The sequence below is a fragment of the Cynocephalus volans genome, chromosome 10 (assembly GCF_027409185.1).
Source record: "Cynocephalus volans isolate mCynVol1 chromosome 10, mCynVol1.pri, whole genome shotgun sequence".
NCBI classification, from domain to species: Eukaryota; Metazoa; Chordata; class Mammalia; order Dermoptera; family Cynocephalidae; genus Cynocephalus; species Cynocephalus volans.
The window spans coordinates 33,615,244-33,687,332 of NC_084469.1; positions in this window are offsets into that span (position 1 = coordinate 33,615,244).

Sequence of the window (72,089 nt, forward strand, 5' to 3'; positions counted from 1 at the left end):
GGTGTGTTTTGTCCTCTCGGGTTCTGGGCAGGTGCATTCAGATCAAGTAATCTGTCAGGAATAGTGTGGTCTGGCTCTGGACCTCTGGGCTGGAACTAATACCTCATTTACTATCAGCTCTTTCCAGGCCCTCTTTCTATAACATTCTTCTTATAGAATGTTAGAGCAGAATAGCCCTGTTAGCCAATCAGCTGTAGCCTCTTATCCCATTTTACTGATGGGGAAGACTAAGTTCGCGTGAGGGAAACAGAATGTCACACAGTGGAAGAAGACATTGCAGCCCAGATCTTTTGGTTTTCAAGTTCAGAGGGATCATATTTCATTTGCAAGAGAAACACTGAAGATTCCTGAGTGTCATTGGTTCCTGTGGTCCAGAGAGAGCTTTGTCCCCTGGAATTTGAATATCCATCTTCTTCCCAACATTTGTGACTTCCCCATGCTGATCCTGTGTCTGTGCCCTGAGCTCACTGCCCCCAGCCTTGAGCTTTCTCAGCTCCCCCGCAACTTGCCACCCCCAATTCTGAAACTCGGCACCTTCCCAAGTCATGAATTTATCTCCAAAAGGCAAGATTAAAAGAAAATCTGTTAACATTCAAGCAACTTTGCTAAACAAGCAACTCTTTCAGGGTGACTATTTATTGCTATTTATGATGACAGATTATCTTTCTTATTTCCCCCAGCACATGTCTCCAGAGGAAATTAGATGCAGTATTTTCCTTAAGCAGGGCCAGGAGAAAATGTTTCTATAAATACTTAACAACTTGTCAGGGGAGATTACAAATATTGGCACGTCCTTCACAATGTCATGTTGGTTATTGAAGCAGTTGTAAGAAATCAGCCTGGTTTATTTTCTTCCTGCTCTTAGGTAGTGCTGAATTTTCTGAGGATGGATGAAGTGCTTCTAAAGGCAGAAGCTCTGAGACCAAACTCAAGCCTGGGACCCGCAATCTCCACAGTCTATCTTCCCACCAGTTTATCAAGAGCTTCATTTTGGGGATCAGAGAGCTCTGGGTCCACTGCCTCCACTATGTCCCAGCTAAGGGACCTTGGGAAAATCCCTCAGCTTCTCAGCATCTCAGTTTTCTCTTCTGAATAATGATGATACTATGACTGATCTCAAGGTGTTGCAAAGATTAAAGGAGGCGTTGTGCGAAAATCCCCTGACAGATGGTGGGTGAGCCGTGAATACAGATCCTGCTTCCTCCTCCTCCCAGCCCATGAAGAAGACCACCTTCACCAATGGATGTGGATTGCACTAAGCCCATTGCCTTCCAACTTCTGGTGTTGCTTAGGAGAAATTTGGCATTAATGAGAATAATAAACGCAGTTAATAAGCGCTAACATTTCTTAATCTCTTACTCTGGGGCAGAAATTGTTTTAAGAGTTTCGCATGGATTGAGTCATTTAATCCTTAGAGCAACCATATGAGGGAGGTACTTATAGCTTCCCTCTTTTACAGAGGAGGAAACTGAGGCAAAATGGCGTGCTCCAGACCCCACAGGTAAAAGTGATGGAGCTGAGAATGGCCTCAGGTGATGGCACTCGCTCAAGCACCCAGCTTTGTGGTCTCCAAAGGAGAGCTGGTTCTCATGCCTTTCCAGTAATCTCTCTCCCTGGTGCCTTTAAGGATTTCCTCTTAATCCTTTGTATTCCGGAGTTTTACCATCATGCATCTAGGTGTGAATTTTTTATCTATCCTGCTCAGCACTTGGTAGAATTTTTAGATTCAGAGACTCATGTCTTATTTCAGTTCTTACTTCAGTGAAGTTCTCAGCTATTATCTCTTCAAGCACGGGCTCTCTGTCATCTCCATTTATTCTTCTGGAGCTCCTGTCAGACTCAAATGGAAGCTTTTGGTCTCACTTTTCATATCTCTCTCTCTCTTTTTTTTTTTTTTTTTTTTGTATTTTTAATCTCATATCTCCTTTTAGCTATGCTCCGTTTGATCTTTGCATTCCCAATTTCACTCTTTGGCTGTGTCCAGCATCCTGGTCAGTTTCTCTATTGAGGTTTAAAATTTCGTTAACCCTCTTTTTTCATTTCTGAGATGTGTAATTGGTTCCTTTTCATAGCCACTTCTTTTTTTATTCCATTATTTTATTCCTTGTGTCATGGTTGTGATTCCCTTCTTGACCTCTTTAAGTCTATTACAATGCTTGGTCTTTATCCTTCTCAGAATGTTTTATTTGACATCTCTTCTCTCAAATAAAGATGATTTCATGTGTGGAGCTTATTGTTAGCTTTGCATGGTGGCTGTTTTTCTCAACTGCTCTGTGCCTCCTCATTGTGGGTTCAGTGCTGGGTCCTGAGCTGGGTTAGCGTCCGGTGGGAAGTCCCTCAGCAGTCTCTGCCCCATCTCTAGGTCCCACCTCCCTTGGCTCTCAGGTCCAGAAGGTCTTGGCATTATCTCCAGTGAACAGGAAGAGGCTTCTAGTCCTGGGCTTCCACTGGTAGGCATGCGTCTGGCCTGCAGTCTGGGGAGGGCTGTGTGGTTTGAGCCTCTACTTTCTGCTGTAATGCTGCCTTGCATTTCTGTTTCTTTCAGAAGCCTAACTGTAAAATACTACAGAGCTATCCGTTCCTTATTTTTGTGCATGCATCTTTAGTTTTCCTCAACACTAGAAGAGTCTGGAGCAGAAAGTAGCAGCATCTTAGTCCATCGTCTTGAACTAGAAATCTTCCCTCATTATTATTCTTTGTTAAAATAAAATAATAGGTACATGCAAAAGAACATATATAATACTGACCATAAAGCATAATAATACATAATCACAAAACATACACCTGTGAACCAGCCTCCTACGGAAGTGCTAAAATACGACCAACCCTGTTGAAGCCACTGCATGTCCCTCTCTGATCCTCTTATCTTCCCCAACCCCCAGGGAACCACTCTTGCATACTGTTTGTCTCCCCCTTGCTCCCCTTCCATTATTTTTACCAAATTTATTATGCAGGGTAGTGTTATAACATTGGCTCTCTAGAATGGTGCTAGGAATTTACAAAAATAATTATGAAGCTACAAAAATAATGAATACACATTAGCACATAAATGGACCAACAAGTCAATGGAACAGAATAGAGAATTTAGGAACAGATTCAAGTCTGTAAGCAAATCTTCTCTACAATAAAGGAGGTATTCTAAATCAAGGGCAAAAGGATGGCCTGTTTGAAAAATGGTGTTGGGCAATTTGTTATCTATTTGGAACAAAATAAATTCTAGATCCTTATCCCACGCCTTACATAAAATGAATCCTCGATATCCAGTGAGACGACAGTGGTTGAGGCAGGGCTGGATGTGTTTCTCTGCAAACATGTGCTATTTCCCCCACGTCAGATCTATGCTGCACCAGAGTTACTGTGGGGAGAATGGGATAAGAGCACAGAGAAGGCCTTTGCCAGTGGACAGACAGCTGTATGTGTTCACAGAGTCTCACCTGCTGCAAGATCCTGCCTGTGTCATGAAAGCACTGACTGCTAGCAGCCAGTGCCTCAGGAAGGCCCTGGGCTGCTGAGCACCCCATCTCTAAAGAAGTCTGTCCCGCTGGAGGTCCTAATTAAGCCCAGGATAAGACGGCATCCACAGTGATGCCTTTGATAGGGGAGACAGCTGGTGCAAAGCAGACCCAGCCATTTATCAAATGTACACACTTGCATTGCTCAGCGGGTTTGGGGGCCACATTAATAAATCACTTTTTTATTTGAAAGCAGCTCCCACCGCACAGTAGAGCTGCTTGAGTCATCTGTCTCTCCAGGACCTGCTTCCACAGGGCCTTCCAATGAGCCCGATTATTTTTAGCTGTAATTAAAGTCATAACACACAGTGTCATGGACCCCATTTTTGCTAACTGATGTGCAAGCAGATTTTTAAAAAAAAATTTTATTAAACCGATTGTAAAAAATTTTAATTTGGGTATATTTTGAGTGTTCAAGGAGAAAGCCACCCTAACATTCATGCCAGATGACAGCTAGTCAATGAGGAGAAGGAATCCCCCCCTGACTCTGTCGATCTCTCTGCTCTTGCTGCACTAAATTACAGAATTAATAGGCTCTTAGAAAGGACTGACACACAGTAACTGTGAGAAAGACAATTAAATGTGGAAACCTACTTTTCTCCCTGCATTTAATTTTAACGGGAGGCTTTGAGACTCAATAAATCTCTTTCCTGTTTCTTCTCCGCTTTCCCCTATGTTCTTCAGAGAAACATCTAGAACATGTAAAAAGCTTCTTCCTCTTGATCCTCTCTAACTCCTTGCTAGGGTTATGTTTCCTTCCAGGAAGTTTCTTTTGAGATTAAGGAAATTACAAATACGGACATATTTCAGTAGTTTCCTAGATGGTCCTTCTGTCCTGATTTTTTTCCATCTAGGCCAGATTCATCAATTCATTTATTCACTCACTTGCTCACTGGTAAACACTCCAGCCATCTCGCCTTCTCCAGGCACTAAAGAGATTGGTTGGTCTGATCTTGCTTTTGTTAAGTTTAGTCTAAGAGAGATATAAGCAGGTGGTTATATACCTGGGGTGAGATAGAAGGAGCTGGAAGCACCCAAGGAAGAATTAGTTCACAAACAGGTGTCCCCCCCTGTCTCCCTGCACCCACACCATCCAGCACCTGGGTGTCTGTCTGCAGGTGCTCACTACTCACCTGGTACAAAATAGGCACTTGCTGAATGGGTCCTGAATTGACTCAAGTTGTTAACATTTCAGTCAAATCCTCTCAAGGTTATGCATCTGACTCAAATTAGGCTGCTCTCTGTTGCACGTGCTCTCATGATTAATTGCAAAGAAAAATCCATTCTGAAGGGAAGGGGAGGATTTTTTTTTTAACATCCTGCTTTTCTCCCAGCCTCAGCTGTTCAGCACTCAAGCATTTGTCATATTTTAGTCCTTTAACCACTAGTCATTTCTGACTAATACCCAGTAGGCAGACATGGGGTACGATTTTCAAGATGATAAATGCTTCCCTTCTTATCTTTTGATATCTGGAAGTAGAAAATTTCAAGGAAAAAGGGTTTTACACCAAGACGACCATAAATTTCATTGTGTTCACAACAGAAGGCTGACCAGAGGAGTTTATTAAATCCGTAAAGGATTTGATGTATATCAAACTGTTACATAAAGTCAATACTTTGGAGAGAAGCAGACAATAAATACTCGGCAAGAGGCAATATTTCTATCAGGGAGAAGGCAATTGCATAAAGATTAGGGGAGCAATTTCAATATTGTGTGTCTCTCTGTAGTAAGGAGACAGGTCTTGTTTTCCAGAATGATCACTGGGGAATGAGCGGGGGCGGGGCAGGCAGTCTTCTTGACTCAGCTAATTACACCATCAAGCCCAGATTAGGTGTTATGGACTGGATGTTTTTGTCCACTCCCCAAATTCATATGTTAAAGCTCTAAACCCCAGTGTGGCTGTATATAGAGATGGGGCCTCTAAAGAAGTAATTAAAGTTAACTTAGGTCAGAAGGGTGAGTTCCTGATCCAACAGGATTAGTGCCCTTATAAGAAGGACACTAGAGAGCTTTCTCTCACTCCCCCCCCCAGGCCTGTGTCCCCCTGAACACAGAAAGGAGAGGCTGTGTGAGAACACAGTGAGAAGGTGGCTGCCTGCAACCCAGCAAGAGAGGCCTCACCAGAAACCAACCATGCTGGCACCTTGGTCTCAGACCCCCAGCCTCCAGAACTGTGAGAAAATAAATAAATGTCTACTGTTTAAGCCACACAGTCTGTGGTATTTTTTAAGGAAACCCGAGCAGACTAATACAATGGACTACCACCTCTTGCGAGGGCTGTTCCTCCTTGGCAATTGCAAGATGTCCACTTTCCTCAGCATCTAAAGGCCACAGTGCCCACTAGCAACTCGAAATGGAAACTCATGACTCTGCCTGAATTGTGCTGCTGTCTAAATAATCACAGTGACTGCACTTCCTCTGTCCTATACACTTTTCAGACATCAGCTCCTTTACGTAGTTTCTTGAGGGACTTTTCCCTTCAATCTTCTAAGTAAACAGTAACGATACCCCCATTGTCCATCTGGAAACCCTGAAGCTCAGAGATATTGACTAACTTATTTTTAACCACACAGCTGATCACCAGGATGGCCAAGATGGAATCCAATTTGATGGTTTCTGGAATGGTCTGAACATTCTTCTATTCTGTATCCTAAAGTCATCCTTCCCCTTCCAGTGAGACATCTAAGGCTTGGAGTTACGTCTACAAAGACCAATAATCTGGAAGGGGAAGGGAAAGTTTAATTACCTAGATATGTTGTCTATCCAGTACTAAGCATCTGAATATTTAGACATATCCAAATATTTCACTGTCCTTTTCTGCATGTGACCCAGATTTTCCTTGGTGGGACTGAATGCTATTTGGGGGAATAGACCATTCCTTTATCTTCCCTTTTTCTTGTTTCCACCCCTTCCTTTCTGTAAGCCCACTCCCCTTCTCTCCATAAGGTATGTGGGAGACTAACTGGGAGAGAGATGTCTGAATGAACCACGGGGGTGGCATGACTGCTGGGGAGCTGCTGCTGAGGGAGTGCGTGCTTGGCCTCTGTGACTGGTTATTTACTCTTACCTTTGTGCGTCGTGTTTGGTCTTTCCAACAAAGTCTATAGGTGACTCGAGGGTGGGGGATGCTCAGTGCAGGGATCGCTCCTGGCCAAGGCAGCCCTCCCTTTGCAATGCGCCTTGCGAGGCCACACCCTTGCAAGCATGGCTGCTGGATACCCGATGGGAATGCATGGTCCTTTCAGTCTTAGGAGTTCTTTGCTGCTTCCAGATCCCACTTGGTGAGCAGCCATTGTTGCTGCAGTTGGGAGGCCAGGCTGAGAGTCCCATGTACCCACAGCTGCTCCTCTCTGGAATCTTGCTACCCCCCCACCCCACCCAGGTCAGTGTCAGGCAACTGAGCCCACCACTCTAGGGCCATAGACATCTGTTCTCCTTTTCTCAACTCCAGAAGAGCTTTCTTTCTAATCTGCATGAGAAACACTGCCAGTCCCATTTCTCCAAAACACTACCTTTACCAGCAAATCCCATCTTCATCCTTTTTTTACCCCCTAGATGAGCCCTCGAAGTCCTCCACTAAGCCTAGGAAAACCCAAACCAGAAAGTCACACAGGTATTTTTGATTTTTGCCCTGACATATGCCTCCCTGAAGGTCGTAAGTCCAGAGCTGGCTTCCTACTTGAATAGGAAGGAGATTAGAAAATGTAAAAGAAGGAGAAAAACCAAAGTCTTGCAATCTTCTACAGCCACGTGCATGCACATACATGCATAGTGAGTGTGAGTGTGAGGAGGGTGGCTAGCGTGTGCATGGGTCTGTATGTGCATGTGCATGCGAGTGTTTGCATGTTTTGTATGTGAATCTGAAGGTACATGTGTCTACTGACAAAGGTCCCAGCCTGGCTCTGACCTGTGGTCACTTCTTAGTTGTCCTTGAATTCTTTCCTCCTCTTAACCCCCTGTACCAGCTCAGCCTCAGGAGCTCCAGGACCAGCCCCCCCAGTCTACTGGAGGGACCAGTGAATGGGAGTCCCTAGAAGGGGTGGGGGACAGTGAACTCCTGCTTAGGCCTGCTTCTGCTCTGCTCTTCATGACAGTGGCCTGCTTTGACCCTGACATTCTGGGCTACCTCCTCATGCCCCTCCCCCAGTGTAATTTCTGTTTCTGGGAACAATAATTCAAAATGAAAGTGTGTGGCTGGGATTCGAGGGTGGCCGTAAGACAGCCTCAAGCCAGACTGAGCATCAGGGACTCTGACTCAGAGGTATCAGAGGTTGAAGCCATCTGCCTGGTGCCTGCCATGGGCTCCCTGGAGGTCAGAATGGAGGCTGCAATAGGATCTTCAGCCACAGGAGCCCTTAGAACACACATTCCCAGGATCCACCAGGCTATCAGGACTCAGGAATCTGATAGATAGTTTCCCAGGTGACCTGGTGTGTCCCTTGGTTAAGAACCACCATGTGGAGTCACTCGGCAGCCTGACACATTGTCTGCAGCCCTGAGCTTGCCTCAGTCTTGGACACTGCCTTGGCCCATGGGTGGCACCTCGACCAACTACCTGATGGTGCTGAGGGAACTGACCCAGCCAGCTCTTCTCCTGCCTCCTACTCCACAGGTCAGAGCAGAAAGCGTCACTCCTGCCTAATCTCCCTGTTACCTTGTGGCAACTACTTTCAAAGGTTTCTATAGATTTACAACTTTGAGTCCTGTATAATTTCCACTATCGGACAGTTTTTGACCTAAAAAGACCTGGCAATTTCATTTGGATGGACCTAATACAGGCATATTCTTACATATTTGAATTATAGTGATTTGAGCCACAGATGCTAGTACCAATTGCAGGAGCAATTGTTAGTTTCTCTGGTTAGTGTTCTGCTTAGGGAACCTGTTTGCTTTCAAATTTATTCCTTGTCCTTTCTCTGTTCTTTTCTTATCACAGGGTGGAGTTGGGGGAGGAAAGATTGGATGCCCCCTGCAAACAATGTTTCCTAGGCTTCCTTGCCAACGGGCTTCTATTTAGATTTGGCCATTGGCCACCTCTCATCAGTGATGGGTGTGAGGCTGGGGATGGGAGGAGGGGAGAAGCCAGTGTATCCCCCAGCCTCCCATCCCCTCCCATCTCTGAAACATCTGCCTGCATCTCCTCTGTGGCCTCCGCTCCCTGGGCAGCCCGCATGGTGGTTCCAACTCCCCATTTTCAAGGCTCCTTCAAGGGTCCAGCTCCTGCTGGGGATCCTGGCTCACGGGATAGGGAAACAACACCTCCCTTCCATGTCCCTCCAAGCCGGGGGTAGTAGAGGCTCCACATAGTTGCCAATGTCTGGGCTGCATCACCTTCCCTTGTCTGCTCCTTCAGCTTTCCTAACACCTTTGTAACTGGTTCTCATATTAAATTCCTTTCAGTAAGGATTCTGTTTTCTTTGCTGGTGCTTCACTGATACACACTGTGATTGCTCAGAATCTGCACAGAGTCCCTGTCAACTTTATTTGTCATAAGAATGGCACCCAGTGGTTTAAGCCTCAAGACTAGCTCCCTCACTCTCACTCACCCAAGAAATCATCAAGTTCTGGTCATTCTTCCTCTGAGATATTTTTTGACCCTGGCTCTTTCTGCACCCCAAGGTCCCTACCTTCGTTCAGTCCACAGCTCATCTCTCCAGTCTGGCCTCACAGCTTCCAATCCTGGCTCCTCTCAAGCCAGTTTCCACCCAATAGCCAGAGGGAGTGTCCTAGAATGGAGTCAGTTCATGCCACTCTCCTGCCTCAAATGTACCCATGGCTTCCCATGTCCTTCTGATGACATCCAAAGCCCTCTCCATGCTGCAGTCCTGCCTGCCCCTCAGATCTATCTTGTGCTTCTCTTCCTTGGTCACTCTGCCCGGTGAGAACCAGACATGAAAATAAAGTTCCCTGTTTGCACTGGCTGTCTCTTGTTTTGGGGTCTTTTAATAGGACACTTCTTTTCCCCTCTCATTCTACCTCATCATCTGTCTAATTCCCGCTAATCCTTTGGGTCTCATCGTAGATGCCATTTCCTCCAGGAAGCCTTCCAGGATCTGCTGAGACCGAGTTGGTCCCATGATCTCATTGCTTCTGTCCTGGTTACTCTTCCCTCTAGAGTCCCTCCATGAAAGCAGGGGCTGTGTTGGTATTTGCAATTAAGTCTGCTGTACTTCACTGAGTGCCTGGCACATGGTAGGGGCTCAAAGAGCTTGTGCCCTTGAATGTGGAGTCCAACCCCTCATGAATCTGAAGATGCAGGAGACAACATCTCCCTTCATTGTGTTTGGCTCCAGTGAATCCCTGGCTTGGGTGTGGAGAGAAGCCTCATTCTACCTGATTAAAAAATGCTACCTGCTTCCTGTGTGCGAGCCCTGGGAAGGACAGAGGTGAATTACCCTCGGCCCTGTCTCAGGAAGCACTGGTTTAGTCTTGAAAGGAAGCCCTCCCTTTGGAAGTATAATTGGGTGGTGCATGGATTTGGAATGCACTGAGATGACCTTAGAAGTGACCTGCCTGTGAGTTCAGAGGTTGGAACATGGTGCTAATGAGGGCAGAGTCACAGGATCAATCTGACCTGGAAGAGGGGAATTTCAGCAAGCAAAGCAAAACAAATTAGCACTTTTTTCCAGACTGAGCCTAGCTGCCACCACAGCCTGTGTGCCCCAGATCCAGATCCTTGTTCCTCCTGCACCACTACTAGCTGTCAGGGCTAGACGTTTGCTTGTCTGCTACCACCAAGTGAGCGGGGGGGGGGGGGGGGGGGGGAGGGGGGGGGACCAGAAACACACAGAAAGGTTCTAGGATTCCCCCAGAGTTACTGAACCTGTCCTGGAACCCGGATGTGGGCATCAGTGGGGATAAGTGGTGTGTCCATTTCATGGACTGGTAAGCTGCAGTTAAGTAACTTAGCAAGCAGGCATTGGGCCCCTATAATGTTTCAGGCTCTATGTTATGTGCCACCTTCAGGTAGAGTGATTCTGACAGCCAAGGAGCTCAGTGTCTGGTTAGAGAGAGGGACAGAGAAATGATGGTTGTAGTCATGGGATGGCGGAAGACCTCTCAGGAGCCCTCTCAAAGGACAGAGAGGTCAGGTGGACCTACTGCCCTACTCACCATGCTTGGAAGCAGGTGAGAGGTGTTTCTGCCCCTGGATGAAGAGGAGGGATCAGCTCAGGCAGCAAAGGAACTTTCAGTGGGAGCCTGAGTGTGTGCAGGATGTAGGTCACAAAGCAGTGTCACTGCGAGGATGGTCCTCGAGCATCCGACTACACAAGACACTGGTCTGCTTCACCCTTCAAGACCATCTCAGGGACGGCACCTTGTTGGCGAAGACCAGGGGTCCTGTCTCCTTGGTCTGCACATTGGGGTAGACGTCAGTCAGAGGGGCAGGCAGGATATCGAGGTTACAGGTTTTGCATTTGCAGAGCCTGCAAGTAAGATAAAGGCAAGTCATTTTTACAAATCTGAAGGAGAGAGGACAGCACTGCCCACATTTATTAGTACACCCAACAGTGTTTCCAAAGGCAGATTCCCTATGCCAGGAAACTGGAAGATGTCCCTGAATTACTCCAAATTGCCAGGGTTTCGAGAAGGCATGTATACACTAATTTTGTTTTGTTTTTTGGAGGCAAGTGACAGAAAACCCAGCTGGCTGGAGACAATATCTTGGCACACAGAAGTGAGCCTTCAGGTGATTCTGATCCTGTGGCCCTGGATGATGTGACTAAGACTCAGGTTTCTTCTCTGTCACCTCCACTTGCTCCATGTTGTTCCTTTCTCAGCAGGAATCTTCTCTCGTGGCTTTATGATGTCTGCCAGTTTCAGGGTGGAGAGGCTGTATACTGCGTGGTTCATGTTCCCTAGGGAAGAGGGTATTTTTGCCCCCAACCAGCAAACAGAATCCCCGGGCTTCAGTTGGTTGGACCAGTTTTTAGATGATGAAATCTCCCAGGGGATGGAAACATCTGATGAGTTTAGGCTGGCCATGTGGCCCTGGTGAGGGATGGAGTGGGAGCTGGGAGATGGAGTCAGCCTCCTCTGAAGTACCAGGATGTCTGGGGGGAGAGTGGATGCCTGCCTGAAAGTCCAGGGGCATTAACCAAGAGAGAGAAGAAATGGCATTGGGCAGCCCAGACAGCAGAAGCACAGCACAGCAACTTCCCTCTCTGCCAAAATGTCGGTGTCAGTGGCGGTGTGCCACAGCCAGACTCAGGGACAGGAAAGAAACCAGATACTAGGATGTCAGAGATTCAATCTAACATCCTCATTTAACAGATGGAAAATTAAAGGGTTGGAGATGGGAAGAAGGGGCATAGATTGCACAACAGGTCTGTGCAGAGCTGGGGTTCACATTTGCTCCACTGAGGCTCATTGCAGCTCTTTCCTCGTGATCATGCAGGGTACGGGAGGGGGAAGGAGGAGGAGGCAGAGGCTGCTCCCTCAGCTTTCTTGCTTTTCTCTCCTGTGGAGGGCTGGAGGCACCCTGTCTGCGAGGCAGAGCCAGCATGGTGCTTTGTGCTTGCTGTGAAATTTGCCTGGTGGAGTCAAGAGTGTAAAGAGCAGAGGGCAACAGTAAAAGCAAAATAAACAAAAATAATCAAACATTTTGATTAGAAAATAGGCTCAATGAATGAACATTTCACCAAAGAAGATGTACAGATGGCCAATAAGCACATGAAAAGATGTTCAACATCATTAGCCATTAGGGAAATGCAAATTAAACCCACAATGAGACATTACCACCTACTTCTCAGAAGGGCTAAAATTAAGAAATAGTGACAACACTAAATGCTGGTGAAGATGTGGAGGAACTGGATTGCTCATATGTGACTGGTGGGACTATATAATGGTATGGCCACTATGAAAAACATCTTGGAAGTTTCTTGAAAACAAAATGTGCAACTACCGTACAACCCAGCAAATTATACTCCTGGGTGTTTATCCCAGAGAAATGAACACTTATGTGCACATAAATACCTGTACATAGGGCTGGCTGGTTAGGTCAGTTGGTTAGAATGCCACCTTGTAACACACCAAGGTCAAGGGTTTGGACCCCCGTACTGGCCAACCAACAAAAATAAAACAAAAAGTCTATCTCTAACTATCAACACATGGAACTTTCAAAAGAAGAAAACAGAATTGAGGTTACTAGAGGTGGGAAAAGGGGAGGGGGATGGGGGGTTAGAGAAAATTTGTAAAGGCCCACAAAAAATGATCATATTGTGTAATGTTGAATATACTAATTATCCTGATCTGAGCATCACATATTGCACACAGGTATTGATATTCAATGCTGTACCCCACAGATATGCACAGTCAATTATGTTTCAATAATAAAAAAAGCCTATGCACAAATTTTCATGGCAGCTTTATTTGTAATAGTTGAAAGCTGGAATCAGCCCAGAGTCCTTCAACAGGTGAATGATTAAACAAACTGGTACCTCCATACCATGAAATACTACTCAGCAATAAAAAAGAAACAAACTATCGATACATACAACGACCTAGATGAATCTCCAGAGAGTTATACTGAAGGAAAAAAGCCAATCCCAAAAGGTTGCCTACTGTGTGATTTCATTTACATAACATTTTTGAAATGACATAATTTTAAGAATGGAGAACAGATTTGTGGTTGGGGGTGTAGAAGGAGGTAAGCGTGGCTTGGAGCAGCCCCTACTCAGTATCTCAGCCGTGGTGTTGTTGTGCACATGAACCTACACAGGTGATAAAATCATATAGAGCTTAATACACACGCACAAAAATGTGTCTAAGTAAAGCTGGGGGAATCTGAATAAGATCAGTGGACCGTATCAATGTCAGTATCCTAACTGTGATATTATGGTATAGTTTTGCAAAACTATACATGTTATCACTGGGGAGAAACTGGGCAAAGTGTATAGGGATCTCTCAGTATTATTTCTTGCAACTGCATGTGAATTATCACAAAACATTTTTTTTAAAGAATAGGGCCATTAAGCAGCAAGTCCATTTTCACCCTTGGGTGTGTCATCACCCTCAACATTGCTAGTGCATTTCTTTCGAGGACTTTGAGTCGGGAAATCAGCTCTCGGTCATGGCTCTCATAAGGGCCAGAGTAGCCTCCGATAATCTTCTCAGTGCTTCCCACAGCCGGAAGCTGGGGGTCCACTAAGGCTGAGCCACTGCAGCCATTAGACACCTGTGGCCAATGACAAACTCATCCTGAATGGCCCCGAGGCTGCCTGAGAGTCTGAAATAAACAGCAAAACGCATTTGAAGAAACTGGTCTTTCATAAAAGAGACTTAGGATAGGAAGTTGTTTTATTTTCCCAGAGTCCTTGGGAAAAAGATCCTGACATAATCACTCCCAAGTCCAGGATAAATGAATACAGAAAGTGCTTCAAGAATGCAGTGAGTCTGATGGATTTTATTGATCGGCTCTTCCCTGTGTTTCCTTGGGAATTGCTGTGGCTCCCTCGCCTTGGCCCAGCGACACGGACACAATTGTTTGCATTGTGGGAGGGCATTGCCTTGGAATGAAACACGAGGTGGGGTGCATTCCACTCTTGCTTTAGGGCAGTGTGGTGCCCAGGTCCACATGGATATTTCATTATTTCCAAACAAATATCACCTTCAGTCAAATATTGATCTCTTATGAAACTAGAATGATCACTAGTGTGTTTTGTCATCGGAGTGAAAGAACAGTGAGCAGCCTGGGAGTCGTTAATTCCTTTCCAAAAACGCACACATGTATGTGTGTGATGCCAAGAGCAAAGTGAGAGAGTCAGACGGGCATAGCCGTCATCTTTTTACTCCAACTCTGGTTTCTGTTCTTGTTCTCTAGATGGGGTCACAGCCCTTGCTGAGTTGGTCCTCCTTTCTGGAGTGAAACAGAAATGCCACCCTGGAAGGCACTGGGAGTCCATGCACCTGTGTTTGGTGCCTACACAACTCTAAACAGACCTGAGCACACTGGCCCTCTCTGAATCCCCACGTCCTCGTAGGTGATGGGGGACGCCAACCTAAATGGCCTCTAGGGTCCTCCTGGCTCCTGTGTTCTATGACATTTACTACAGCTTGTGGGATTTGCCCCACTTACGGTTTCCTTTGATGAAACGCACTGGGGACGAGGGGTGGCCCCAGCTATAGGAAACTGCAAGAAAGACGTCAGGTCCATGGATGCTTCTGACTCCTTCTCCTTTGATTGCCCATTTAATTCTATTTCTGCTTCCTCTTACCTTTCTTCCACCTTCTTTCAACCTCCTTCTGGATATGAGAGAACCACAGCTCTGGCTTTGGCTTGAATACCCCTAGTGATGGGGCACTCCCCAACCTGTAGACAGCCCAGTCTATTACTGGGAAGTTTTATTCTTAGAAAATCCTTCCTTATGCTGAACAGGGAGACGCTTCTCTATTTGCCCTCATTCTGCTCTGTGTTATCACACAGAGTTAGGCTAATTTTTCTCACAAATGACAGCGCTCCAGTGCTGGGGGATGGTGACCAAGACCCCTTTAGCCTGCCCATCTCCAGAATAAGAAATCCCTGATCCTGAGTCATTGATGGGATGTAGTTCTGAGGGTCTTTATCATTGTGGTTTGGTTCTTATAAATAAGTTATATAGCTACAAATGTCCTTTCTTGTGTATATAAAAATTTATCATAAAGGTAACATAATACAACTATAGAAAATTTAGTGAAAAGGTGTGTATTAGTCCATTTATGTTGCTTATAACAAAATACCTGGAACTGGGTAATTTATAAAGAACAGAGATTTACTTGGCTTACGATTCTGGGACAGCTGCATCTGGTGTGGGCCTCAGGCTGCTTCTACGCATGGCGGAAAGTGGCAGGCAGCCGGTGGGTACAAGCAGATCGCATGGTGAGAGGAAGCAAGAGAGAGAGAGACAGACTCTCCTCTTCTTTTAAAGCCCTCGGAACCACTCCCCTGACAACCATTTTTAATCCACACACTACGACATGGTCCTACGATCCAATCACCTCTTCAAGTCTCCACCTTTTGGTTACCATAATAGGATTTCCCACCCTCTTAATAGTTACAGTCAGGGCTAAGTTTCTAATACATAAAACTTGGGGGATACAATTCAAGCTTCAGTGAGTTTTGGGGGGACATAATTCAACCACTACAAAGGGAAAAAAGTCATCAAAGCTTCCACTTTTAACCCAACTACTATTTATACTTTGGTACATTCTTTTCTGCCTTTTTCTCTGTATGTTGTTTACAGTAGCCAACTGTAAATTGAATACTTTTTACCCCTTTCTCCACTTAACATCATGTCAAACTTGTTTTTCAAATTTCTTCATAGTCTTATACCATCATTTTTAAAGGATGTGTATTCTTCCATCTATTGATATGTTATAATTTATTTAACCAGACTTACACTGTTGGGCATTTAGACTGCTTTTATTTCTATGCTATTATAACCAATGCTGTGATGCACACTTCTGGGTGTGGCTTCTCTGAGAAAGACTTCAGTGAGATGCATCATTGCATCAGAAGGTTTGAATGTGTATGGTTTGCTATATATAGACTGTTGCTTTGCAGGATGGTTCCAGGCACTGACTGGAGAAGTGCCCGTCTCAGTGCCTGGGCTGAGCTCTGGTGAATGCTCCCAGGGTGGGCTGAGCAGTGCTAGACAGTGGAGAATGGCCAGCTCCCTGGTGCTGGACCCTGTGTGTCTGCTGATGGAGACAGTGTAAGATAACAGGAAGAGTTTGGGCTTCAGAACCTGGGAGGTCTGGGTTGAGCCTTGGTCCTCCCTTTTGATTACTATGTGACTTTAGGGAATTTACTGAGACTCAATTTTCTCATCTGTAAAATGGGGACAAAAAACTTAACGCAATACCTGCTTTTATCACCAATGATCACCAGTGGCTTTGTGCTAGTTTCCTATGGCTATTGTAACAAATTACCGGAAATTTAGCGACCTAAAACAAAAGAAATTTATTCTGTCATGATTCTGAAGGCCAGAAGTCTGAAATCAGTATCACAGAGTCAAAATCAAGGTGTCTGCACCCTGCACTCCCTCTGGAGTGCAGAGAATCCATTCCTTTCCTGGTGTCTGCACCCTGCACTCCCTCTGGAGTGCAGCGAATCCATTCCTTTCCTCGTCTAGCTTCTGGTGGCTGCCAGTGTTTCTTGGTTTGTGGCTGCATTACCCCGATCTCTGCCTCTGTGATCACATGGTTTTCTCCTCTGAGTTTGTCAAATCTCCCTCTGCATCCATCTTATAAGGACACTTGTCATTGGATAATACAGAATTCATCTTCAAATCTTTAATTATATTTGCAAAAAAAACCTTTTTCTCAAATAAGGTGACATTTACAGGTTACGGGGATTAGGACCTTATATCTCTGGGGACCATTTTTAGCTTGCTGCATCCTCTGTGTTGCTAAGTCTCTGGACATCTTCATGCCTCATGCCTCAGAGCTTGGTCCTTGGCCCTCTTTTCTTCCATACTTGCTCCCTTAGGGATCTCATCTGCTGGCGAGGGCCTTGCTCTTTCTGGTTGTGGTCTAGCATGGTCCCCACCCAATATTATGATTTTAAATATTATATGTATGCTAATGACTTCAGCCCAGGCTTCCCTGAACTTCATGTGTCCTCTTCTCATCTCCACTGACAGTCTAATAAGCACCTCAAATTTAGATCCAAGCCTGAACTCCTGATATACTCCCCAGGCTCTGCTCCCCCTGCCACCTTCCCCCGCCTCAGAGGATGGAAGTCCATCCCTGCAGTGACTCTGGGCAAAGGCTGGACACCCACCTTCTCTCCTCTCTTTCTCGCCTCATACCTCAGCCCATCAGCAAGTCCTCTAGGCTCTATCTTCAAAGTGGGTCTAGATTCTGACCAGTTCCCACCACCCCACTTTCCCCATCCCTCGTCTTTACCACCATGATCTCTTCCCTAGATTATTGAACGATCTGCTCACTCTGCATCTGTCCATGTCATCCTTCAGTTTGTTCTCAACACAGTCATTGGAGTGAGCCTTGAGTTACAATCTAAATCAGATCCCAAGATCCCCTTACTCCTCTGAAATGAACCCTCACTGCTTTCTCACCTCACTCAGAGTAGAAGCCAAGGTCCCTACTGTAAATTGAAGGGACCTTCCCAATCTGGCCCTTGGCCTGGCTGACACATCTCCCCCTGTGTCCTGCCTTCTGCACTCTGCTCCAGCCCCCTGGCCTCCTTGCTGCTGCTTGATCATGCTGGACACATGCCTGCCTCAGGGCCTTTGCACGTTCCGTTCCCTCTGCCTGGAGCTCCTTCCTCGCCCCTCACTCTTCTTCCAGCTTTGCTCAGATGTCCTCTTTGCAGTGAGGACTTTACTCTCTACCACATCTTATAGTGTTACACCCACCCCTATCTTCCCTAACTCCCTTCTTTGATTAATTTTTCTCCATTACACTTATCACCACTGTACATTTTCATTATTTATTTCATTTTTGTCTGTCTGTGGTGACTAGAATATGAGCTCCAGGAGGAAAGGGCTTTTGCATACTTTGTTGGCAGCTCAACCCCTCTTATACCTATTATGTATTTTTTCAATATTCAACTGTAAATCTGAATATTTTTTAACCCTTTCTCCATTTAACATCATGTGAGAATTTTCATGTCTCCTCGCCTTTATAATCACCATTAATAAAGGATGTGGGATCTTAAATATTTGTTGAATGAATGAGTGAATGAATGAAGAGGGATTTGGGGGGGAATTAAACCACAGGTGTCTGTAAAGATTTTAGCTCAATGTCTAGCATGGAGCAAGCATTCAATGCATGTTAGTTGTCACCATCACCACTAGCATTAGGTCACATCAATTTTTTGCACAGACATATATCCAGCTGAAAATCATTTACCACCCATCCCACTCTCAACACCCCCCGACCCCCAGGCTCCTTCTCAGCCTCATCTTGCTGGTTTCCTGTTCTTGTACAGTTGAGTATCAAGCCCCGAATCTGCATTTCCTATTGTACGTTTCTCTTTGCTGGGAGCAGCCTTTCATCTCGTCTCCTACAGCCCCTTTGAATCTGGATTCTGTATCACTTCTTTGTGTTTCAGAACACACTATGCTCAGCAAAGATCTTTCTTAGCTGCTTTCTCATCTGATCTCTATTAACATTCTTCACTTTGCAAAAAGAGAAGCTGAAGCTGAGGGACATTCACTCATTTCCTCATTCATTCTTTCACTTAACAAGTAGCTATTGAGTCCCTATTATGAGCCAGGCATTGGGCTAGGTGCTGAGGACACCGAGAAAGAGTCCAGCAGCACCACGTAGACATCAACCTCAGGTGAGTGGGTGTTTCTCCAGCCTGGTCTCTCTTACTCCAGCCATTGGCCTGCCCATCCTGGGAAGTCCTTTGGCGAGACAAGGGACTCTTTTCTCAGAGGTGTGGCTTAGCTTGGTGCTAAGAGATTCCCCTGGCTCCCTCATTTTCTGACCAATGCCAGGAAAAAGATGCTTGTCCTATAATCCCTTGGGCAAGGCACATGAGGGGGCAATATCCCACCAAACTGTTAGGCTCCAAAGTGGCAGGGACCGCTCTGTCTTGTCCACACTGCACGATCATTGCATAGCTGAGCATATGGTCCAGAGCGGGCACACAGTAAATATGTCTTGATTTAACAGTGGAAGGCCTGTCATAGAAGAGGAAGCTCCCACATGATGTGGGCATTATGATGAGAGGCCCATGGCCTGGACAGAGCCACCTCACCATTCCCAGCCCCTTAGTTTCTGGGTGCTGCATTCTCTACAATGTATGACTTCTCCCCACCTGCCCAGCTCCTGTGCTCTTGAGCATTCTCAAGGTGACTTTGAAGTGAGCTTACACGCTAAGGCCAGGGCTTCTGAGCTCTCCGGGAAAAAGACCTCTTGACGGAGGTGGTTTGAATGGTATAGGATGGTTGTTCCAATTGCAATACCCAGGTCAAGAATATCTTAGAACTGGACTCTAGACCCAGCATGGATTCCAACTCACTCTGTGGGTCTGCTCTCCCATCTATAGAATAAATGGATTATTTAGGTTTTCCTAAAGCTCTGACCCCTATGGCTATATGTGTTACCTAGCCAAATGGAGTCCATTTGCCCACATGCCACAGCAAGCCAATCACCAAAGCATGTGTCTTTGCAGCCGAAAAAAAAGCTTTATTCACAAGGCAGCCATGTGAGAAGATGGAAGATTTCGTATCTTAGATCTGCCTTGCCCACGGTGGGAGAGATGGTACATATATGGGAAAGTCGTCAGGGGTAGGGTGAGAATCTGCACAGGTACAATCTGTTTTCATGTCTCTGCAGGTTCAAAAAATAGTGGGAACTGGAGGCAGGGTTTTGGACATTCACACAGGCTCAGTAGACAAGTCTGTGGGCTCAACCAGCCTAGCCCAGTTTGTGTTGGGCTCAGCTAACTCAGAAGATCCTGAAAAGCACCCGTAAGCATTCAGTGACTTACAACTCGTGACTTCTGCAACAGAGATTTTAACTTAAAAGATAGATGGGAAGAAACAGATGAGAAGTTCCTTATGGAATTTTACTGAAAGAATGAACAATTTAAACAGGGAATACATTTTAACTGAAAGCCTCAGTTACTTTCCCCCTTATTTATTATTTTTTAAAATTATTCCTCAGTCATGAGGCTTTCTGGTTAATGACAACTCTAGCTACTTCCTGCTGACCAAGGGCATAGATTAGGGTTTGAGGAATGAAATTGTTTAGCTCCCAACTGGAAATGTTCCCTGGTACCTGGCTTGGCAGGTATATTTTGTATAACTAGTATGTTAGTTCCCTCCTTAACTGTTTTGGTACTATCTGATGGCACATTTAATTATCAGGTATTGTGAGATAGATCTAACACTTTGGGGAATCTAAGGAAATAACATTGAAAACCAGTCTCATTCCTGGGAATAGGTAGTTCAATTAAACAGTTGTGTCACATTCTGCAAGATGGCATTGCAGATGAGTTCTCAAGCTAGGCCTCTGTATATGTTGCAGGAAAACGTATCCTTAATTTAAGGCATTTCTATAGAAACAGAAGGAATACAAAGATCAATGTCTGGAGCGGTTTATGAGCTGGTCTCTGAGTCTGGAGTCTTTGAAGCCTCTTCAGTTGGAGTGGACTGGCTGTGTCAATCTGACAGACTTTTCTGGACTGCAGTTTGTGTGTACAAAACTTCTCTAAATATAAGCTTCTGTGGTGATTTTTCTTCAAGGTCAATTTGACTTGTTTTAGACTTCAGGAACTTAGGGAAGAAAAACAGCTTTCATTTTTGGTGATTTTAAGTTAAAGTAGTGAGAGAAAAACTGAAAACATTAGTCTGGAGAGTCACACCAGATATCAGAGTGTATTAAAACTCAGGGTTCAGTCCAAATGACAAAAACTCAAAACAATGGATCTAGTATCAGGTGTACTACAGTTTTCTTTTGAAACATATTTTTTTCTCTCTCTAGTCTTCCTTTTATCAAAGATATTTATCATAAGACCAATTTATTTCCAAAATAAGTTTAGTTTCTGGCCTGATTATTTGCACTAAGTGCAGTCAGACTAGTGATTTCTTATATAGGGCCTTTTAAAATTGGCTTTGTTGGGAATTTTATGAGATCTCACATGATACCTTTAAAGCTTGAGGTTTAGGAAGCCAGTCCAAAGATTTGACTCATTTTCAGATTACCTGAGCTGTATGAATTTCTGTCTTCTGGAGTTGTCTGAGCCTGTCAGAAAGTGACATTATTTACCCACCAGGAACCTTGTAAAGGAAAGTGTAAACATTGTACCAGGCCAGTCTTTCTCCAAGTTTATTGCCTTCATAAAGTCAATCTCAATTTGTCAAAGCTGTCTGGTCATATCCGAAAATATGACATTCCCATCAAAGCCTTGGTAAGATAACCAGTGTCTCTAACTTTTGTCTTGTTACGAAAGAAAACAAATTCTTACAGTACTTATTCAAATAACTATATTGGCATAAAATAAAAATACTCATGAATAGTTTTAAAATCCTGGAGGAATCAAGTAGAAAGATAAATGCTTTAATTTTGCCCACAAAAGTATACTTTACCAAATAGCCCAAAAAGAAAAAAAAATTTTTTTAAAGTCTGGGAAGCAAAACATAGAAAGAATTAGCAATGTTTCAAAAAAAAAAAATTGCTAAAAAAAATCATTTTAGTTTTTTTTTTTTATCAGTTCAGTCCCATGCAATTAATTCTTTTTCTCCTTGAAGCCAGGTTAGCAATTTTATGAGTTCAGTTTTTTCATTGGAGTTTTGAAGTTTTTACCCAGTCCCACTGAATAATGCTAAAGTCATCAGCAGAGTTCTGTATCTTAGAGTACCTGTCAGAGTCTTTTACCCTTTTCACAAAACTCCTTGAAGAAATAACACTTTAGGATTTGCAAAGAGCTTTCAGAAAGAGTATTTCTGTGGCATGCTACAATTTAAAATAACCACAATGATAACCAATAGCATTTACATCAGGACACCTCAGATCTCTAGGAACCTTATACAATTTTGGAACACATATTGATGACATATCCTTATAACTCAAAAAAGTCAAACATCACTTTTTGTTCTGATACTGTTTCTTATATAGTCTAACCTATCAGATAAGCCCAATTGGTTTCAATATCTCTCTATTATAGATCTTTTGAGAAATTCCAGGCCCTTGAACATCTCGAACTTAGTTTGAGTCAAAGGACTCAATTATTAGAATTTGATTTTGGGAAGTTTGTCAAATAACTAAGCTTAAAGACATTTAATTAAATAGGTTTTAACATTATCAAATAAACCAAAGTGACAAGATATTTCAAAGGCACAATGCACAAGAGATTGCCTTGATAAAATGTGGAATTTCTTTCCTACGCCAGTTACCTAAAAGGTAGAGAAAGCTTCTCACAATTTTTATTAAGAGCAGATCAGTGCTTACAGAATACCCTGTTATTCCAATACAGGGGAGCAAACACTAGCCTAGCATCAGTGTACTCTTGATATAAATGCTCAGTTTTCAGAAAAGCTTGTAAATAATTTCCTTCTAATTTTAGCCAACTTGATCACAAATAAAATTTCTTTAACAAACATTTTACCTTAGGACAAAGAATTACTTATCTCTTTTCCTATCATTTTGACTACGCAAATTTCTCTCACATGCAAAGGAAAAACTACTCTCAATTTTCTTTACCAAAAATACATTTTCATACCTCTAACCTTTGCATTTCTCCTATTTACTGATTCCTTCCTGCCTTGTTTCTATTTTCTTTCTAAATAATTATTTAAAAACAATCTTTAGGTAACCTCTGAATTAGAAAAAATTGCTCCATGTTAACAAAATATGTCCTCACATCTTTTTACAATTTTTAACCAAAACCACATCTTACTTTCTTCCTCCATTTTTCATACACAATTGTTTTCCTATTTCTAGTAGTTTTCCTTACATATATTAATTAGAATTTTTTAAACTCTCAGTAACCTTAAATTAGTGAAAACCTAGGAAGTAATCCATTTTGAACTTTGTCACATACCAACATTTTATAAATTTACATTTCATAATTTTTAGAAACATGTTCTTCCACATACAAAAATATTTTATGTTTACTAGCAGACCCAAATATACAGCTTTTTTATACCATATAAAAAAGATGTCAGTGTATATAAACTTTAAAGTTATACTTAATAATTAATGTTTTAGCTTATTTAAAAATGAACCAGACATTTAATAAGTTTCTATTACTTAATTTCACCTTAAAGTTTCAAGGTACCAAAAAGTCTTTTTAAAACTGTGAAGAGTTTATTTACAAACATTTATGCCTGATTTACTTATATTGAACAACCATGCTTGAAGTGTTCATAAAAATAAAGCTAGCCATTTATGTTAGTATTTTATTCTTTTGCAAAAACAAAACCAAGCTAAACCTGCATCAACCAATCTTAACCAATGCCTTTGAGATACTGGACACAGGTACATTCCCCAATATCCCTTCTAGTCATCCTGGGTCCACATGGCACCCAGGGTGGCCATGAAGGGCAAGGCCTGCTTGGATTTACATATCAGGTACAGAGCCTAAGACAGAGAGCAGAACTGTGAAGATGATGCCTGGAGAAAATGGCTCCTCCCCAGCATGGCCAGAAGGCAGAGCTGGGACATGATGATGAGACCATATTGGGCTTGGCTTTGTCCTACAGCTGGTGGCCCATGCACTGTAGATATAGGTTCCCTGGCCTCACCATGGCTACCTATCTAGATCCCACAACTCAGAGTCTTAGAATTAGAGACATAAGCTCACAATAAAATATGTGAAAGGCTTTGGGGGAAGCATAGCAGCCAGTCCTCACAGCTTCTAATTCACAAATTAAGCTAGTATCAAAAATATCACAAAAGCAAGTTTTATGACCTTAAAACATCTAGTAGAACTAGCATAACCCTGTTTGACCAATTTGTCTAGGCAAAAATGTCTAAGTTAAATTCTGAAAACATTTTTATTTTATATTTTATATTTTTTATTTTATATTTTTATTTTATTTTTATAACTAGTTTTATTTGCCAGTGACTAATAAAGTTACATAAACTTAAAAGCATTTAGGCTTATTGACTTAATTTATGAGTATGTACTATTTATAAGCCATTTTGTTACCATGTAAACAATATACAAACACAGTATAGACATAAACATTCATGTAGACACAACACACAGCTTACACGTGTACACATGCATACATAAAAACAGAGAAATAAATAAAGATCTTATACCTTTCATTTAAAATATTTTTGAGACAGATGCAATATAAAACTCATTAATTTAAAAAGCCAGTTGGGGCCCTGCGGTGCTGCCACACAATCCAGCAGGTAGGCCTCACTGCCGCCACCCATCTCCATCCCCAGCCTGGCCCAGTGCACACGGAGCAGGGTGACATTCAGCAGGGGATGCGGAAGCTCTGCAGAGACCACATGCCCTGTGGTACTGCCACGCAACCCAGCAGCCTGGCTGAGTGCATGCTGACCAGAGAGGTGGCTCCCCTGAGAGGCCCAAGACCCAAGGCAACCACACACGCAAGGCACTAGTGGCCAATTGAGCAGATACTGAGGTAGTCATACCAAATTGGCAATCCCAGGAACATCCTAGCCAGACAATAGTGTCAAATCTGTGGACTGTGAAACCCCCTGCCACAATAACTAAACATCAAAGGAAAGATACCAGAAATATGAAAAATCAAGAAAGTATACCACCAAAGGGTAATAACTCTCAAACTCTAGATCCTATAGAACAAGAAGCCCTTAAAATGTCTGACAAGGAATTTCGAGTGATAATTCTAAGGAAACTGAATGAGATACAAGAAAACTCAGCTAGACAACATGATGAAACAAGGAAAAGAGTATATAGGACCTGAAAGAAGAAATGTACAAGGAAATTAATGCCCTGAAAAAGAATGCAGCAGAGTTTGTGGAACTGAAGAATTCATTCAATGAAATAAAAAACACAACAGAGAATTTAACCAGCAGGCTTGCAGAATTAGAAGAGAGAACTTCTGACTTTGAAGATGGGCTGTTTGAAATAACAGAGGCAGACAAAAAAAAAAAAAAAAAGAAAGAAAGAAAGAAAAAGAAAAAGAAAAAATTAAAGGCATTGAAGAAAATCTGAGAGAGATATCAGACAACGTTAAGTGCTCAAATATCTGAGTCATGGGTATTCCAGAAGGGGAGGAAAAAGGAGATTGCATTGAAAACATATTCAACAAAATAGTGGCAGAAAACTTCCCAGTTATTGGAAAAGACACAGATCTTCAGATTCAGGAAGCTCAACGATCCGCAAACATATTCAACCCAAAAAGGTCTTCTCCAAGACATGTTATAGTCAAATTGGCAAAACTCAAAGACAAAGAGAGAATCTTAAAAGCTGCAAGAGAGAAGCATCAAATCACCTATAAGGGAACCCCAATCAGACTAACATCAGACTTTTCATCACAAACCCTAAAAGTGAGAAAGAAATGGGATGATATATTCAAATTACTAAAAGACAGAGATTGCCAGCCAAGAATACTCTACCCAGCAAGGCTATCCTTCCAAAATGAAGGGAAAATAGTATATTTCTCAGACAAACAAAAACTGCAGGAGTTCACTATCACATGACCACCCTTATAAGAAATTCTCAAGGGAGTACTGGGTTTGGTACCTGAAAAACAACTACCACTGCCATAAAAACCCAAGAAAAATCAAAACCCACTAGTATAATAAAAATGGCATCCATGAAGAGAAAACAAACAAACAAAAATGCTATCGACAACCCAAGTAACCAACTAATACAGAAAACAAACAGTAAATCAGAAAGAAAGGAATGAAAGGCACCTAAGACGTCCAAACAAAAATCAATAAAATGTTAGGATTAAATCAACACTTTTCAATAACAACTCTTAATGTAAAAGGCTTAAATTCCCCAATCAAAAGACACAGACTGGCTGACTGGATTAAAAAGGAGGACCCAACTATATGCTGCCTTCAAGAGACCAACCTCACCCATGAAGACTCACGTAGACTAAGAGTGAAAGGATGAAAAAAGACTTACCATGCAAACAGAAATGAAAAACGAGCTGGAATAGCTATTCTTATATCTGATAAAATAGACTTTAAACTAAAAACCATAAAAAGAGATAATGAGGGCCACTACATAATGATAAAAGGATTGATCCATCAAGAAGACATAACAATCATAAATATATACGCACCCAATGTTGGAGCAGCCAGATTTATAAAACAAACTCTATTAGACCTAAAGAAGGAAATAGACACTAATACCATAATAGCAGGGGACCTGAACACCCCACTGTCAATATTGGACAGATCATCTAGGCAAAGAATCAGCAGAGAAACACAAGATCTAAACAACATACTAGACCAATTGGATTTGGCAGATATCTACAGAACATTTCATCCAACAACCTCAGAATATTCGTTCTTCTCTTCAGCACACAGATCATTCTCCAGGATAGATCACATGTTAGGTAACAAATCAAGTCTCAACAAATTCAAAACAATTGGAATTATCCCATGTATTTTCTCAGACCACAATGGATTAAATTTAGAAATCAATAACACGAAATTCTACTATACAAACACATGGAAATTAAACAGCATTCTACTTAAAGACATATGGGTCCAAGAAGAAATCAAAAAGGAAGTCAAAAAATTTACTGAAACTAATGAAAATAATGATACATCATACCAAAACCTGTGGGATACTACAAAAGCATACTAAGGGGGAAATTTATTGCATCAAATGCTTACTTCAGAAGAATGGAAAGATGGCAAGTGAACAACCTAATACTTCACCATAAAGAACTAGAAAAAGAAAAGAACTAGAAAATCCAAACCTAAAGTTAGCAGACAGAAAGAAATCATTAAGATCAGAGCAGAACTTAATGAAATTGAAAACCAAAAACCAATACAAAAGATCAATGAATCAAAAAGTTGGGTTTTGAAAAGATAAATAAAATTGACAAACCATTAGCACGGCTAACTAAAAAAAGAAGAGAGAAGATCCAAATAACAAAAATTAGAGATGAAAAAGGTGATATTACAACTGATACCTCTGAAATACAAGGAATCATTCGAGACTACTATAAACAACTATATGCCAACAAATTTGAAAATCTGGAGGAAATGGATAAATTTCTGGACACACACAAGCTACCGAAACTGAGCCAAGAAGATGTAGAAAATCTGAACAGACAAATAACAATAAGAGATTGAAGCTGTTATCAGAAGGCTCCCAACAAAGAAAAGCCCAGGACCAGATGGATTCACAGCAGAATTCTACCAAACATTCAAAGATGAATTGACACCAATTCTTTATAAACTATTCCAAAAGATTGAAACAGAGGCAAATCTCCCAAACTCATTCTATGAAGCAAACAACATCCTGATACTAAAACCAGGTAAAGATACAACTAAAAAAGAAAACTACAGGCCAATATCCTTGATGAATATAGATGCAAAAGTCCTCAATAAAATACTAGCTAAAAGAATACAGCAATGCATACATAAAATTATTCACCACGATCAAGTGGGATTCATCCCAGGGATGCAAGGTTGGTTCAACATATGCAAATCAATAAATGTGATACACCATATAAATAAAATCAAACACAAGGAACATATGGTCATCTCTATACATGCTGAAAAAGCATTTGATAAAATTCAGCATTCATTCATGACAAAGACCCTTTATAAGTTAGGTATAGATGGAAATTATCTCAACATAATTAAAACCATATACGATAAACCCACTGCCAATATCATCCTGAATGCGGAAAAGCTGAAAGCTATTCCTTTAAGACCAGGAACTAGACAAGGATGCCCACTCTCACCACTCCTATTCAACACAGTGTTGGAAGTACTAGCCAGAGCAATCAGAGAAGAGAAGGAAATAAACGGCATCCAGATTGGAAAAGAAGAAGTCAAAGTGTCCCTGTTTGCAGATGACATGATCCTATATATCAAACAGCCTAAAGCCTCTACAAAAAAACCTCTTGGAGTTGATAAATGATTTCAGCAAAGTAGAAGGATACAAAATCAACACACAAAAATCAGTAGCATTTCTGTTCTCCAGTAGTGAACATGCAGAAAGAGAAATCAAGAAAGCTTGCCCATTTACAATAGCCACCAAAAAATAAAAATACTTAGGAATTGAGTTAACCAAGAATGTGAAAAATCTCTATAATGAGAACTATAAACCACTGCTGAGAGAAATTAGAGAGGATACAAGAAGATGGAAAGATATCCCATGCTCTTGGATTGGAAGAATGAACATTGTGAAAATGTCCATACTACCCAAAGTGATATACAAATTCAATGCAATCCCCATCAAAATTCCAATGACATTTTCCTCAGAAATAAAAAAAAAACTGTGCAGACATTTATATGGAATAACAAAAGACCACGCATAGCCAAAGCAATGCTGAGCAAAAAAAAAAATAAAGCTGGAGGCATAACACTACCTGACTTTAAACTATACTTCAAAGCTATAATAACCAAAACAGCATGGTACTGGCCTCAAAACAGACACACTGATCAATGGAATAGAATAGAGAATCCAGAAATCAACCCACACACCTACAGCCATCTGATCTTTGACAAAGGCACCAAGCCTTATACACTGGGGAACAGACTGCCTCTTCAGCAAATGGTGCTGGGATAACTGGATATCAATATGCAGGAGAATGAAATTAGACCCATACCTCACACCATAAAATCAACTCAAAATGGATTAAAGAATTAAATATACACCCTGAAACAATAAAACTTAAAGAAAACATAGGAGAAACACTTCAGGAAGTAGGACTGGACACAGACGTCATGAATACAACCCCAAAAGCATGGGCAATGAAAGAAAAAATAAACAAATGGGATTATATCAAACCAAAAACCTGCACAACAAAAGAAACAATTAAAAGAGTTAAAAGAGAACCAACAGAGTGGGAGAAAATATTTGCAAAATATACATCTGACAAAGGATTAATATCCAGAATATACATGGAACTGAAACAACTTTACAAGAAAAAAAAGTAACCCAATTTAAAAATGGGCAAAAGAGCTAAATAGGCATTTCTCAAAGGAAGATATACCAATGGCCAACCGACATATGAAAAAATGCTCAACATCACGCAGCATTTGGTAAAAGCAAATCAAAACCACACTGAGATAGCATCTCACCCAGTTAGGATGGCTAATATCAAAAAGACTGTGAACGATAAATGCTGGCAAGGTTGTGGAGAAAAGGAACTCTCATACATTGCTGGTGGGACTGCAAAGTGGTACAGCCTCTATGGAAAATGGTATGGAGGTTCCTTAAACAATTGCAGATAGATCTACCATACGACCCAGCTATCGCACTGCTGGGAATATACCCAGAGGAATGGAAATCATCAAGTCAAAGGTATACCTGTTCCCCAATGTTCATTGCAGCACTCTTTACAATAGCCAAGAGTTGGAACCAGCCCAAATGTCCATCATCAGATGAGTGGATACGGAAAGTGTGCTATGTCTACACAATGGAATACTACTCTGCTATAAAAAAGAATGAAATACTGCCATTTGCAATGACATGGATGGACCTAGAGAGAATTATATTAAGTGAAACAAGTCAGGCACAGAAAGAGAAATATCACATGTTCCCACTTATTTGTGGGAGCTAAAAAGGAATAAACACACAAAAAAACCGGGGCGGGGGGAGGAGGAAGAAGACACAACAATTACAATTCCTTGAAGTTGATACAACAAGTGAGCAGATATGAGGTTGTTGGGAGGGAGAGGGGAGAAGGAGGTGGGAGGGAGGTTTCGGTAATGGGCCACAATAATCACCACAGTGTATATCGACAAAATAAAATAAAATTTGGAAGAAAAAAAAATAGGAAAAGCTGGGAAAATTCAAAATAAATAAATAAATAAATAAAAAGCCAGTTGGATTTAAATAGTCTCTTTAAAAGTTACAAGTTAAAGCTTATCTCTGCTCTATGTGGCCAAAACCCTCATCCAAAGTAAGTAGCAACTTTACATCTCAAAGCACAGAGAAAGTATGCAAGCTTTTTCAAGGAGTTTTGGTGTGTCAGAGACCCAAAGGAAGACTGAAAAAATGAATATCAAGACAAAATAAAATCATAGAAGTTCACCACCAGACTTTACAAGGAGACCATTAACAAATAGGGCCAATAGAGAAAAAGGGGTTTAGTTGACTGTAAATTTCCCATGAGGAGAGGCAAAACCCAACAGAGAGAAATAGAGGGCCCTAAAAAATATAATCAGACAAAACCAAAAGGGTGAAAAGAAGCCCTTTCAGAATCTAGCATCAGTCCCAAAGAAAGCCTTGATAACTAGCAACAGTTGGTACCCTAGCCACAAATGGGCCTATTAATTTAGTTCAGGAGAGAAGTTAAACAACAAAATTTTCTAACATATTATGAACCAAAAATTTAAAATCAAAAATATATCTGAACAACTAAGAATCTGAACAAATACTTCAAAAAATCAGGAGTCATACATATAATTTAAAACATTTAAAATTAATTTTTATAAATGTCTTTTCCTGAGTTAAAAAAATTTTTTTTGTTATGGTTCTAAACTACGTTTAAACTCCAATCTCTGTTCAAATGTTATTAGCTAGTTTCCTGGATATTAACATTCTTTCTGTTCTTTAATCTTGCCAAGAAAGATTTTAAGGCTAGTTGTTATATTTGTCTTTTTGTAAGTACCTATAACACAGCTGTTAAACAAGAGCGCTCTAAAAAAATTTTCTTTTGAACATAGCTAATTCAAAGGATCCACCATCTGGCCAGGGACAACTCAGAATTCTCAGTGGTATGCCCATTTCAATACTGCAAAAGTACCAAAAGCACACCAGGATTACTACACCTCAGACTAGTCATACCAATCTTTCTCTTCTTATTAATCAAAATTTTAGAAAGAGAGACAATTTTTTTAATCATCTGCCCTGCATTACTCCAGTAGATGCCCTCTGTGGTGGTTCTGCCCCTGTGGCAGGTTCCCACCTGGGCCCCCAGGTCTTCCCACACATCCTCTGAAATCTCGGTGGAGGCTGGTATGGTTCCAAGCTCTTGAACAATTTGGTCTTCCTAAGCCTCTGGGCCTGTGGGGGGTGGGGGAGAGAGGTGCCTGTGGAGACTTCTGAAATACTTTTGGGGTGTTTCTCCCATTGTTTTGGCTATTAGCACCTGGCTGCCTTATGGCCATGTTAATATCTCTAGCAACCAGTCTCTGCATGATACCCTTGGATCTTTTCCTGAAAATGCTCTCTTATTCTATATCACAGGACCAGGCTGCTGCAAATTTTTCAAATCTTTATTCTCTGCTTTCCTTTTAATTATAAATTTAGTCTTTCAGTATCTTATGCAATTAAAAGCAACCATGCAATATTTTCAATATTTTGCTTAGAAGTTACTTCCACCAGATATCCCAGTTTATAACTCCTAAGTTCCACTTTCCATAAAGCCCTAGGACATGGACACAATGCAGCCAAGTTCTTTGTAGCCACACAGTAAGGGTAACCTTTTTTGTTTCTCTCCTTAGCAGAGGGAGAATTAGGACCAGGCAGTGTTATAGAAAAAAGCACCATTACTCTTTCTTCATAGGCCCATAGCTAAAAGTTGCCCAACTTTGGAGTATGCATCCCAAGGGCCTACATAGGGGCAGGGGGTAGGGGGTGAATTTGTATTTCCCATTATCACCCTGGGGTCTTTTAATGTACAACGGATTTATTCAAAAAATGTTAAATTCTATCAACCAAACAGCTATTCAGATGACAGAACTCATCACCTGATTCCAGACCCTGAGTTTTATTTTTTCAGTGGATATAACCTGGCAAGGCTTAAACTTGCACTCACAAGCACCAGACACCTTTTATCCACTCAAGGTAGGGAGGATTGACCTCCAGCTGGTAATCAGGTGAGTGGTCACTCAATCCGGCCTACGTCAAACATATAGCTACCCTGAGTTAGGCCTGCCTGGCTGCTGCTGACAGCTCCTTCAGGTCTCAGTGCAACAGTAGCATACATAACACAGACCTCACAGACAGGACAAATACAATACATACATTCACTCACTCAAATTATATACTGTACAGTAATAACCACTTCTGAGTGAAAGTTGAACCAAGACTCCCCCTTTTGTGGGATCACTAAGATAGGTCTTTCGGAGGTCAACCAAGAGACATCTCCCAAACCCAAACCTTTTTGTCTACTGCAAAGGTAAAGTGCACTGGAGGTTGGCGGCATTCTGCTAGGAGGAAATTCTGGGGCAAGTCCTTGGAACAATTAGTCCGTGCAGCTACTGGATGCGTCTGCAGGTCTCCAACCCAGTGAGAGGTCAGTGAGCCATAGGCAGGACATTGAGAAAGGACCACCGTTCCATCTAGGTGTCCAATTTTATTACTGAACTGAATGGAGTTTGTTGGCCTACACGCCCTGGAAAGCCAATCACCAAAGCAGGTGTCTTAGCAGTGGAGAAAAAAAGGTTTATTTACAAAATGACCATGTGAGAGGAAGGGAGATTTTGTATCTCAGATCTGCCTTGCCCATGGCGGGAGATATGGAAGAGGTTAGGGTGGGGTGAGAATCTACACAGGTGCAATCTATCTTCATGCCTCTGAAGGTTCAGAAAATAGTGGCATCTGGAGGCAGGGTTTTTGGACATTCACACAGGCTTAGTAGAAATGTCTGTGGGCTCCCAGTTTGTGTTGGGCCCAGCTAACTCAGAAGATCCTGAAAAGCACCCTTAGGCACCCAACTCTTGACTTCTGCACCAGAGGTATTATCTCAAAAGACAGATAGGGAGAAACAGAATAAGAGGTTAGTTATGGAATTTTACTGAAAGAATAAGCAATTTAAACAGAAAATAAATTTCAACTAAAAGCCACAGGTACATATGGATCAGTCAGTGTCCTGGGGCAATTGATGTCCGTAGTCCCAGGACTGGCTGGAGCCTAAGGGTTTTCCCCATGGCAACCTACAGCCATATCAGACCAGTTCCACTATGTGCCATGGACCTCCAGGCTCCCAGGATGTTGTTGTTTCTGCCACTAGAAAGCCAGGATGGCAAATGAGCCTGGGGCCTGGGCAAGGTTTATCCTTCCACCACCATTGCATAGCACTTGCTCAAGGATGCTCTTGTTGAAATGGTTTTTTGCTTCTTTATTTCAATTCCTTGTACTTTAAAAAACTTTATTTTGAAATAATGATAGATTCAAAGGAAGTTGCAAAGAAATGTGCAGGTAAGTCCCATGTACCCTTCATTTCCTCCCCAATGTCAGCATCTTGCATAACGTTAGTATAATATCAACCATGAAGAAGTGTGTGATAATTTTCTCATCTTTTAGGGCAAAAGCAGGCAAATGAAGACCCATGGGCCAGATTCAACTTGCTACCTGGTCTTTTTTTTTTTTTTTTTTTTTAACCAATTATTTTTGTAAATAGATTTCTATTGGAACACAGTCATACTCATTCATTTACATATTGTCTGTGACTGCTTTCATGCTACCATAGCAGAAGTGAGTAGTTGTGACAGAGACCTGGCCTCTAAAGCCTAACATATTTACTATCTGGTCCTTTATAGAAAAAATTTAGGAGCCCCTGTTTTAGAGCAAGACACCAAGACATCTAAGAAGCAAGGATTAAATACCATTTGTAAAATTATAAAGATTTTGAGGAGACTAGAATGAACTACGTGTACTTTCTACCTCATGAGAAGGATAAATACACTCAAATAAAGCAAATAAGATAGTCCATGTAGGAAATGATTAGCACTGAAAAAAACATTTAAAGCAACATAAATGAAGATACAATAAGATCTATTATATCTACTATTAAAAAAATTAGACAAACAGCTATTAAAATAAAAACATTTGACATTTTATTTCAAATTGAAAAACAAATTGAATTGTAAACTGTATAAAAGAGATGGGTTAAAAATAAAGTAAAACAAAGATTAAGAGTTAAAGGGAGGGACTTGGTTAATTATTTTATCTTCCTCTGGGGACCTACTTGAAAACATAGTAAAAGACAAAAAAGTATATTCTATGATGTTACAGGGAGTGGGTGAATGCCCAGTAGTGGAGAGGAGACTTCCAACAAATTTCTTGGAGATAGGAGAGAGATAATTGGCAATGCAGTGTAAAGAAAAATGCATTGTAGAGTTAGAGTGGAGGGGGATACAGATGAAGAACCCAGAGAGACTTGAGATTTTCTAGAACCTTCCAGACCCTTCCAGACCTTCTAGACCCCAGAGAGATTTGAGATTCTGAAACCCTAGGTAAACTGAGTGAGATAACAGGCTGAAAATGGGGAATCATTTAGTATCTGCCTGGTCAGTCCCCTTTTTCTTTTCCCTCCATGGAATGTCTGACAGCCAAGTTGTTGTTTTTTTAAATATATTCAAATATGTTTTGGCCATCTCCCTTCTTAATCACCCTGAAGCGATACCCATAAGTGAACAACACCTGTCCGTGTGTTCAGAGCTTCCTACAACTTTAAATTTCCTCATTATTGAAAAAATAAATCAACAAAGCATTACCAAGCATACCCAAACATAGAGGCTTAAAACAACAATCACTTATTATCTCACAGCTTCGGGCGGTCAGAATTGTGAGAGTGGCTTAGCTGGGTGGTTCTGGCTCAATTTCTCTTATGAGGTGCAAGTCTGAAGGTAGGAAGATCTGTTACCAAGATGGCTCACTCACATGCCTGTAGGCAGGAGGCCTCAGACCCTTGCTGGCTGTTGGCCGGAGGCTTCAGATCCTCATTGGTTGGACCTCTCCACAGGACTGCTGAACATCCTCATGCATGGCAGCTGGATTCCCCCAGATTGAGCTCTCCAAAAAAGAGAGCAAGGAGGGAGGCTTTTTATTTTATTAAAAAAATTTTTTTGTCTGTTTTTCTTTCTTTCTTTATCCTTTTGGTGGATGACCAATACAGGGATCTGAACCCTTGACCTTGGTGTTGCAACCCCACACTCTAGCCAACTGAGCTAACCGGCCAGCCCAAGAAAGCCTTCTTATAACCTAGTCTTGGGTGTTGCACATCACTATTCCACTTCTACCTATTCACTAGAAACAGGTCACTAAGTTTAGGCCATGCTCTGGGGACGGAAATCAGACTCCACCTCTTGAAGAGAAGAGGATCAAAGAATTTGTGAAGATATTTTAAAATTACCACCACCGCTAACAAAAAGAAGAGATAAAAATTAATATCTAAAAGTAACTTTAGAGTAGACCAAAGTAATACAGCCAACAAAAGAGAATACAAAATTTTAATGGGTGCCCTCAAAGGTATTTGAGAGGATATTACATTCATTAAACAAACAATACAATGGATATTATGGAAAATAAAATTAAGAGAACCAGAAAGAGATCTTGGAAATTAAAGCATAATTACTAATTTCTTTTTTTTTCCCCTTCACTTACTTTTTGGAAAAAAATATTTTATTTATTTTTTATTGAGGTAAAATTTACATAACATAAAATTAACTATTGTAAAGTGCACATGAAGTGGCATTTAGTACATTCACAATGTTGTGCAACCATCATTTCTCTCCAGTTCCAAAACATTTTCATCACTCCAAGGGAGACCCTGTACCCATTAAGCAGTCACTCCCCATCCCCTCCCCCAGCTCCTAGCAACCCCCAATCTGCTTTCTGTCTCTATGGATTTGCTTATTCTGGACATTTCCTATAGGTGGAATCATACGATATGAGATCTTTTTGTGTCTGGCTTCTTTCACTTAACATAATGTTTTTAATTGGTTTCTGTTTTTCAAATTTGTAAAAGGATTGGAGGCTAAATCAGAAGAAATCTCCAGGAAAGGAAAATATAGAGGAAAAGTGAGGGAAATGTGAGAGAATAGCAATGTTAGAAGGTCAACCTATGGAGTCCAATACCTCACAGAAGTTCCAGAATGAGCAGACAAAATGAAGAGAAGTTTATGAAGGAAATAATATAAGAAAATTCCCCAGAGATGAGGGATACATGTATCCAAAGGATCAGTGCAGGAAATGGCACAAGACCCACATTAACACACACTGTTGTGACAGTTCAGGTCACGAAGGGTCAAGAGGAGGTATTAAAGTTTTCCAGAGGAGGGAGGAAAAGGAAAACAAAGCATGACAACGCAAAAATGTAGATGGTCCAGAATGCGTACTTTTTTTTCCCTCAAAGCTGTCCTTAGAACCTCATCCCTGTAGAAATTGTGACTCCATTGTCGAATTCCTGTTCTCTGACTTCAGGACAATAAAACTTAAGAGTAAAATCAAGACAATAGCACCACTCACAAATCAATCACCTCGAAACTAAAGAAAAACTCTCACAAATAACTCTTGGGTAAAAGAATAAATTAAACCTGAAATTGAAGATTATTTGGAAGATAAGAAATATGAGAATGAAAATACTAAATATTGATGCTTAGAAGTACAGCTTGGAGGAAAACTTTACTCTTCAAACACATATAACCAAACAAGTGTAACCAGTGTGTTGAACAAGGAGGATTCATTCTGTTAGAAAACATGTTTATTTTATGTATGTATTTATTTATTTCCATTTTCCCACTTTTTTTATAGTACATTGTTTATTGGTTGTGAATATTCATGAGATACAAAGCTGATTGTCACCACTCGTGCCCAAGATGTGAAGGCCAGATCCATAATGGCAGCATGCCCATTACCACAAATTGCAATTATACCCTGTGTCCCCCACCCAATTATCCCCAACCTGCCTCCCAATCTTTCTTTCCCCTACTCCACTTTGCATGATCTCTCTCTCTGCAAGTCCAACTGTGGTCTTTCTTTCCTTCCTTCATTCTCTCTTAGCTCCCACTTATGAGTGAGTATATGCCATATTTATCCTCTGTGCTTTGCTTATTTCACTCAACATAAGTTTCTCCAAGTTCATCCATGTTGTTGCAAATGGGAGAATTTCATTCTTTTTTATGGCAGAGTAGTATTCTATTGTGTATGTATACCACATTTTCCTTATCCAATCATCCATCGATGGACATTTAAGTTGGTTCCATGTCTTGGCTATTGTAAACAGAGCTGCGATGAACATGGGAGTGCAGGTATCCCTTCAACATGATGATCTCCATTCCTTTGGGTATATACCCAGAAGTGGGATTGCTGGATCACATGGAAGATCAATCTGTAGTTGTTTGAGAAATTTCCATACTGTTTTCCATAGTGGTTTCACTAATTTACAGTCCCACCAACAGTGTAAAAGTGTTCCCTTCTCTCCACAGTCTTGCCAGCATTCGTTATTCTCCATCTTTTTGATTATAGACAGTTTAACTGGGATGAGGTGATATCTCAATGTGGTTTTAATTTGCATTTCCCTGATGACTAGTGATGTTGAGCATTTTTTCATGTACCTGTTGGCCATTTGTATGTCTTCCTTTGAAAAATGTTTAGTCAGCTCCATTGCCCATTTTTTTAATTGGGTTATTTGGTTTTTTATTGTGTAATTGCTTGAATTCCTTGTATATCATGGATATTAATCCCTTGCCAGATACCTAGTTAGCAAAAATTCTCTCCCACTCTGTAGGTTGTCATTTCACTCTGTTGATTATTTCTTTTGCTGTGCAGAAGCTTCTTAGTTTGATATAGTATCACTTTATTTTTTCTTTTGTTGCTTGTGCTTTCGGGCTCATGTTCATAAAATCTATGCCCAGACCTAGTTGCTGAAGTGTTTCACCTATATTTTCCTTTAGTAGTTTTACAGCTTCAGGTCTTATACCTAAGTCTTTAATCCATTTTGAGTTTATTTTAGTATATCGTGAATGATGCATGTCTAGTTTCATTCTTCTGCATATGGATATCCAATTTTCCCAGCACCACTTATTGAAGAGGCAGTCTCTTCCCTAATGTAGACTTCTGATGCCTTTGTCAAATATCAGATGGCTGTAAGTCCAAGGGGTGATTTCTGGGTTCTCTATTCTGTTCCACTGGTCCAAATGTCTATTTTTATGCCAGTACAATGCTGTTTTGGTTACTATAGCTTTGTAGTATAATTTGAAGTCAGGTAGTGTTATACCTCTGGCTTATTTTTTTCTCAGGATTGCTTTGGCTATTCAGAGTCTTTTGTTGTTCCATATGAAAGGTAAGATTGTTTTTTCCATTTCTGTGAAGAATACCATTGGTATTTTGATGGAGATTGCATTGGATCTATAGATCGCTTTGGGTAGTATAGACATTTTCTCCATGTTAATTCTTCCAATCCAAGAGCATGGAATGTCTTTTATCTTTTTGGGTCTTCTTTAATTTCTTTCAGAAGTGGTTTGTAGTTCTCATTGTAGAGATCTTCACCTCCTTGGTTAAATCGATCCCTACGTATTTTATTTTTTTCATGACAATTGTAAATAGGCTTACTTTATTGATTTCTCTTTCTGTTAGTTCATTATTGGAAAATATAAATGAAACTGATTTGGGGGCATTTATTTTGTATTCTGCAACATTACTGAAATTGTTAACCAGCTCTAGGAGTTTTTTGATAGAGTCGTTAGATTTTTCTATATATAGTATCATGTCATCTGCAAATATGGACAGTTTGACTTCATCTTTTCCAGTCTGGATGTCCTTTATTTCTTTCTCTTGCCTGATTGCTCTGGCAAGTAACTCCAGTAATATGTTAAATAGAAGTGGTGAGAGTGGACATCCTTGCCTTGTTCCTGTTCTTAAGGGAAAAGCCTTCAGTTTTTCCCCATTCAGAATGATACTGGCAGTGGGCTTGTCATAGATGGCTTTTATTGTGTTGAGATACTTACCTTCTATACGTAATTTGTTGAGAGTCTTTATCATGAAGGGATATTGAATTTTGTCAAATGCTTTTTCAGTGTCTATTGAGATAATCATATGGTCTTTGTCCTTGAGCTTGTTGATGGGATGTGTCACATTTATTGGCTTTCATGTGTTGAACCATCCTTGCATCCCTGAGATGAATCCCACTTGATCATGGTGTATAATTTTTTTAAATGTGTTGTTGTATTCTGATTGCTAATATTTTGTTGAGGATTTTTGCATCTATGTTCATCAAGGATATTATCCTGTAATTTTTGGGGGGTGGTGTCTTATCTGGTTTTGGTATCAGAGTCATGTTGGCCTCACAGAATGAATTTGGGAGAGTGGCTTCTGTTTCAATTTTTTGGAATAGTTTCAGAAGAATTGATATTAATTCCTCTTTAAAGATTTGATAGAATTCAGCTGTAAAGCCATCTGGACCTGGGCTTTTCTTTGCTGGAAGATTGCTGATTACCACTTCAACCTTGTTGCTTGTTATTGGTCTGTTCAGGTTTTCTATCTCTTCTTGATTCAGTCTGGACAGTTTGTATGTGTCCAGAAACTTATACATATCTTCCAGGTTTTCATATTTGTTGTCATACAGTTGTTTATAATAGTCTCTAATGATTCTTAATATATCTGTTGTATCAATTGTAATGTCTCCCTTTTCATTTCTGATTTTTGTTATTTGTTTCTTCTTTCTTCTTCTTTTTTTTTTGTTAACCTACCTAATGGCTTGTCTATTTTATTTATCTTCTCACACCAACTTTTTGTTTCATTGATCTTTTGTATTGTTTTGGGGGGCTCTATTTCATTTAGTTCTGCTCTGATCTTAATTATGTATTTCCATCTACTACCTTTAGGGTTGGATTGTTGTTTTTCTAATTATTTGAGGTATAGCATTAGGTCATTTATTTGAAGTCTTTCCATTCTTTTGATGTTAACATTTTATTGCAATAAATTTTTCTCTTAGTACTGCTTTTGCAGTATCCCACAGGTTTTGGTATGATGTGTCTTTATTTTCATCAGTTTCAAGAATTTTTTTGATTTCCTGTTTAATTTCTTCTTGGACCCATGGGTCATTCAGGAACCTATTGTTTAGTTTCCATGTATTTATATAGTGTCCAGAATTTTGCTTATTATTAATTTCCAGTTTTAGTCCATTGTGGTCTGAAAAGATATTTGGAATGATTTCAATTTTTAAAAATTTTCTGAGATTAGATTTGTGACCTAACATGTGGTCTATCCTGGAGAATTTTCCATGTGCTGATAAGAAGAGAGTTTATTCTTTAATTGTTAGGTGAAATATTCTGTAGATATCTGCCAAATCCAGTTGGTCTAAGGTGTAGTTTAAATCCTGTGTCTCTTTGTTGATTTGTTGCCTGGAAGATCTGTCCCGTACTGAGAGAGGGGTGTTTAGGTCATCCACTATTAACGTATTAGGGCCTATTTCTTTCTTTAGGCCTAAGAGTCTTTGCTTTATATATCTGGGTGGGTGCTCCAGTGTTGGGTACATACATATTAATGATTGTTATGTCTTCTAGCTGGATAGATGCTTTTATCATTATATAGTGGCCTTCTTTTTCTCTTTTTATGCTTTTTTGTTTAAAGTCTATTTTATCTGTTTTTGGCTTCCATTTGCATGGTGTATCTTTTTCCATCCCTTCACTTTTAGTCTCTGTGTGTCTCTATAGGTGAGGTGGGTCTCTTGAAAACAGCATATACTTTGGTCCAGCTTTTTAATTAAATCAATCAGTCTGTGTCTTTTGAATGGGGAGTTTAATCCATTCACATTTTGGGTGATTATTGACAGGTATTGTTTAATTCCTGTCATTTAATTGCTTTTTGTTTAGATGATTTAAATATCTTTTGATCCTTACTTCCCCTTTTATTTCTCTTCTTCAACGTTATTTGGAAATTTAAAGTGGCACGACTGAGCTTCTTTCTCTTTCTCACTAGCATTTTTATTTTAATGGCAGCCTTTTGTTCTTTCTTGTGTATTTGTGATAGTGATCATCATTATTCAGATTCCAGATGAAGTACTCCCCTGAGAATTTCTTGCAGGGCTGTTCGTGTGTTGATGAACTCCCACAATTTTTGTTTGTCTGGGAAATATGATATTTTTCCTTCATTTCTGAAGGAGAGCCTTGCTGGGTAAAGAATTCTTAGCTAGCAATTTTTTTCTTTTAGTATATTGAATACGTCATTCCACTTTCCTCTGGCCTGTAAGGTTTCAGTTGAGAAGTCTGCTGTTAGTCTGATGGGGGTTCCCTTACAGGTGACTTGGCACTTTTCTCTTGCTGCTTTTAGAATTCTCTGTTTGTCTTTGAGCTTTGCAAATTTGACTATAACGTGTCTTGGAGAGTATCTTTTTGGATTGAATCTGTTTGGGGACCTTTGAGCTTCTTGGATCTGAAGGTCTGCATCTCTCCCTACACCTGGGAAGTTTTCTTTTATTATTTCCTTGAATAGGTTTTCAATACTTTTTCCTTTCTCCTCCCCTTTTGGAATACCCACAGTTCATATGTTAGAGCACTTGAGGTTGTCTGCTATCTCTCTTAGATTTTCTTCATTATTTTTGATTCTTTTTTTCTTTTCTTCATCTACCTGGGTTATCTCGAAAAGACCATCTTTAAGATCTGAAATTCTTTCTTCTGCTTGCTCTGGCCTGCTGCTCAAGCTCTCTGTTGTGTTTTTTATTTCACTGAGTGAATCCTTCATTTCTAGCAGTTCTTTTACACTCTTTTTTAAGGTATTAATCTCTTTGTAAATTTCCTCCTTCATATTCTGGATATTTTTTCTCCTTTTATTGTGTTCTCTAATTGAGTCTTTTTTTTTCTCTTCAAGTTTTCTTAAGATCATTGCTTGGAATTCCTATTCAGACATTTCAAGTATTCCCTGTTCTATGGGGTCTGAAATTTGAGCATTACTGTATTCCTTCAGTGGTGTCATATCTTCTTGTTTGTTTGTAGTTCTAGTATTTTTTCATTGATGCTTGGTCATCTGGTAGAGGATTTGCTTCTTCTATTACTCTGGAGTTGGCTATGAGGATAAAGATTTCTTCCTCTGTTTTCAGGCTCTACTGGTGACTCTTCTTATAACAGTGTAGTCAAGTGAGCAGCAGATTGCCTGTAGAGTGGCCCTGGCTACTACTGTGGTGGTGAACTGTTCTTGTGGTGACAGTAGGTGTGGCAGTGGCTATATTACACCACCTTGGCTCCTGTTCCAGAATTGGTGGCTATAGACTGAGCCCCCAGTACCATCCGGGTCTCAGCTCACCTCTGTGCCTCCTGGGCCTATGGGCACTTCCCTCCAAGACCTAAGACTGAGCCCCGCTGCCATGTGGGTCTTGGCCACCTCAGCAGCTGCCATGGCTGTGGGTGCTTCCCTCCAGGGTCTAAGACTGAGCCCTGCTGCCACACAGGTTTTGGCTCACCTCAGCAGCTGCAGCAGCTGTCAACATGTTTATTTTTGACCATCCTTTTAATCTGCTCTTCCCTTGATGCCCGGTGAATACTTGAGCATACTCTACTTTTTTGATAATTCTCAGGTAGTTAAAAATTTTTATGTAGTAACTTCAGAGCACAAATATAGTTATTAAGTGTTTTCTGACACCTCCCTCCCACCCCTACTCCTACCCCACTTTGGTTTGAAGCTGAGGGAAAGGAGGAGAAGGAATGGGGAAGAGAAAACTCCTTTACTAGAAGAATCCTAAAGTGGCTTTACATGCTTTGTGCTTGGAATGTGGTTAAGATTAACTCTTTCCCATGAGCAGTTTCCTTGTTTCTTGGGCACAGCCACTTCTTGGCCTGTCTTCCCGTGGCCCCCTCTTGGCTTCACCTCCCAGGGGATGTCTAGGGCCAGCCCTCTCCTCTGTGGCCACAGAGTGCATTTGCTTTCTCAGGGGTGGGTCAGGCACCAGTTTTCTGTGCCCCCAACTGCTGAGAACCCACAGACTCTACTCTAACCTTCCCACTAGCCTGAGGTCAGGACCCACCTCTTGCAGTGGGGACTGACTTAAGCATAGCTCTCGCCAAACAAATTCTCTTCCTAAATGTATACTAAGTCTCCTTGTTCAATCCTATTGTATCCTTACCACAGTCATTCACCTAACTAGCTCTTGACCACCTCCTTCAAATATTCTATGTATTGCTCAAGCTCTCATGTCACTTTGGTGTCTGATAACTAGAACTTCATGTTTACTCAGTCAAGCCCTGTGATTTAGGAGCATGTTACACAAGAAAGAAAGAAAGCAAATGAATTAAGCATCCAATTCAAAAAGTTAGGAAAGATCATAAATAAGTGCTAGGAGATTAGAAAAAAAGGTATTAATGAATTAGAAAATAAAAATGGTAGAGCTGATGAATAAATTTAAGAAGTAGTTTATGTGGGGGTAAAACACAATGAAATTGGTAAATCATTGGAAGATAGCTTATATGCACCACATTAGAAATAAACAACAGAAAATACTAGATATCCAAAGGAAAGTTAAAAATAAGAGATTCAGCAAAAAAATTTAGTGGAAGTGAATTTGAAAAGATGAGTAAATAGATATTTTCTAGGAACTCTAAATGATCAAAATTGATTCCATAAGACATAGAAAACCTAAATAGACTAAAAACAATGGAAGAAATTGAGAAAGTTATAAAAAAGCAACCTCTTCACAAAAGAACCAGATCCAGATGGTCTCAAAGGTGAATTATTTCAAACATTCGAGTAACAGATGACTCTGATACTATTTAAACCTTTCCAGAACCTAGAGAAATAAGGATGGCTTTCAAGTTCTTTTTATAAAACCAGCATAACATGGATATTAAAATTTGGCAAAGCTAGCAGAAAAATAAAAAAAAAATCTTCAGATGAATCTCACTTACAACCACCTTGAAGAAAAATTTAAGTAAAATAATAGCAGAAACTTCCACAGCTTATTGAAAGAATAAAACACCACGTTCAAGTGGGATTCTTCCCCCAATTCAAAGGCCTTTCAAGATTATGAAATCTATTAATATGATACATTATATTAATGTCTCAAAGGGCAAAACACCAGAGGACTAACTCAAGAGATGCCAAAACGTAATTTTAACTGAACACAATAGTCACTACAACTTTAAACAAACCAACCAAGTCACCTTACATAACAGGAATAGATGGTACACTTCCCAGTGTCATCCATCTCTCCCCTGTTCTGAGTATCCAAGGGTTTGGGTTAAACAGATCCCCACCCCTGCTCTAAGGGAGGCTTCTAATAGCCCTGAGTTGGTTAGTAGAATTCCACTGCTACAGTGAATGGTTAAGCATGGACAATAGCTCAGCAAGTCATTTTCTTGACCACAGTGATTGTTTAATACATGAAGATAGTCCTAGGATATTCTAATCAGGGTAAATACCAGGATTCTTTTTTTCTTTCAAAGTTTTAAGGAAGAGAAGCTATCTTTTCTTCTGGGTTATATGGTATGCAAATGTCAGGTCTGGAACAGGGTAGCCATTTTTTTTTTCCTAAGAGCAAAGTCAACCCGACAACAGAGCCTGTATGTGGAAGAGGGTAGAGCTCAGAGAGCCACAGAGAAATGAAACTGGAGCCCTAACCAAGCTGCACCTGAAGCTTAACTACACAAGCTAATAAGTTCTTTTTATTGTGTAAGCCTATTTGAGTTGGTTTTCTATTACTTGTAGCTGAAAATACTTTGATTCAGACTGAGATTTTCTTAGCATAATTTAAAAAGTTTAGCTCTGATCAAAACGATGGTGAAAGACTAGAAGCATTCTCATTACATTCAGTGCATACGAGATGAGAACATCACTTGCAAAGTATGGCCTAGGAAAGACCCTGGATTTCTGGAGTATGAGGTCATAGAGGAATGGAATAAACACAAGGATAAAAGGGCCCATTGGCCCTGGGGACTCTGAAATGATGAGATCAGGGAAGACAGATATCCTGAGGTGATTTGCTCAAAATCAGTTCAAGGGTCAGGGGATCCAGCTACTTTTTCTTAGACCAGTGCTTCTCCACTCAGAGTGGCTTTCCCTCCCAGATGACATTTGGGAATGTCTGGAGACATTTATGGTTGTCACAGCTGAGGGAAGGTCTTATTGGCATCAAGTGGGTAGAGGCCAGGGACACTCCCTAAACATCCTACAATGTACAGGACAGCCCCGACAATAAGGAATTATCTGGCCCAAGATGTTAGTAGTGCCGAGGCTGAGAAACCTTGCTGTTATCCTCCCAGTTTCATGGTTTATGTCCACAGTTCCTTCTGTGGCCTCACGGATGACCTCACCACGCAGTTTACATTGTTCTCACGGCACAAGTCAACGAGAGCAGATGAGAGAGACACACTGAAAAGGAGGAGGCCACATGACATTATTCGCAAATAATGTGACCACGTACTTGCTGATTCTAAGAGCACTGACTGAAAAACTGTTAGAAATAAAAGGAGAATTCAGTAAAGTGGAGGATTCCAACATTAACATTCAAGACCAGCAGTTTAGCTCTGTGCTAAAAATAGCCAGATAGAAAATATTACAGAAAATATTGAGAAGTGCACAACATTTGAGTTTAAATTTAGACTGAGCTGGTCATTACCCCTATGAAGAAGACTTAACCTCTGTTGAGAGACATACAGAAGGCTGCTGCAAACGAGAGGCTAGACCTTGCTGTTGGATAGTAACGTTGAACATCTCATACATGAGCATGGTCTCAAAATTAACCAATGAATGAAATTCCAATTAAAATTTTACAGGTCTTGAAAAAAGAATAAAACCCAAGTTTATCTGGACAAAAACCTGTAAAATGAACTGGGAAAGTTCTGAGATAAAAACTACTGACATAGGGCTAGCCTGATTAGATACTAAGACATCTGAAACTCAGCAAATAAGCAGTTTGATACTGGAAAAGAAGTAGGCAGGTGGATGGAAACAATAGAGAATCCAGAAATAGACCCACGTACAGGGGAGAATTTCATCTACAATAAAGGCAGAGTTTGATGGGACAATTGTCTAGCCGTCTGGAAAAAAAGAAAGCCGTCTCAGCCCTCTATCTGTAATTTGTTTCCAACGAAGGGTTTATTTTCAGCCTATGTAAATAACTCATGCAAATTAACGAGAAAGAAGACAATCAATGACAAAATGAATGCGACACTTGAACGGCCACCTCACCAATGAGGCTGTCTGGGTGGCCGATAAGCATTGGAAAAGAAGCTCAGCCTTATTAGTCAGGGAAATGCAAATTAAAACCACAACAAGATACCATCACACGTTCATCAGAATGGATAAAACTTAAGAGACCGACAATACAAGTTGTTGGCAAAGACGTGGAGCAACTGAAACTCCACTCTGGTGGGAGTGTAAATTTGTACAATAATATGGAAAGTTACTTTCAAACTATTTGGATTGAAAAATTTAGAGAGCATACACATACTGCAGCACAGAAAGTCCACTCCAAGATGTGCAGCCAACTTAAACGACTCAAAAGTCTGCCAACAGTGCGAAGAATAAATTAATTTGGTTTTATTCAGACAATGGAATACGCAGCAACAGAAAGGAATGAACTCTAGCTACATATGACAAGCATAATGTTGAGCGAAGAACACATCCGAATGATTGCATTTACAGAACATTAAAGCACAGACAGAGCAATCTGTGGTGATAGATGTCAGGTTATCTTTGAGGAAATGGGACTGGGAAAGAGCATGGGAGGGAGGGCCGCTGGGTTGCTGGCAACATCTTATTTTGTGACGTGGCTATATTCCCTTAGTGAGAATTTATACTGTATTTGAGTACTTTTCTCTATGGATGCTATTCATCAATAAAAAGCTTAAAAAGAAATACAGAAACGTAAAGTTTATTGTGAACGAGTTAACGAAAGATTCTGTATCATGTTGAAGGCTATTTTGGAAGGATGTCTGTGACTCCTACTCTCCCTGTCTGCACATAGACCGAGAAATGCCGACCTCAAATGGTCTTTATGAAAATTAAATGAGACAATGGGTATGGAAGTGTTTTGTACTGTAAAGGTTGTCATTTTGGCCATTGCTCATGTTCCAGCTGCTGAGAAAGGCTCACACAGGATTATTACGACCTGTAGTGTCTGGGGCCTGCAAACCGTCTTGTTCAGTCGCTTTATGGAAAATTATCTTTATCATTTAAATCTGCTCCGGCTTTCCTCTCTCCACCCCCTCCACCACCCCACTCCCAAGATTAATTCTTCCTTTAAACAATGGAAGATGGATGGCCTTCGTGTTCCTTCAGCTGATTAAAATCATTTCCTCTCTGTTGAGAGTCCGTTCGTGTGGAAATGGTGCTTCCGAACACCAGCCTTGTGCACTGGAATCGCAGCCTGTGATGTCTGAACAACCCTGTTCCTTCCTGGCAGCATTTCACAGATGCCCCTGCCAGAGCCCTGAATGCTCCATATCCGGGCCCAGGTGGGGAATCGCCAGCTGCACCCTCTGAATGCCGGCTGAATGCCACACCCACCAATCATGCAAACATCACAACAACCACAGCTATTTATTGTGTTTCCTTGCCTCCCTGGGTCCTCACAACAGGCTGGTGGGGTAGACTACACAATCCCGTTCTACTGGTGTAGAAATTAAACTGAGCTTTAGAAGTGGGAAGTGAATAAACCAAAGCTACAGAGTAACAAATTGCAGAGATGAGATTTGATCCTAAGTTTGCTCGACTCCAGAGGCCATGCTGGTTCATTTATTTAATGAATACTTATTAACTGCCATGTGCCAGGCATTTGGATACATCAGGGAAAAAGCATCCTGCTCCTATGAGCTTACATTCTATTGGAGGAGATAGACAACACCTGATAACATAATCAATCAATCAATCAAACATGTAGCATGCTGGAATGGCAGGTGCTTTGGGAAAAAAGAGAACTGAGCAGTGGAGGGGCGTATTAGGATTGCCCAGAGGTTGGGGGAGGGGTGTCTTGGCTTGACAGTGAAGTAAGGTGGTCAGGGGAGACTTCCTTGAGGAGATGACGTTTGGGTAAAGTCTTGAGGAAGTCGAGGGAGTTAGCCACGTGGATACCTGGAGGAGAGTGAGCCAGACTGAAGGAAAACCCCATATGCAGGCCCTGTGTGGGAGAGGCCCGGCATGTTTGGAGAGCAGCAAGGAGGCCAGTGCGGCTGGTGTGGTGTGAGCGAGAGGTCAGTGGTAGCAGTGAGGTCAGAGCGGTGCCCCAGGGCCAGGTCCTGGGGAGCCTTGCAGATTATTGCAAACCTTGGCTTTCTCTCTAAGTGAAGGGGATCCCAGGAGGGCAGAAGCAAAGGAGCAACACTGCCTGACCCATGTTCTGAATGCTGTGTTGAGACTAGACCATAGGGCGACAAAGGTGGAGTCAGGGACACCAGTCAGGCTGCAAGAGGGGCTGAGGGCTGGGACCCCAGTGATGGAAGTGGAGAGGGGAGAGATGGCTGGATTCTGGTGTGTTTTGAAGACAGAGCCAATGGGAGTTGCTGATGGAGGGGAGTATAAGAGGAAAAAGAAGAGACGAGGATGACTCCAGGTTTTTGGCTGAAGCATCTGGAAGGATGGAGTTGAGATCTGTGGGGGGGACAGGTTTAGGGAGTGGGATGTCGGAGGCTTAGTTTTGGATATGCTGGGTGCGGGATGATCCTCAGGCATCATGAAGATGTAGAGATGTTAGGTAGGCAGGTGGACATGTGAATCTGGATTTGGGAGAAGTCTAGTGTGAAGCCTTATTTGGATTCAGGTTTTCTCTGTAGATAAAAAGGGAGCAGCAAACTCAGGTGCTGCCTAGGAGTCCTGCAGAAGCCTGTAGCTGGGGCCCACAGAGAGAGCCAGGCAGTGTTGATCCCCCACGAGCCAGGCTGCTATGGGTTGAATGTGTCCCCCAAAAGTTCACGTAATGGAAACTTGACACCCACTGTAACAGTGTTAAGAGGGTGGAAAACCCAACTATGGTATTTGAAAGGTGGGGCCTTTAGGAGGTGATTGGATTGTGAGGACTGTGCCCTTGTGTATGGATTGATCTATTCATGGAGTAATGGGCATGGCTCTGATGACTTTAGAAGGAGAATGAGTGAGAAGGTGAGCTTCTTGCTCAGGCCATTCTACTGGGTGATACCCTGGTCACCATGAGACTCTGTAGGAAGTCACCACCAAGAAGATGGCCCTCACCAGATGTGCCCCTTGGATCACGGACTTCCCAGCCTCCAAACTGTAAGAAATAAATTTCATTTCTTTGTAAATTACCCAGTTTCAGGTATTTCTGTTATAAGCAACAGAAACAGACTGATACGTGGGCCTAAAACAGTTCCTCTCAAACCTGGTTGGGGTCCAGGAATCACTGGGGGTGCCTGATATCAATGTAGGTGCCAGGACTACTACAGAGCTCCCACATCTCTGATGATCACAGTAGGTGTCTCGGACACCCCTCTTGTCCTCAGCCTGCTCTCACTCTGGTCCTATTTCTGTCTAATTCCAAGTCCCAGTGTGTGGCCCCAGCTTTGGTTCCAGCTTTTCCTCCCTGAGTCCCTGCACTTGGTCCCTTGGCTGCCCCTCACATTTCTGGGAGAGGCACCTTGACATCCAACTTGACTATCTCTTGACCCAACTATAGCTGGACTAAGGAGGCTGGACTAAGTAGTCCTAGGAGGACTTGAGCCAGCTTGGCCAGCTCAGAGGCAGATGCTTGGGCTGGAGAGTCCAGCCCTTGAAAGAATGGCCCTGCCAGACATGGTCAGGACACTGAACATGGTCGGCAGGACCCAAGAGAGGCTGGGTGGACATCTGGCATCTGACTCTTCCTGGCAGGTGAAAGGCATGGAGTTAGCTCTGTGTTCAGAATGGTTTGGGGTGAGGTGGGGTGTAGGATGGAGGGTTGGGGGGAGATCACAAATGGTAACCAAGTCCAAGGAGAAGCATGTCCAAAGTGGAGGTGGCCTGAAGGGTCATCTGTGGCTAAGGAACATAGGAAAGTACTTGTTGTCCAAAGGGATGGAATGGGACTGTGCAGCAAAGCCCGTGGATTCTGATCTCAGGGCCACAGTTGGGGTTTGCTATCTTGTTTTAGGTGGGCTGGTTTTCTTACTTTAACTGGGAATATAAATAAATGTTTATGAAATTTGTATTTCTGTGGAAAGGGATGGAAGGGAATCAGCGGACAGACTGCTAACACTCCTGACTTCTGGCATGTGGGATGTGAGACAAAGACTTCTGGGTTATTAAATATTATACCCATTCACTCCACTACCAGAGATGGGCTTCGCAGAATTGTCCACATTCTCATCCAGGCCTGTTGGGGCCAGAAGCAGATTTTGGGAGACAGATGGGCAGACATGGTATTCTGTCCACCACCAAGGTCAAGGCACAATTGTGCCAAGGTCAGATATCACTCTAAGTCAGGTAGGGGAACAGGGTCGAAGGCCAGTTAGTGAGTGGCCATGGTTGCATCTTGGCTTGTGGCCAGGGCAGGGTTCATCTACCTCCAGTGCATGCTCCTGTTGTGTGTAGCTGAGAGGTCTGCTCCAAGAGTCAGCTAGTATCCTACCTTCTTTGGTCTCCTAGTCAGCCTCTGAGCAAACCAAACACATCGTGACTTGAGAGCAAGTGACCCTTTCTGCCTGACTCTTGTCCCGCAGGCATCAGCCTCCTGGAGGGTAGCTGGTCTCTGGCCTGAAATTAACCTGCTTCTGGGGCCTTTCCAGTCCTGTGTGGCTCTGTTTGCCCTCTGCATGGCCAGCACTGTGTTGGGCACTCTCATATGTGAGCTCTCCAGATCTTGAAAACGATCACATTGGGTAAGGATTATCATCCCCATTTTATGTGCAAGGAACACTGAGGGTCAGTTCTTTTTTGCAACCAGGGGTCTACGTAGCTCTTCTGTTTTGGGGGTCATTTTTACCTTTTTTGCTTCTGCATAATGCCCAAGCTCATTTGGGTTCCCCAGAGGACAAAGGAGCAAACCTGGGTGATCAAGGAGCCATTCCTTTTACCTGAGTGCTCAAAGGCAGGGGTGCCTGGGCTAGCCTTAAAGTCCTTTCCTCAAAGGGGATTCCATGCTGAGAAAAGCAATGGACAGAGCAGGTTTTCTGCCCTTGCAGGGAAGACCTCAGGGTGCTCCTTCCAGGGAAGTTTGGAAAAGGGGCTAGCGAGCAGGCTTTGCTGGTCTCCAGAGGGGCAGGGGCAACCCCTGGTCAAAGCAGCTAATCATTGTTCGATGGGCAGCGGTACCCAGCATCATCACACACTAGCTACGGTGTGGGCTCCTGGGGACATTGGTGGGGCAGTGGCACTTAGGGCGCATGCCCTGGGTCCAAGGTAATGAATTCTGAAGAATAAACAAGGAGAGCCCACCTGCCTGCACTTTTCTCCCTCTTTTCTGTCTTTTCTCAGCAGCACCTTGCCCTCGTGGCTAGGGGCGGGGGCGAAGGTCCACTTGCTCCATGGCCCAGGGGCAGGTGTGAGAAGGCAAATGCTCCCGTCTGCAGCACAGTCAGCATGAATGTGGGCCTTGATCTCAAGGAACTCTCACGGCTATCGCCTCCTCCCTCACCAGGGCATGAGGATGTCTCCCAGCTTTCCAGGCCCCTCCCCCTTTGGAACCCCACCCCCTTCCTTCACCTAAAGACCCCCACCTTGCTTTGCCGAACTTACTTCCCTTGTGGGAAGAAGGATGGGAGCCCAGTCTTCCGCGTGTGTACAGAACAAAGAGGCCCATGCTGCTCCTTTACCACTGACAAGCAGCCCTGTCAGGGCCTGACAAATGAATGTGGGCACCCTGTGTGACAGAGATGGATGGGGATCCCCACACATGGCCCCTCACTCGCTGCCCGGCTGTGTGATCCTCCCCTTGGGATCAGGCTAATCAGATGGCCATTTATGTAGCCATTACTCAGCCATTTATTGTGCTGGGAGGGGTGTGTGAGGTTTCACCAATAAGACAATTGGGACCCCTCCCTAGTGCCTGCCACAGGTGGGGGTGGGAGACAGCATGGTGGACAGATGAATTCCATTAGGTGGTGATGATGGTGACAAACCAGTGGCTCCAATCAGATCAGAGGCTCACTTGTTCCTCCCCAGGGCAGGTCCCCGGCTGACACCGCTCACAACCAGCCCAGCTGTGGTTAGATGTGAAACCAGACCTAATGTGCGGTCCACTTGGGCTATCTGACTTCAGCGCACCAGCCGCAGAAAGAGAGAACCCGGATGCTCTCTGGGCTGTCTGCTGCCTTTGTTTTAAACTAGAGACCCGAGTGAGGCACGGCACTTGGTATGCAGACAATTCCCTGGGAAGAGATTCTTTTACGTTTGTGCAGTAATATATTCTCCATCCTAGGGCCTGTTATTGTACAATAAAACAAGAAGGCTGGGAATCAATACAGAAATGTGGAAAAATGCTCTGAATCATTTTCATAACCAGCAAATGTGGTTTTCAGCTGAGAAACATTTTCTTTTCTATTCTGAAACGGTGAAAGCAATTTGCAGGCTTGAGCACTGGGACTGAAGCTCTTTGCTGCTTAAAGGTAAATATCACCCAGAGGAGAGGCCACAACAGACTGGGCTATGATGAGATGAACTTGGCTATAATAATAATCATAGTATGCACTTTGCAAGCATCTATTACGTGCCATCTCGGTGCTGGGCACTTTCATTTTTGAAAGGTTATGAACAAATCCTTAGGGTTCATCTGCTCCAGCCCTTTCATCATACAGAAGTTCCCTCTACAGCATCCCTGGAAGATGAACCTAGAAACTTTCCTTAAACAACTGCAGTGAGAGCAGCTCCCTAATTCTAAAAGCCCATGCCATTTTCTCTTAATAGTGCTAAGTATTAAAAAATGCTTCAGACATCTAGTCTCGGTGCTGGAATAAGTTCACGCTGAAGTCTCCCTGCTGTGCTTCAATCACATGCAAATAATACAAATATAGATGCCATGCAAATACAAATAGAACTTTCTCTTGGTTTTGATAAGACTAGTCACAACTGAAAAAGAAAGTAATCATTTCTGTAGACTAGAAAGAAATGGAGAAACTGATGTGCAGGGGCTGAAACTATGAGACCCTCAGTATACCGAGACTGGAACAGCCTGTGAGCCAGGAATTCACTCACAAAGAAACAGGAAAATGTGACCTCTAGTCAAGAAAAAAACCCAATTGATAGAAACTTACCCTGAGATGGCCTACATCGTAAATTTAGCAGGCAAAGCCTTTATAAATATGTTCAAAGGACTAAAGGAATAGAGTCTTAATGAATCAAGAGCTAGGGAATCTCAGCGGAGAAATGGAAACTACACAGAACTCAATGAAAATTCTCCAGTTAAAATTTATAATAATGGAAATAAAAAATGCACTGGATGGGCTTAACAGCAGATTAAAGGTGACAGAAGAATGAATAGGTGAATTTAAAGACAGATCACTATAAATGATCTGCTCTTAGGAGAGCAGACAGGAAAAAGATTGAAGAATAACAAACACAGCCTCAGAAATTCATGGGACAATATCAAATAGTCTAACGTAGGTGTAATAGAAGTTGCAGAAGGAGAATATAGGTGAAAAATAATAAGTTTATATATGTATATACACACATGCATATATGGTCAGTATATTACATGTGTATATACATACACATATATACAGATAATATATGTCAGAATAATGAAAGAAAATAAGTCAGAAATAATATTTGAAGCAATAAATACTGACAATTATCAAAATTTAATAAAATAAACATAGACTTACATTTCCAAAAAGATCAGAGAATCTCAACAGAGATAAATGCACATCTACCCATATCCTAGTCAAACTGCTAAAAGCAAAATATAGAGAAAATCTTGAAAAGAGCCAGAGAAAAAGATGCATTTATATGTAGGGTAAGATGGTAAGAATTCCCACTGGCTTCTCAGAAACTGTGGAGGCCAAAAGACAAAGAGACACATCTTTAAAGTGCCTAAAAAGAAAAAAAAAGTGTTAACTCGGACAGATTTGCTGTCTATATTCAGTAAAAACATCTTTCAAATATGAAGGTGAAATAAGTCAGTTTCAGACAAATGAACGCTGAGAGAATGTGTTGCCAACAGTGCTGCACAGCGAGAGCTGCTGAAGGAAGCTCTCCAGGCCGAAAAAAACTGATAGTTATGGAAACTCACATCAGCAGGAAGGAGAGACCACAATTGTGTTTTTCTCTCATAATTTTTAAAAAAGACAATTGACACTTTGAAAGAAAAATCATAATATTATAAGCTATGGTTTAAAACATATGTAAAAAGCAAAGAGAGGACAACAATAGCAGAAAGAGTGGGGGTGTTAATGTAAGAACATAATTATACTGTTGTAGGGTTATTATATTTGTAAAGTGGAAAATAGGGTGGGGGAAGTGGGAAGAATCATGTGAGAAGTGGAAAGTGGCCCAGAACTGACTAAGTATTAGCCCTAGAGTACACTAAAATGAACAATAAAAAGAGATATAGCTAAAAAGCCAATAGGGGAAAAAAAATGAAATATTAAGAAATATCCAATTTACCAAAAAGAAGGTGTTGAAGGAGCAACTGATGAACAAGAAACAAAAGGGGCAACTGGAAAACAAATGGGACTTAAATCCAGTCATATCCATAATTACATTAAATGTAAATAGACTAAACAGCAAGGTGGCACAAATATTTGGAAAATAAAATTAAGAAAACCACTTCAATAGAATTAAAAATGATAAAACACTTAGGAAAAAATTAATGAAAGATGTACAAGGCCTGTACAATGCTGAGCTTAAAGATGAGCTAAATAAATGGAGAGGTATACCATGTTTGCAGACAGGAAAACTCAATTTATTAAGGTGTTCCTTCTCTGCAAATTTATCTATACATTCAATGCAATCTTAAGCATTATCCCAGTAGGTGCTTTTTGGGGGGTAGAAATTGAAAAGCTGATTTTATAATCTATGTGGAAACATAAAGAATCTAGACTAGCTAAAACAATTTTTAAAAAGAAGTACAAAGTTGAAGAACTTATACTCTCCAACTTCTAAATCAACCAGCCATGATAATCAAGACAGTGTAGGATTGGTATAAAGACAGACATAAAAATCAGTAGAATAAAATAGAGACCTCAGTTCACACATATACCCAAGTATATATATGATCAATTGATTTTCAACAAGGGCTTCAGGATAATACCATGGAAAAAGGAACGTCATTTCAGCAAATCGTTCCAGAACAACTAGATATTTGTATGGAAAGAAAATGAAGCTCAACCTCCTACCTCACACCGTAAACAAAAATTAATTCAAAATGGATTAAAGGAGGTGAAAAATCTCTATAATGAGAACTACAAACCACTGCTGAGAGACACAAGAAGATGGAAAGATATCCCATGCTCTTGGATTGGAAGAATCAACATAGTGAAAATGTCCATACTACCCAAAGCGATATACAAATTCAATGCAATCCCCATCAAAATTCCAAAGACATTTTTCTCAGAAATGGAAAAAACTATCCAGACATTTATATGGAACAATAAAAGACCACGCATAGCCAAAGCAATGCTGAGCAAAAAAAAATAAAGCTGGAGGCATAACACTACCCAACTTTAAGCTATACTACAAAGCTATAATAACCAAAACAGTATGGTACTGGAATAAAAACAGACACACTGACCAATGGAATAGAATAGAGAATCCAGAAATCAACCCACACACTTACTGCCATCTGATCTTTGACAAAGCCACCAAGCCTATTCACTGGTGAAGGGACTGCCTCTTCAGCAAATGGTGCTGGGATAACTGGATATCCATATGCAGGAGAATGAAACTAGATCCATACCTCTCACCGTATACTAAAATCAACTCAAAATGGATTAAGGATTTAAATATACACCCTGAAACAATAAAACTTCTTAAAGAAAACATAGGAGAAACACTTCAGGAAATAGGACTGGGCACAAACGTCCTGAATACGACCCCAAAAGCACAGGCAACCAAAGGAAAAATAAACAAATGGGATTATATCAAACTAAAAAGCTTCTGCACAGCAAAAGAAACAATTAACAGAGTTAAAAGACAACCAACAGAGTGGGAGAAAATATTTGCAAAATATACATCTGACAAAGGATTAATATCCAGAATATATAAGGAACTCAAACAACTTTACAAGAAGAAAACAAGCAACCCAATTAAAAAATGGGCAAAAGAGCTAAGTAGGCATTTCTCTAAGGAAGATATACAAAAGGCCAACAGACATATGAAAAAATGCTCAACATCACTCAGCATCCGGGAAATGCAAATCAAAACCACATTGAGATACCATCTAACCCCAGTTAGGATGGCTAAAATCCAAAAGACTCTGAACGATAAATGCTGGTGAGGTTGCGGAGAAAAAGGAACTCTCATACATTGTTGGTGGGACTGCAAAATGGTGCAGCCTCTATGGAAAATGGTATGGAGGTTCCTCAAACAATTGCAGATAGATCTACCATCTGACCCAGCTATCCCACTGTTGGGAATATACCCAGAGGAATGGAAATCATCAAGTCGAAGGCATACCTGTTCCCCAATGTTCATCGCAGCACTCTTTACAATAGCCAAGAGTTGGAACCAGCCCAAATGCCCATCATCGGATGAGTGGATACGGAAAATGTGGTACATCTACACAATGGAATACTACTCAGCTATAAAAACGAATGAAATACTGCCATTTGCAACAACATGGATGGACCTAGAGAGAATTATATTAAGTGAAACAAGTCAGGCACAGAAAGAGAAATACCACATGTTCTCACTTACTGGTGGGAGCTAAAAATTAATATATAAATTCACACACACACACACACACACACATACACACACACACAAAAACGGGGGGGGGAAGAAGATATCACAACCACAATTACTTGAAGATGATACGACAAGCAAACAGAAAGGACATTGTTGGGGGGGAGGGGGGAGGGAGAAGGGAGGGAGGTTTTGGTGATGGGGAGCAATAATCAGCCACAATGTATATCGACAAAATAAAATTTTAAAAACAAATGGATTAAAGCTGAAACTATAAAACTTTTAAAAGAAAACAGAAGATTTTCATAACATTAGATTTCTTAGAAAGAACACCAAAGGACACCAAAGAAAATAAATCAATAAACTGGACTTCATTTAATGTAAAGCCCTCTGTTCTTCTAAATACATCACTGATAAATGTGACAGAGGGCTTGTTTCCAGAATATATAAAGAACACTATGACAATAATAATAAGACAAACAATGCAATTTTTTAAAATGGGTAAATGATTAAAATAGAGCCCATATCCAAACTAGGCTTAATCTTCTAATCGTACCCCAAGGTAGCAAAAAGCCATAGGTATGTAAAAGGCACTGATTGGGAGTCAGGAGCCCCAGGTTTCATCTTCAGCTCAGTTGCTGACTTGCTGTGTGACCCTGGTGAAGCCCCTTGCACACTCTGTGCTGCAGATACCACATCTATAAAAACAGAGATAGCATTATTATTGCCTCTCAAGCATTTTGTGAGGCCTGAGTAAAACAGATTATCTAAGGGAGTTCTGAAACGTACCAGGAGTTCTGTAGATGGGAGGCATATTGGTGCAATTTATGACTTCTTAGAGATTATAGAAGGTTGTTACAATAGAGGCCCCCGATCTGAATGATCAGATACAACCACCTGGTTTTCTGAATACCTGGAAGTTTACTGATCACACACATGTATGCAAGCAGGCAAAAATATATAACATGAGGCACATGGACGTTACATCCATGTAAACACACACTCATCCATGTAAACACACAGATACATGTACCAACGACTTGCCCACATAGCCACATGGAGACCTACACATATACATGTATGCACACATGGGGAGACACAGGTGCACGTGTACACCGTCACTCTCCCAGAGCCCACACTCAATGAGCACACAGGTGCACACAGATGCATTCAGTTGCCACACACTCATTGTGCGCACCCAGTCACCCCCAGGAAGTGGGGTGGGCAGGAGATGGCTGGAGTCTAGGGCTACCTGGGTGGCCAGGGACTGGGCCTCACTGACTCACACTGAAGCGAAAAGCTCAGTCCTGGGATCTGTGAGAATTTGCCAGTGGGTACGTCTCACAGGTGCAGATTGGTTGAGGGAGACGTTTCTTTATCAACTCATCTTTAAAGTAAAAATGGTCTCTATTAGTCCATTTCTGTTGCTTATAACAACATACTCGTAACTGGGTGATTTATAAAGAAAACGAAATTTACTGCTAACCGTTTCTGAGGCTGGGAAGACCACAGTCCATTTGGTGGTGGCTCACATTGCACAGGGGTCTCACATTGCAAGATGGTAGAAGCAGAGAGAGCAGAGAGAAAGACTCTCCTCTCTTCTTTTAAAGCCCTCCAAACCACACCCCTGACCACCGTTATTAACCCATTCACTACAGCATGGTCCTACAGTCTAATCACGTCTTCAAAGCTCCACCTTTCAATTACCACAATAGGATTTCCCACCCTCTTAACAGTCACAGTGGGGGCCAAGTTTCTAATACATAAAACTTGGGGGACACAATTCAATCTTCAATGAATTTTGGGGGGACATAATTCAATCCACTACAGCCTCTATATCAGTGTTAATCTTCTAATCACATGCAAGGACACAAAAGAGCAGCAGCTCTATACAAGAGCTAGGAGTCAGGAGCCAGGGCATGGTAAGTAAGGAAGGGCTTCGGGCTGAGCCGAGCAGCATCTTAGGGCCAGAAGGTCCAATCCAGACATCTGACAGAAGGAGAGACTGAGGCTCAAAGCTGCTATGAGATCAGCAACTTGGTTATAGCTGCTCTTTCCATCTAAGAGGATCTCAGAGGAAAGCCAGGGCATTGCAGGGTCTCATTGCCAAGGCTGGACTCAGATTCTCCTTGTCAGCTCTTGCAGAATCACCCTTCCATAAGGGTGCCCCACAGTTTTGGACCAGCTATTCCCTGAAAAGTCTCCAGGCCCATCAGCATTCAGCTCAGTGGCTGGGCAGGAAGGAAAAGAACAAAATCAGGACGGCCAGAAGAAAAACACATTTCTTAACTGGGCTAGGAGAAAGGGGTTAAGAATGAGGAGGAGGAAGAGGGGGATGCAGGGGTTGCACCAGTTGTGTGCCTGTGGGCAAAGCAGCCAACTGCAGTAACAATAAGGCCATTAATGGAGAGGCTCCTCTGAGCAGGTCACCTCACATCCATGAGCTCACTTAACCCTCACATACATCCAATGGGGCTGACTGTATTTCCCCATTTTGTAGATGAGGACACTGAGGGCTCAGAGAGGTTAGATAACTGCTCAAGTTTACCCAGTTGGTGAAAGGCAGGGCCAGGGATTGGAACCCAGGTGTATGTAAGACTCTAAGTAGAGCAAACACCATTCTACATGGGATGGCTGGAAATCTGTCGGGGGAAGGGGCCTGAGAAGCCAGTGGGATTGAAGTCTATCAGCCCAACAGTGGCATGGTGAGTGCCACAGGGACATCTCCACTTGGAGACTGCCCTGAGCCTGTCCTGCCCGGGAGGGGCGACACTGAGGCCCAGAGATCCAAAAAGGGCATGGCTGTGAGCTTGCCTGATAGACCTGTGTGGAACAGGCGATTATACGGTGGGTGGAAAGTCAGGAACTCAGAGAAGGCAGAAGGTCACAGTGCACAGAGCAGGGAGTGTGTTGAGCTAAAGGAAGTACCTTCAATTCAGCACTACAGAGGAAGCGTACCTGAGACTCACCTTTGCTGGATTCTCTATGTGCCTTATCGTTAACCGTCTCTCACTCATCTTGCACAATCACACTGTAAGGTAGCTATTTTCATCCTCATTATACAGATGAGGAATCTGGGGCTTAGAGAAGTTAAGTTCACTTGCCCTTGGTAAACCAGAGTCCGAATTCTTATGGTTCCAGTCCTGTGTGGCTCCCTTTTCTGCTCGCGGCAGACTGTGTTATGCCTGACAGACTTAGTTTATGATCTTCCCTGGCCCTATGATCTTCTACCTGTATGGTGGGGGTTTGGCTGGGAGACCTCTCAGGCATCTCTCATACTGGACCAGGGATTAGCAAACTTACTCTGTAAAGGGCCAGACAGCAAATATTTTATGCTTTGCAGGTGACATGGTCACTGTTGCAACTACTCAACTCTGCTTTTATTATGTGAAAGCAGCTGCTGACAAGAGCTAAACAAATGTGTGTGGCTGTGTCCCAATAAAACTTTATTTACAAAAATAGGGACAGGCTGGATTTTGCCCTTCTAATAGGGGAGGCATGCAAATGAACCAAAAATTATAGTCCAGCATGAAAAGTAGAAATGGTTTAAAGAGTACACATGGTGCAGTGGTAACCCAGAAGGTCATCTGTGGGACTTTGATGGTTAGGCCAACTGTCAGTGGGTGACGCCTGAGCAGGGTTTTGGAAAATAAGGGGAATGGCACTCCAGGTAGATGGAACAGCACGTGCAAACACCTAGAGGTATGACAGTGCATGACGTCTTGGCAAAAGTTGTGGGATTTGATGGCTGGAGCTTGAGGCGGAAATGAGATCAAAGAGGATCTTAATTGCTGTGCTAAGGAGCATGAACTTTAAAGCAAATAATTCTCAGTTATTTAACTCCTCATCAATGACTAACATTTTTCTTGGAAAGAGTCCACCTCATAACTGCTAATCTCAGTCAGGGGTATTGGATATGCAATTTCTTCTAATTACATGGAAATACTGGTTGTTTCTTCTCTGTGAGTGCTGAGGCCCTGAGGGCAGTGACAGCTGCCCAAGGGGTAGGCAGAGGGGCCCAGGAGCTGAGTATGGCTGATATGCACCACAGTAGAGTCCTGGGCTCTGATTTCACACTCTGCCACAGGCCATAGAGAGTCTGCCTGTGCTCATCAAGAGATGCTTTGTCTTCCCCTGATCTGCCTAATTGCTCTCCAGCTCATTTGGACAGCCCTGGAGTCATTTAGTAATGAAAATCACTGTGTGCTAATATGGCATCAGGAGCTCACCTGCTTGTTGGCATTCAGAGCAGTGTGGAGAGGGGAAGAGGCACTGCTTGTCATTACAGGTGCAGAGCCTCACCGAGCTGTTCATGTGCAATTACCATCCAACAGCCTGGAAATTGCAGTCCAGTTACAGTGGCTGCTAACAAGGACTAATTGTACCACCACAGGGCTGCCCTGAACACTTAAAACAAATGGCCAATGGGGGAACTTGGCGATGGGCAGGAAAAATCCCACCTTCTTGGAACAGAGGAAAAGGCTGCTAGGGGTTGGGCAGGGCTCAGCTGGGGACACCTGGTCATTAAAGCTTGGTTTCTCAATTAGTGTAACCAACTAGAAGTTCTTGAAGACATCCATCCATTCATCCATCTAAACATCCATCCATCCGTCCATCCTACCATCTGTCCATCCTACCATCCTTCCATCCATTCTCCATCTATCCACCCATCATCCATCTATCCATCCTCCAACCATCCATCAATCCATCCATCCATCCTTCCATCTGCCCAGTCATTCATCTATCCAACAGTTCATTTATTCATCATGCATTCATCAATCTCTCCACACATTCAACAAACTCTACCAAGCTCTTGTGTAGTAGAAGGTCTATACTTGATGCTGCAAATTAGAGATGAGTCAGGAGTGATCCTGCATACAATAAAATGTAATAGGTACTCAATAAATATTTTTAAATGAATGCAAAAACAATGAATATTTTCTTAATGGAGGAGAAAATTGTAGAGATTCAGTTTAGTGACAGGGTGAAGAACGGAGTATAGTGGATGTGAGGCCACAGAAGATATAACGAGTCATTGACCATCACAGTCGTACACTCACTCTGAGTGAAAAAGACAGAAAAGTGAAAGGGGATGTATGTGTTCTGTGTGTTTGTGTGGAAAGTTACTTCATCTCTCCGAGTCCCAGTTTCCCTACCCATAAGATGGAGAAAAAACCAGTTTCTCCCTCCTAGGGTTATTATGTGGATTACATAAAATATTGCATGTAAGGTTTTCAGAACAATGTTTGGTACATAGCAAGCACTTGGTAAAAAGTTAGGATTTACTATAATTAGTAGCTACCCTCTGCTGGTTTCATTGACCCCTGGGGAGTTTGACCCCCTGCTATGGCTCCACTATCCTGCTGCTCACCAGCCTTGGGCTTTGAAGGTTGAATCAGAGTCTACCCTGTCTAGAAAGTGAGAAAGCCCATCCTAGGAATGAGTATGCTTGTAACACAAGGGAGCTTTGGGTTTGGGACATGTTAATTCTGTCTCTGGTGGTTGGGGGCAGGGAGTAAGGGGCAGCAACAGAGGGAGGGCAGCAGGGCCAAGGCCACATCAGTCCAGGAAGACCTGGGCACCGGCAGCCCCCCTGCACCACCCTGCTTCCTGGTATTCATGCTTTGGTGTAGTCCCTTCCACACTGGCTCTGGGTTTGACCTTGTGACTGACTTTGACCAACAAAATGTGTCAGAAGTGATGCTGCACTAGTCCAAGACATGCCTTCATGGGGACTGGCCCCTTCTGCCTTTGCACCCTTGCAAGCCAGCCTCCATGTAGAGAAGCTGGGTCAGATCACTAACCAGGGAGAGGCCATGCAGAGGTGGCTGAGAAGCCATCTTGGACATCCCGCTCCCCTTGAGCCCTTTGCTGAATGCAGCCACACGAGCAACCTCCTCTGAACTGTGTAGAGTAGAACTGCCCAGATTAGCCCACCTGCTGCAGAGTCAGGAGAAATAACACGTTGCTATTGCTTTACACCACTGAGTGTCAGGATGGTTTGTAGTCAGCAGTGGGTGACGGATCCTGAGCAAGTACTTCCTGTCCACTCCCAGGACAAAGTCAAGTCCTGACTGCAGCCATTGAGTTTGAGTTTAAATTCGACAGTGGAATAACTTGGTGCCACTTCTTCAGGCTGATCCACCTGGAATCACACGCTTTCCTTGCAGGCTGTGCTAAAGTAACCTGATGTTCCATGGGCACCCAGAATGAGGCCGTCTGCTGGGGTGCTGGCTAACTGGGCGTGTCAAACCACAAACTGCACAGAAGGGGCCCCTCTTCCTCTGCTTCCCTGTTTCTCATCAGGTTTTGGCAACAAATGATTCACTTAAAAGGGAATGAAAACAGGCAGTGATGCTTGAAGCATTTCTCCCTTGATCACTTAACAAGCTCTCTCCCTATTTTATTACGCTATCAGCAAAAATAAAATTATGATGTTTATGCAAATTATGTGTGTATAATCATGCCTGAAAGAGTCCGTGGGTCAAATTTTCTAGCCAATTTCTCTAAATGTGAGCTTTTCAGCTTTTTCCTTATCGTTGACAGAAGATGGCTTTAGAGGTTGTACTATGTCAACTTTGGAGGCAGCCAGGGGATTGGGAAGGGAGGCAAAACCATCCCCTGTAAGGGATGACTGAGAGGTGGGGGCTCAAACGGGGAAAGAGACGACAACACTGGGCTCCATCTGTGGTTCTCATCAGGACCCTCTCTGAGTCAAGGAAGCAGGCACAAGAACCGGCAAACAGAGGCCAGCACAGTCAATCAGAACTTTCTAGAACTCTGAGTTGTCCAGAGAGGGAGTGGTCTGCCTTAGGATAGTGTGTGATCTCCAAGAAAAGAGGATACTGAGATTCAGAGAGGGGAAGCATCTCCCCAAGGCCACCCAGCGGTCAGTTGAGGTGCTGGGACTGAGAGCTAGAACTAGAACCTGACGCTCCTCTGACCGCGCAGTGCCCAGAGCCCAGCAGGGGGACAGAGGTGTTTCCTTTCCACCCAGTTTGTGTCCCTCCCACTTGAAGGCCTGTGCATTGGGCAGGGTGGTAGTAAAGACTTTCTTTCCCTCCGATGCCTTTTCTTCGATGGTGAGAGGCCACAGGCAGGGTTACCATCAAACCCTTTCTTTACTGCCAGGCAAGCAGAACCCATCTTCAATATTTATTTTCCTAACAGACCTGAACAATTCTGAAGAGACACAGTACTATGTTTTTTAGAAATTTCCCTGAGTTTATATTTATCAGGGAAACTTGAATACACTAAGAAGGGCTCAGACCTATTTATTTATGTATTTAGTCGTCTCTGGGGTGTGGGCTATGCCAGCGTTAACAAGGAGTTACAGTAGTTAGATGGCACTTGGATTGATCCCCTGCTCCAGGGATGGGATTAGGGACCTGCTGCCAATACTTTGTGGTCTTCTGCACTCATGATTCTTGTCCCTCATGTTTATGCCTCTGGGGAATCACTGGTTCCCAAACTTGGCTGCATATTGGAATCACCAGGGAAGTTTAAAAAAATACTGATACCTGTGTCCCACCCGCAGAGATTCTGATTTAATTTGCATGGGGCAGCCTTGGCACTGGGACCTTTGCAAGCTCCCCAGATAATTCACTGTGCAGCAAAGTTTGAGAACTACTGATGTAGAGCGTGAACCTACACTTACCTGTCATCCTTCCTTCTTGCCTCGTTTTTACCAAAGGTGAGCTGGGCAGGTAGAAGGAGAGAATGCAAGGCCTGAGGTTTAGGTTCAGGGCCAGCTTCAGGGATGTGTGACCTGGGCAGTCATACCCAGCCACACTCTTAGAGGGGCCCATGGTTGGTTTAATGCTCTGCTGTAGCTGTCTTAAGAGACTGACATGCTACATACTATGCAACAAGGCACATTGTGTCTTAAACTTTGGAATTATTCTTGAACAAGGGGCAGCCTTGCATTTTCATTTTGCGTGGGGCCCCGCACATTACATAGCTGGCCCTGGGCAGGGGACCTGGGTTCTATACCCATCTCTGTCTGCACACCTGACTTGCTGTGCAACATTGGGTAAATATTTCTTTGTCTCTGGATCTCTCCTCTCCTCTCTGCTCAAGAATAAAATCGATCAGCCCCAAGGACTTTCTAGTACCCCCCATGTCTGTGTCTGCACACACCTTCACACAAGGCCACCTAAGAAAGAACCGGGCTGCCTTCAGTCAAACACAGTTATAACCCATAATGACTGGCTGTTTCCTAAATCACATGTTTGATTGAATTTAACCAGGCTCATTTTCCCCCTCAAACAGGTTTGTGTACTTAGAACTGGGCCCACTCTGACACAGGACAAAAATTGCTAATGTGTGAACATTCCCTTTCTCACTCCCTCCCCATCTCATTGAAGAGAATTCCTTCCTTGCCCATTCAGTTTCCCAGCAACTCTTTTCTGGCTTCCAAGTGGAGCTCAGCCTTTGCCAGCTCAGATCCTCAGCTTTTATATTGTGGAGTTAGACAATGATAGAGAAGCTGCAGATTGGAGAAGGGAAGGCAGGAGACTTGCCTGGGAAAAAAAGAGCCTTGTTCCAAGAAGAAAAGAATAAAATGTAAGAGAAATAGAGGGTGGGAAGGGAAGGCAATGGGGAAAAGTTTGGATTGGAATTGAGTGTAGGAAAAAGAAAAAGATAGTTGAGGAACAGCTGCCAGATATGTGGACACTGAGGGACAGATGGCAGGGAAAGAACCTGTACGATATTTTGCTATGCATTGAGAATGTACCCCGCCCTTTCCACATACACATGCACACTTTCCCTTCAGAGCTTTCTCAAGAGGGTGAGCAGAAATTGCAGTGACTTTCAGCTGTATTTTTCTGTCAGACTACAGATTCTTTGAATTCATCCTGCACATGGACTGGTGCATTTGGGACCCCAGTTGTATCTGGAGTATAGGGCTAAGCCAGACTTGTGTGGAAATGACAGCAGGTGTGAGGTGGGAAACCCTTCACCATCTGGTGCAGGCATTTCAAAGACTCCTGAGCTGTCAGAGCGGGAAGAGATCTACAAAACGGGGATCCTTAAAAGTGGTCTAATCCAGTCTCCTCTCCCCCATGTGAACTTGATTTTACTAGAGCACCCTGCCAAGTCCATTCTCTGCTTATACACTTCCTGGGAAAGGGAGCACAGTACCTCCAGAGAAAGCTTATCTCAACGGGTGTGTGTAGATCTGGTGGTTAGACTCGTCCGTCCACATTCTCTAATGCTATTATTGGTGGTGTAAATTGTCACAGCCTCGTTGGACATCACTCTGGCAAGACCTACCCCAATTTAAAATATTCTATTTTTTTGAATTAGCAATTCCACTTCTAGAACATATGCACCACTCACAGTCATACACAAAGACACGTGTCCAAGGATGTTTACATTGAAGCACTGCCTGTAATTGTAAAAGTCTGAAGCAACTTCAGTGTATATCCGCAGAGGATTGTCAGCAAAACCATGGTAGGTCTGTGCTGTGAAATAACATGTACGCCTGTACCAATGTGGAGAGATTTCTAAGCCAAGTTAAGGGAAAAAGCAAGTTACAGATAATAAGCTAGGGATGAGCTCATGTGTACACATATTTAAAAAAACAACAAAGCTTCATAACTGTGCATGCATATGAGTTAATGATATGAAAATATATAGGAAAATTATTCATACAAAATTGCTAACAGCTAGTTTTTAGGGAACTGCAAATCAAAACCACAATAAGATATCACTTTACACCCATGACGATGGCTATTATTTAGAAAATGGAAATAGGAAGCATTGGTGAGAACGTGGGGAGAAAGGAACGAGAGTGGGAATGTGAAATGGTGCAGCCACTTTGAAAAACCGTTTGGAAACTCCTTAAAAAGTGAAACATACAGTTACCATATGACCCAGTAATTCCACTTTTAGGTATTTACTCAAGCAATATAAAAACATGCATTTATACAGAAACTTGTACATGAATGTTTACAGCAGCATTATTGACGATAGCCAAAAGGTAGAAACAACCCAAATGTCCATCAGCTGGTAAATCTATGAATAAAATATGGTGTATTATAGGGAAGGGGTGTATAGTGCGATATTATTTGGCACTAAAAAGGATTGAAGTAGTAATGTGTGCTAAAACATGTGTGAACTTTGAAAACATTATCTTAAGTCAAAGAAGCAGGTCACGAAGGACCACATGTTGTATAATTCCGTTTACATGAAATGCCAGAGTAAGCAAAACTTAGAGAAATGAGCAAACCTTAGGGTTGCTTAGGGCCAGGGCTGGAGGAGAGAGTGAAATCGGGAGAGATACTGACGGGCGCTGGGTTTCTTTCTGGGGTGATGAAAATGTTCTAAAATGAGATAGTGATGACGATTGTACAACTCTGTGAATATGCTAAAAACCACTGAACTGTGTGCACTGTAAGTGGGGTGTTCTGTATGGTGTCTGGATTATATTTCAATAAATTTTTTTTAGAAACTGCTAACAGTATTTCCATCGTGGGGAAGGGGGGTGTGTATGCTGGGCTAGGAGGGAGAAATGAAGCACTTGCCTTCTCCTGGTAACTTATTTTATTTTTTTCAAATTATTAAATTTTTTATAGCCCCAGACCTTGAAAGTATTTTTTTCTTTTTTTAAAAATGGAAGCATAATTGATTATACATATCTGTGGGGTACAGAGTTGAATATCAACACCTATGTGCCATACGTGATGCTCAAATCAGGATAATTAGTATATTCCACATTATACAATATAATCGTTTTTTGTGGCTTTTTATCATTTCCGCCCTAACCCCCTCTTTCCTACCTCTGATGGCCTCAGTTCTGTTCTCTCCTTTTAAACACTCAACGTATTATTTTTTTTCTTTCTTTCTTTCTTTCTTTCTTTCTTTCTTTCTTTCTTTCTTTCTTTCTTTCTTTCTTTCTTTCTTTCTTTCCTTCCTTCCTTCCTTCCTTCCTTCCTTCCTTCCTTCCTTCCTTCCTTCCTTCCTTCCTTCCTTCCTTCCTTCCTTCCTACCTACCTACCTACCTACCTACCTACCTACCTACCTTTCTATCTTTATTTTTTACCTCCCACTTATGAGTGAGGACATGCAGTGTTCCCCTTTTTGTGCCTGGCTTATTTCACTTAACATAATTTTCACCAAACTCATTCATGTTGCTGCAAATGGCAGAATTTCATTCTTTTTATGGCAGAGTAGTATTCCATTGTGTAAATATACCGCATTTTCCTTATCCAGTCGTCTGTCGATAGATGTTTAGGTTGATTTCAACTCGTAGCTATTGTAAATAGAGCTGTGATAAACATGGGAGTGCAGGTATCCCTTCGACATGGTGGCTATCATTCCTTTGGGTATATTCCCAGCAGTGGGATTACTGGATTGTATGTCAGGTCTGTCCTGGTGATTTGCTCCAGGTAGCAAAACATGGTGATTCATAGGCATTCCTGGAGGCATTCAAAGCAGATGGCTGCTGGACCCCAGCCCTTAGACAAAGCAGGCACATTAATTCTGAACTTTCTCTACCTCTGGGACCAATGGCTATTCCTCTATAGGCAATCTGAGGCCCAGGGTGGCATACACATGGGGCAACTAATGCCACTTCTATTGGCCTGTGATGGTCAGGAGCAGGTATTGATCTCTGCGGTCCTTTCCCAACTGGAGGTCTCTCTTGTGCTCTCCTAAAACCCTCCAGTGACTCAAGGCAGAGGGTAAGCTCTTTTTGGCCTACCCATTTCTGGGGATCCCCAACAAGGGAGGTGTGCCAGGCTTAGCAGGCTGAGCATTCCCACCAGCAGGCTTATTCAGTGACAGAGAGAATACTGAAAACTCAGAAAAGATGCTAAATCTGCCAGGGATGACAGAGCTCAACCCCGAGAGGCAGGGTAGCCTTCCCCACCTTATTGCAGACAGAGGTAGAGACTGGAGTCAAGGTTGGCTGGGCAGGGCCAGTGATAAAAAGGGGTCAGTGCAGCTGTGCACCTCTGCTGGCAGGAGCCCCATGCAGATCACCATAGCCCTCCACCCTGGTCTCAGCTGACTGACACAGAGCTGCAGAACCCACAGCACAATACCTCGGTACACTGCACATAGAGACCACTCTGACATGCGCTCGATATAACTAAAGCATGTACCCTGGTACACACTCAGAGGCACAGCACATGTTTTACAGGCATATCCACCATTCAGCAAATGCACACAGACCACAGACACACAGACACACATGCACACAAATAGAACAGTGCACATACTGAGACATTTATAGCACAGACAACAAATGGACACATGTGAGCAGGTGAAGTCCTTGTCAGCTTGTCCATCTGGCTGTCAAAGGCTGGGCCAGGGAAGCTGAGACTCCCCTTTCAATCCCCCAGTTGGAGTTAGGTGCCCTCCTCTGTGTCACCTCCGTCCATCCCTCCTCTTCCCCCAGCAAGTCATCTGGGACTCTCTGTAGCACATGACCTATTGCACTGGGACCATTGGCTTACTGTCTGCTTTCCTCACTGGTGTAAGATCCTTAAAGGTGGGGACTGTGTCCTATGTATCTCAGAGTCTTTGGCACTTGGCGCTGTCTGGTATATAGTACAGGGTTGATGTGTAATGCTGTAAATGAATGAATAAATGAATGAAGCTACCCAAGTGTGTATTTATTAGAGAAAATGTTCAACCTTCATAACTATCAAAAAATGCAAATTAAAGTGAGATGCAATTTTACACCTATTAAATTAGCACAAATTAGGAAATATAATTACCACACTTGGGACCTACACAGTCATGGTCTAACCCCGGCACCCACATTGCTGGTGGCGGCATGTCAATTGGGTGCAGCCCCTTTGGAAAGCAATTTGATAATATGTATCAAGAGTCATTAGAAGGCTCACAGCCTTTGGTGCAGTGATCCCACTCCTGGGAATATGTCCAAAGGAAATTACAAAAAAGAAGGAAGGACATTTGCTGACTGTGGTTGGAAGTGTCATTGATAATCACAAGGCCCTACTTTCAGAGCTAAAAATTGTACCACACACTCTGACACATTGAACTTGAGGATGCTGAGAATAGTTCCAGAGAACTAGAGACAAGGGCTGACCGTGACTGAAGTGGGAACAGCAAATGTGGAGAATTCCCTGAGGTCAGGGACCTTGTGTATGCTGGTCACACTGTATCCCCAGTGCCTAGCAGAATGCCTGGTACACAGTCGGGTGGAATGCTGCAGAATAAAAAAATAAACAATGGTTAAGTAATATAAACCTTAATATATTTAATTGTTATATATGTTTTCATTTAACTATTATATATCAAATATATATGTATATCTATTTAACCTTTACACATACATACATACTTGTATTCTGAGTAGAGTGCTCTGTAACTATTAAAGGTGATTAATATGTAAATACATTTAAGATACAATGTTATAAAGAAGTGATTTCTTGTTCTGCATGAAGGGATTTATATTTACATGAAGGAAACGGAGGGCGGCGAGGTCAGATGACTGGCTCATGCCACACGGCCATAGGTGGGGCGGTCTGACTCCAGTCCAGGCCTACTGGACAAAACCACTGCACTTTGGTGCCTTGAGGACCCCATGAGCTGTTTCACAGGTGTGGTATCTGAAGCGCAGAGGGTAATCCACCTGCTCAGAGTTGCACAGCACTAAGTGATAAAGCCAGGATTCAAATTCAGTCTGTGTGAGTTGAAGCTCAGGGTGTCAGCTCTGTGTGAGTTTCTTCCAGGAAAAAGTGAGACCAGCTTTGGGGCAAGGTGGTGGGACTAAGGTGACCCTCCCTTGAATGTTGCCCTTATAGTGTTTTGGGCCTGTAGTCAACAACGGCTGTCTTGTTCTGTGCTGGGCTCTTTGAGGGTGCTGAGGTCTTGAGGTCCTGAGGTTTCTGAGGGTTCTGATATCCTGAGGGTCCTGGGGTACTGAGGGTCCTGAGGGTCTAGAAGTATGAGGAGCACAGTTGGGGCAGCTGATTGGAGATGTTTTCCTGCAAGGCTTCCCTTGTGAATGCTCAGGAGTCCAAGCCTCTTTGTAGACATAAATGCACCACATTTTCCCAAAGATGTATACAATTTGTTGCAATGGGTAATGCACAGATTTACTTTTAAAAGGTCAATAAATTTGCTTTTTTTTTTGCAAAGATATATTTCCTCAGAGAAAAGGTACTAAAATGTTGACAACAATTTTGTGAGAGTCCAAGAGATTTTTTGTTGGCACACAGGGTCCTTGTGGTGAAAATGTTGAGAATGCTGAACTGAATGTGTTGAACCCATGGGTGCACAGGGGTTGGGGTTACATGGAGGGAGGAGGAGTGTCCCCAGGGGAACGGGTCTACCACCCATCTGGGCAGAGGACAGAGCCTGGGACTGGGTCCTGGGACTAGAGGGCTTCTCCTGGCCCTGGGCTTCCCCAGTCTAGAGTCCCACAGGTGCTGGTGGGGAAAGTTAGAAAGGCACTCACTTTAGACTCGATTTCCTCTTTTCTGCTTCTGTCAGCATCTCCTGGGGAGACTTAGGAGAGTTTAGCCTGTGATTTGGGAGGAAAGCAGGAATCTCTTTTCTTTGAAAGTCCAACCTATGGCCCCAGGGCCTCATAGAGATGTGGAAGGAGAGAGTCCTGGGCATGTTGACCTCTGATACTGGGAAGTGTAAGTCACTCTTTTACTTGAATCTATCTTTTAAATTAAAAATTAAAATATTTTTAAATTTTGAAAAGATTTTAAGTTTACAAAAAGCTTTCAAAATAGGGACTTCCAGTCAAGATGGTGGAATAGATGGTCCCCAGCATCACTCTCTCCCACAAATCAACCAATTTACAACTATAAAAAAGCAACAACAGCCAAGCTGGGGCTGCTAGAGCTCAGGGGAAGAGGAGGAGAGACCTATGGAGTGCAAGAAGGTGGGAGAAGTCATGATGAGAGAAAGAAAGAACCGCTCTGACCATTTCAAGCCCCAGCCACTTCCAGGCTGGAGCTGCTGAGCACATGGAGCAGGAGCCAGCAAAAGCCACAGCTGTGCCCTCCAGATGAAGTTGCTTGGAGGTGGTAGGGGAGAAGAGGGCCTTGGTGGCCGCCAGGCCAGCAAGACTACTAATAGGGTTCCTGTGGACCCACATAGGAGCAAGGAGCCACAACAGCTGAAGAAAAGGAAACACTCAGAGGGCAGTGAGTCATCACAAGGGACTGGCCCATGGCCTATCCTATGGGAAGTGATTGTAGCATGGGTGGTGAGGGAGACAGTCCCACTGGGAGAACACTGGGGCATAGCAAGGACAGCTGATCTGCACCCCTATCAGCATAGGACCACTCAGAGGAGACTGGTCAGGAATATAGAATTGTATGGGGTGCAGTTTGATGAAAAGACTCAGGCCCAGACCAGAGTTTCAGATCTTTCAAGAGCTGGAAGTACCTATAAAGTCAACCATTTAAACCCGAGCTGCACAAAAAGCCTTCCCTAGGGAATCAGGAGCAAAGCAGCAATTTAGCTCAACCACAGAGCTCAAGTACTGGTCCCCACAGGAAGTTCCCACATTTTAGAAGTAAGCAAAGGACAACAAATTAGTTCCAGTGCAGAG